This window comes from Platalea leucorodia, assembly GCF_965183815.1.
Source record: "Platalea leucorodia genome assembly, chromosome: 1".
NCBI lineage: Eukaryota > Metazoa > Chordata > Aves > Pelecaniformes > Threskiornithidae > Platalea > Platalea leucorodia.
Genome location: NC_138823.1, coordinates 72964696 through 73025643, shown reverse-complemented (window position 1 = coordinate 73025643; position 60948 = coordinate 72964696). Strand labels below are relative to the sequence as shown.

Below are 60948 nucleotides of genomic sequence, written 5' to 3'. Positions count from 1 at the left end.
TTTAAAATGGTCAACACCCACTGCAATTCAATGATTTAATTACATTTACCATTTACCTAAATGACACTGCAAATGAGCTATGCCTGCAGGAGTGGATGGCTTGGGTCAGACCAAAGGTCTGTCTAGCTTCAAATCCTCTCTCTGGCACCCCCCCAAAGTGGGTACCCAGGAAAAGATTACAAGGGCCACTACAAACACATGGTGGCACCTCCTCAGCTTCCAGCTGAAATTGGGTTTATTTTCTCTTTTCAATGCAAAGGTGATTAGCAGTTCACTTTTTCTCTGTAACCTGCAGAGGTCTACAGAGGCAATAATCCTGTAGATCACCCTCAGCTAGGTCTCCACTTAAGTGTGTGTTTAATTGGAATGTACTGGCAATACTTGATTGCTGCAGGTGAGCTTTGTGGACACGTGGGCTGCTGGCAAAAGCAAAAGGCAAGTATCACCTCTATGTCTTAATTCAGTTTCTCCCTTGTGATCTGGCCCAGACCATAGGAATTCATACACTTTCCCTAGGGTTTTGATTTCTGGAACCAGTGGATGACATGTGTGTAGGGTCAAATAATTTATCCAAAGCATAAAGAGGCTTTTCTGTAAAACCAAGGAATAATCCGTCACTCAGACTTCTTTGTTAACAATTTTCATGTATTATGAAATTGTCTAACATTCTTACAGCTCTGTTCTTATTCTTAAATCCTTCTACCCCACAATCTCGAAGTATATGCAAGTATAAAATATTTTATGCAGGATACATTTGAGTAATAAGGGCATTCTAACAATTTTTCTTCTGTCTTGCTGTGTAGCAATGATCTTAGATATTAGTACATTCACTGCCTTCCTTCCAGGAATGCACTGATTTTAAACAAGGTGGATAAAAATCACTCCATCTGGAACTGTTGTAATGCTTACTGCCTGATTCCTAAATCCTGCACCCGAACTGAATACACCGTGACTGAGCACGAGCCCAGCATGGAGAGATTAGAGAAAAAAAATCCAGCACCCCAAGGTAGTACTTGGCAGCTGCTGTTTCAGCCCTAGAGCTACAGCAGCTGCCACAGCCAAAGCAGCACTGCTTGGAATGGACAAAATAAAGATGATCTGCCTGAAATGTTGATCTACTTCTCCTTCCCACCTTGTGGCTTGCCTGCATTTTTTAACCCTTTACACGGTGCAAATAGTTCTACCTGGAGAGTAATCTCGTGGATCCAGGAAAAAGACTTTTCATCCCTATTACACGATACAGCCACAGAAACCTCCCCTGCCTTTCCCCCAGACCCACCCCAATATTATGCTGTTAAATTAAAAATAAGCCACATCATTATTTTTTTTTAATATGTTCAGAAATCCTAGCAGAGGTGGATAGTACAGATAGATTATTTCATCACATGTAACAAGCAAAGAGACTGTGCAAGCAATGAGCTATACACTTAGCAGGAAATGAGAAAAAGATAGAACATATAGTCTAGAACCAGCACAGCAGCATTAAAGTAAATTCATGTATTTAATTTTATATTAATCTATTTTCATACCTTTCTGTTCCTCCAGTCTTTTCTAAAAAAAGGTTTAACTCTCCAGAGTGCCATTTCTGAGATGGTTTCCCATAATGCAAAAGGGAAAAGTCTACGAGATTTCCAGTGTAAGCAGCAGATGTGTGTGAGCAGAGAGCTCAGTAAGTAGGTATTTCCAGAGAGCTTAGATAAAGTGCTTAATACAATGCCCAAATACCACAAGTCCCAGTGGGACCTTGAAGCCTGCTATGGAAAAGAGACGATGGAAGAAAGTCAAAGACAGGGCAGGAATGTGATGTTTCCGTTTCGAACCATTCCAAAGTCCGACAACCTCTGTGTGAACCCATCAGTCTGATGAAGGCAACAGCAAGACGCAGCAGGTGGCAGTGGGCACAGAAGGCGACAGAGTACCTTCTTGGGGTGATAAACTGCATTCCAGTTGCCCTGTACTAATTCTGGGGCATTTCCTCAGCGTCTTGGCTAATCACTTACATCGGAGTCAAGAGTAAGCACAACACCATCATTTCGAAAATACTGTTTTAAAGTTGCACTTTTGCATCTAAACAAAGTGTTGCTCTTTGTCTAATGATCTGAACATACACAAGATCTGAGTATTATTAAATATTGGGAACACTGGCACTTCGGTTAGCGCAAGTCTTAGGTAAGTGAACACGTTGTACATCCACCACACTTTTCACCTGAGGTTCTCTCAGCTTTTGCTGATGCCAACTGTCTCAGTCCCATTCATGTTAGACAAATGGCTACACTTACCCCAAGGCCAGAAGACACCACACCAAACCCTAACTAAACTTCACATGACCCTGTAATGCAAGTACGGTTAAACCCTGCTTTTGTGGAGACAAACTGGGGCCTTGCCTGAGGTTGCAAAGCAAGTCAGTGACATAGTGCCAAAAGGATTCAAGGTCTTACCTCCCCTCCCATTCATGTGCTTCGTTATTAAAACACGCTCCTATTCTGTTAGATGCATCTCGCTTTTCATGACAGTATATCACTGTTCAGCAGAGTTTTAACAGTAAAACTTGCTTTATGATTTGAAATATCCTTCTTTGGATAAAGAGAAGGGTTTGGAGAAAGAGAAAAGTGATTTATTCGAAGATACACTCCTGCCTTGCAAAGCAAGTGTTAAATCTCTCTAGCTGAAAGACTATTTATGGTCTGCATAATTATTCTTTCAGTCTATGACATCATCCTTAGCACATGCATAGCCCAGAACACAGTAAATTATTCTCCCTGAAAATTCCTTTCATTACTCTCAGATTGTTAAACATCACCTAGTGGCAAATTGGTAACTGATGTCTGTTGCCTGCAATTGATTTGCATGCTTATTTCTTTTGTTACACACTGGGGTCTCTAACCTTTTCTGTCTACAATAGAACCAAAGATGTAAATATTTTAGGATGCAGGGAATAAATTATGCTAGCTTATTTGCTTTTTTCTAAACCTGTATTTATTTACTTTTTAAAAGCTGCTTTTTGTATTGCAAACAATACTCATTCACTCAGTTACACATCCTCTGGTATTACCTCAGCTGTAAAATACAATTTTCTACCCAGCCTTTGATGTGGGACTTCAGCCTTGTGAGCAGCCAACTTGGGCCCATAGCCACACTCTCTGACTTTGCAAAGGAGTGACCTTTTGAAGTTAACACCATTTTAGTCATTCAGTATCACTACTCCAACTAGTTGAACAGTATCAGTATGATCTGAGGCCTCTGAAAGCAAAAAGTTTAATCAGAGCCCCTCATTCAGTCTTTGGGAGTATTCTTCAGAAAGACAATGCAGGCTTAAAATTGATTTCTTGCAGGACCTCTGAGCGGCTGCTGTAAAGAATAAGGAGACGGCATTGATATGAGTCCCATGAGGAGAATTACTTTAACCTGAAGAATGCTGGAATTCCCAAAAGCTGAACGGTGATGAAAGCAATTACCTGAAAACATAGGCAATGTTTTGATGTTTTTGCTGTTGCCTTTTCGTCCTCGCTTTTGGAATTGTTTTTCTCTTGGTTCCAGCAGTAAAGCCAGCATCTGCAGTTTGCTGCTGTCTACTCCGTTAAGCAAGTGGGAAGTATTACACTTTTGTTATGGTGGATCAGGCCCTTAATCTGAACAGTACTGTCTGCAATGAATCAAATAACCTCCAGGGCATTTCTCTTTTATATGGCATCATTATTTACTTCCATATAAATCATGTTTTTTAGGCATGAAGTGCTGTACTTCCTCTAACACTCAAACAGCGGTGAACCTCCTGGTCACATATTCAGAGGAGGAAATGCCTCCCTTTCTAAATTTCTTCTAGCTATGCTGTCAATCAACCACAGTTTATATTTCTATTAAATAGGCAGATTTTCCTTCCCTCATGTGTCCAATGTAATTTTTTGTTTGGGCTCTCATAGTTGCTCACCTTGCTACCTCCCGAACAACAGGTCCTGATGTTCCGAGTGGAGCCTTTATTAGGACTGTTGTTCTAGAGGCACTTCCCTGGAAATGTGATTGAATTTTTAGATGAATACAGATACAGAGGTGAAGAAAGGAAATGTACAAAACTGATTATTTTTCTATTTGAAAACTAGTTTTCCTGCTGTTCTAGACAGATGGAGAGGAAAAAGATGGTACTTAATGAGGTGGGACATATTGTACTTCTTGACAGCACTGCTGAGCCAGAATACCATTTTTTAACATGAAAACCAACGCAGTAAATAATGTGCCTTTCAAACACAGCTTTAAAGTGAAAACCAATACACAAATCAACTCATCTCACCTAATTTTCTATAGCAATGATAGTCTAGTTTGGTTTTATTGCCTACATTTATATTTATTACTGCTCCCTCTTCCTTCCATTTCTTACTTCTCTCTTTTTTCTCAGAAGAGAAAATAAAGAGATGCTAGCAGAGTAACCCTCAAGATAAAAATACCTAAAAGACCCTGCACAATTTCCCATGAATTCTTTCAAAGCATGCTGCTAAAGGAATATGGTCATGCACTGTAAGCCTCATAGTGAGCTCTGGTCAGTGTGGGACGTTGTTTAACACCACCAGAATATAAATGCTGTTCTAACTAAATCAAAAAGCTTACAAAGTTTATAAACTTACAAAGTTTAGAAATTCTCTGCTGGCAAGGTTGAATTGTCCTCTCCTCTAAAACTAAAGATTGAAACCATCTGGGAAGAAAAAAAAAAAAAAAAAGATGTGTCAGTTATCTAAAATGAGCTTGTGCTTTACATATAGCTTATTAATAAATATATAGTCAGACCACATCAATTCTGCTGAGCAAATCCAGCCTGCAGGAAGCTTATTTTAGGCATGTGATCTGGGAAGCATGCAGAAGAGAAGGCTCATCCAGAGCTGGTGCAGTCAGCTGGAAGAATGCTGTTGACTGGAAAGGATTTCAGAGGACCCCGATGGGTAACAGTCGGATACCTTTGGCTTTCAGCATTGGAGCTAACAAAACCTGTGGCTTTCTACACTTACTCCCAGCTACACAGAAGCCAGAGTTACCTTGACTATCAGCGTTCATCAGCAGGTCGGAGTGTTTAATATCTAAGGTCTACAATCCTTCCCCTCTCAAAAATCCCAATGGCTGTTAAGACTCTTTTCCCAATTAAGGCCAAATCAACAGCACTCAAAAATGTAACTTTTGAAATTTCACAAAGCCAACTCGGATTCTTCAAATGTAATTCTTGAATAATTCTAATTTAATTGTTGTCTTTTGCCTCCGAGTTTTTGTGCCTATGTGTTTGAATTAGCATTTTCAAGCCAAAACCTGAAAGCCTTTTGCTCTAAGTAACAGTAGATGTTAATGTAAAAGCTAATGGAGATTGTGCTTACCACTGAATAAGGCACAAAGGAAAATAAGAGCCCCAAAGAATTTACCATCTAAGGGCTCATTAAATTCAGTGGGACTACTTCCAAGATTAAATGAACACTTCTGGGCTAAGTATTTGTGAGATCAGTTTCATTTTGCAGACATAAGATACAAAATTGCCCCTTGAGACTGGGAGAATAATTCTGCATAACAGAAGGCATGTACTCTCTCTTACTATACTCAATAGCAAAACTTTAACGATAGTAGGAGAGCCCTCTGGAGTGCTTTTTACATCCACTCGCTCACACACACCTCTATGTATGTATATAGAAGGTTTATCTTTATATATGTGTGTGTGTGTGTGTACGTGTCTGCATGTGACTTCCAGTTACATAAATACGTACAAAAATCTGTCTATATTCATATATATTAAATCTAATCTATCACTGCTGTACAGCATATATTGTAATATGAGAATATGTAAGCTAACAAAGCGAGGGGGCGGTTAGAAGACAGGAAGTCTTTCATACAGGTTGCAACTTCATTGTCATAAGACATTAGAGGTCCCAATTCCAATTTTAGAGTCACATAATCTACTTGAGTATACAAAGTAACTCCTCTTTCGGGAGGAACTCTAGCTCTTGCTATGGTCAATGGAGAGTTTTCCTCTGCTTCCAAGAGGAATCGGCCCAGGCCTTGCTTCATCCAAGCAGAAATCATTCAGACAAGACTGTAGCATCCCTGCTGATGCAGCAGTTGGGTCTTGCAGTTACATATTTTAAAGCGCTGGATAATTCATAATCACCAATAAAGGGGAAAAAAAACAAAACCCACACCCAACCAAACCTGTTTCTTATATGGATTGTTTCAGCTGCAGCAAAATTCCCTCTTTCCAACCTATGGTACAATTTTAAACAATCAGTTAGAGCCTTATAAAAGTGGACATTGATCACTGCTTCAGGATTAGGTGGGTTAACATTCTGGCAAGATGTAGGGAATTAAACCTAAAAATTACAAGGGATTATGATCTGCAGGAAAAGCCCTATATCTCATCGTTCAAGCTTGTTTCTGGTATTAATATTGAGCTCCTACCAGGTTTGTTTTTTCGTTTGTTTTAACACTAAATTGAGATTTATGCAAACATTCCCAAAATAGGATGAACTTATTATATCTTTTTAAGTAGGAGATTGAAAACGGCCTACATGCCTACAAAATCATCATTGCTCCATCAGTTGAAATTACATCCCATATTGCTCTCATTTAATCAAAAGCCAATCTTCTAAAGTTATTAAAAAGAACTGGCTTTTTGATATTAGCCAATACCAACATTAAAAAAAAAAACAAACAAAAATGAATAGCTCATCCAAAAATTAAGGCAAGTGTTAAAAGGAAAAAAAATATTTTAATATAATTGGAGTAGACTACAAGAAATAAAAAGAAAATATTGGCAATTTTCAACAAGCATTGGCAGAGCACACATTAAGAAAATAATTTAAGATTTCATCATGGTAAAAGTAAGATGGCATCAGTATTTTAGATTTTGTAACATCTGTTTACAGTCAAGATTTTTTTTGAAGGACTATAAATTAGCAATTGTTTATCTACAGTAATGGACTCAATTACTGCTTCCCCAGATTATGCAATAAGCATATTCAGTAACTGAGATAATTAAGCAATAAACATATACTTTGAGCTACAGCAAAGCCTTGCCAGCATTAATTCTGCCAAATCAGAAGACATGCACACATTGCAATGTCATTTCTTTGCACTTCATTTTTCAGTACTTTGTCCTTCACTGTTCACTTCTGCAATGCTTATGTACTATTGCTTTGAAAATAATTAAAATTATGATCTGACCACACGCAGTTTGAAGACATAGGTGCATAACCTTCAACACTACACAAACACATACATGCCAGACAACAAGGTTATGCAGCATTAGATAAACCACTGCATGCAGACTTACACACATTATAAATGTCAATACACTGATCAAAATTTTGAAAGACATATTTTGATTGCACACAGATGCGTACACTACAGGCTTACATTACAGATATTTAATCTTTTTTAAAAGTCTCCCTCAAAACCTCAATTTAAACTCCATCATTTGTCCCCAGCCTTTAAATTTGTCAGGAATATTCTTAATTTCCGTTAGTTTTTCATGCTTTTTTTGTAGGCCCAACACTTAAGTTGCTGACGGTTGTCTCTGAAGGCCTAAACCTCCTTAACTTCACTGAAGTCCACGGGAGAACAAAAATGCTTCACACCATCAAAGTTGCATTATCTAATATCTCTTAGAACTCGCTAATTGGGAGAGACAGAACGTCACTGCAGATTAACGCACCTTCTTTCAATTTGAGCACCTGAGTTGAATCTAATCTGCACAAAAGTGACTAAAAATCAATCTAATCTGACAGTGGTGAAATTATTAGGTATAATTATATGCATTCTCAGATCCTTAGCCGGAGAAGACAGATTCCTTGGAACCTTTCAGGAGAGGAATTTAAATTATATTTGTAGCGCTTTTTAAAATCAAAATCTTGCAAAAAACATTTGCTTTTAATCATAGAAGATGAAAGGTGATAAAGGCAGTATCTTCTGTTCATATCAGCCCTCAATATTTGCTACAGGAAACAACACACCCCCATGCCAGAAGTGTGTTGGAGGAAGGAAGGAATTGGGGGAAGGGAAAAACCTTGAAAAGTACTCAGATGCACCATTTTTAATTACACAAAAATGTGCATTACATTTTTAATGATGGGCTCCTCTCCATTAAAGGAGCAGGGATTGCATCTTGCTCATACAATGAAATAATAAGCAAAATTCCTCATTTGCAGAGGGCTGTATATATCCATCCAAATGCAGGCGAGTAAACTCAGTCCTTTTGCCAAACTCGGAGCAAAGGACATGACCAGGGGAGCACAACCCTGACTTGAAGCTACCTTTTCTTTTTCCTTTCACTCAAGTTTGCTGAGCCGTGTTCAACTATGAATTAGGAAATAAAAGGGACGTTACAACAGGCTGACACACTTACTTTTTGTCAATAGTCTCAGCAATAACGTAACACTAAACAGTGCTGAAAAAGACTCTAGTTTGTTTAAATACTAATCATGCCTACTGAAAAGCTTCAAATGCATTCACAAATCTTTTCACTGTGTAACATGACATACTCAACAGCACACTGTTAACAATGTTCTTCATCAAAATCTTTCTTCAAGCAGTAAAATGCATCCATTTATAATTCCAGTAGTCCAAAAATGAAGATACAGATGATGAAATCATCGTATTCTGAGCATTAAAAAGCACAGCAAGTCTACGTGTCAGAACTAGGAACATAATCCTGTGATTAAACTAACAGATTTGTATTTGGTGAAAAGAATAATTTCTCATGTAAAAGTGAATCACATTGCTTGCTACTACTGTCATATTTTTATGCCCATAAGCACATGGACAGTGGAAATCCAGTTGATACAATCTATCTCGATTTCCAGAAGGCTTAAGGAACCTAAGTAAGCACCTACCAAAAAAATAATGAAGGTTCTTGCACAGATAGAGAGCTCGTCAAAAAATAGGATATAATTGCCTAAAAGAGTTAGGGTAGTATATAGTCCTCACAGAGATCTGTCCTGGGACTTGTGCTGCTCATTGTATTTACAAGCAAGCTAGAAAAGGGGTGTAGCAGGGTGACAAAAGTTGCTGATGCTACTTCATTATTTAGGGTATTGAAGGTGGGGGCTCATAACGAAGAACTACATTCAGACTTTATGTGACTTAGTAATTAGGCAATAAACCAGCACAGTAAATTCAATATAGATAAACATAAAAAGATACACAGGAGAATAAAGCTGTCCAAATTTCAAATATACAATGAGTTGACCACTATTACTGAGGAAGAGAGACCTTGAGGTCATGACAGACAGATTATGGAAATATAAGCTTAGGGCTCAACAGCAGTCAAAAAAAAAAATTATTGGAAAAGGAATTGAGACTAGAACAGAGAACATCTCTTTGCAACCTATGGAGTGCCTGCATCTTAAATACTGTGTACAGTTTGTTCCCTCCATCTCAAGGAATATACAGTAGAGCTGAAAATGTTCCAAACAAGGCAACAAGGACAATCCAAGCATTATCTTCCCTGTAAGAAATAGCTAAGTAAGCTAGAACTCTTGAGTCTAGGAACAGAAAAGTTTATGACTGAATAAGGTAAAGGTCTATAAAGTCTTTAGTGGCAATGGGTCTTTAATGTCTCTCCAAAAATGAGAGCCAAAAAGCACCAAATGAAGCTAGAAGGGGGTCAGGTTCAAAACCAAGAGAAAGAGGTGGGTCTTCACACAGGTGTTTCAGCTGCAGGAACTTCTGGTTGCGGCATGCCGTGAACACCAACAGCTCAGACTTGTTCAAGGGGCACCGGACAAATTCATCAAACCGGAATCTACCAAGAGCTACTAAATACACAGAAACCATCTACAGAACAAGTATCGTCCTGTGGAGTTGCCCTCTTCGTACAGTCTTCCCCACACACCTGCTTTCAGCTCCCACTGAGGATGGTGTACTGGGTTAAACAGTCTGACCCCGTACGGCCAGCCTCACATCCTCACTTCTCTGTGTGAAAGCACATGCCTTTTACGAATAACGATGGAACTGACAGAATCATAGAAAACAGAACTGGAAAAATTCTTGAGAGGTCATCTAATCTACTCTCCTGTCTCTTGGTAGAATCAGTTGTGCGTGATCTTTTGTGGCAGATGTCTAACCTGTTTTTCAAAGCCTTCAAAAGCAAGCTATTCTAGTGCGAAGCTGGCCTTCTCTGAAAAAAGCTCTTTGTAATATAACCTGAGTCTTCCTTGCTGCAAAGTTAATCCCTTTATTTCTTCATTGTTACAGACAGGGAGAGAGATGGTCCCTCCCCCCTTGCAACGGCCTTTCATATCCTTGGACTTACCTACCAAAACCTAGAAAGAAAACCCAAGCCCTCTCAAATGGCAGTCAACTAATCATTGACAGAAAAAAAAAAAAAACACCACAACAAACACCAACACCGCCCCCCCGCTCCCTCCCCCAAATTCCTCTGCATATTACCCACTTGAGTGCATCACAGAAAGTAACAAAACAGATTCTTCTGGTAAGGGCATTACTATCACAAAAAAACCCCGTGTGGAGTATGGCTAGTGTATAAAGAATGGCCTATGCTACTCAGTAAATTGAGTCCATCCACAATGGGCACAGAGAACAGATCACTCCGTCCTTTTCTTCAGAAATCTCCTCCAGCCCCCTTCTCTTCCTTATGCCACACAGATAATCCAAATTCTCAATCACTCTTCACAGATCATGCTTCCTAGACCTCAGAGCATCCTCTTATTCTCTTCAAGAAATATAGGAAAGATTTGCAGAGTCCAGAAGTGTAATGCCCAAGCTAGACATTGCATTCAAATTGAGCCTAACCAAAGCTTTGACGAGCGAAAGGTGCCTTGCAGGCCTCCTGCTCGTGTGACGTTCATGTTTCACGGCACTGCAATACCGCTGATTCATATGATACTCATAATTCACCCGGGCTCTGCCATGCCTTCGACTGCAACTGTTATCCACTCATTTTTATCCCAACCCATGATTTATGTTGTTCCAATCATTTTCATTTTTTTCTGTCTTGTAGAACACTTTTTTTTCCCCAAAAAGGGGTGACCTTTGGGGGAGTTTCACAAAATTACACTGACACTAAGCAGTATCAATCTGCTTCTCTTGGTCACCTCACATGGTCCCTATGGATTTCCCAGGGTCAACTGACCAGACTCTTGAAGATCACTGGCTGCAAAAATAAAGCATGAATTAGCGCTGGTCTGTGCTGATTTATTTGTATTTAAAAAAAAAAACACCTCTTCTCTAAATTCTAATTCTATCCTCCAACTACAGTGTCCTCTTGGCTTGGTACCACCTGCAAATTTAGTTCGGGTTTTTTTTTTTTTTGTCTCTCCTATCATGTGGTTTGCACAGTGGCAACTCAGCAGAGACTCTCACAGACCTTGGGTGCAGTCTGACTAGTTCTGCACCCACCCGCGTGGTTTATCTAGCACCTGAATTCCTAGTTTGCATTTGGGGAGAAAAAAAAAAGTGAGACTGACAAATAACCACCAAAGTCAAGATGTTATCAAGCAGATGTCACATATTGGTTGCGCTTTGCATCTTTTTTTTTTTTTAATGAAGAAAACAATAGTGAGCAAAGCGGGTAACATTCACAGATGGCCCACTAACACTCGGATGTAGTTAGCGATATTAACTTACTCAAATTTATATCCTAATTGCAATAAAAATACCACAGCCTTAATCTACAAGCAAATGCAAGATTACTATAGAACTAAAAGTGCTATAGCACTGGAAGACTTGCCCTAACAAGCAGAGATGCACGAGCTAATTCCTGTGAGCAATTTATTCAGTGACTTCAACCCCTCTTCTGTTAATGAATTCAACAGAACATTTTTATTTCTGTGAATTTCTTTATTTAGATTTATTAATAAATTAACTATATGACCATGCTCAGTCTCCAGATTGCTCCCAAACTATTTGCCATCCCACCAAGATCTTGTTCATAAATCAGATTACTTACTCAGCTAATCCACATTTTTTCAGTCTACAAACCTACAGTGTTTTCAAGGTGGTTACTGCATTAAAGATTATGCAAATGAGTATCATGACATTTTTATCTTTCTCAGCTGAGCATTTCGGAAATCAAGAACTTGTTCACATGAATAACTGCAGAAAACACTCATCAGAATCTGAATGCAAACTAAATAGGGAAATTCTTAACCCATTTTCACTTTCAAAAAGATAAGATTAAATCTAATGTGATAAATTAATTCATAAATCTTTTGAGACAGTGGGTAAATATGTTAAACATTGTGTAATAAATAATTATCCAGGATATACAGAATACAGGGTTCCATTAACTACACAATGGCAAGTTTCTTCCTTTCACAGTGTACGCAAACAGAATAATCAAAGTCTTAATACTATACGTCATAACTTTTCTTCCAGTGTAGAACTCTATTTTACCATAGTGAAATCTGTATTTAACATAACCTTTCGGGTTAGATTTCTCTTGCATACACAGTATTTTGATTAAACTTGCCAGACACAGCATGCATATAATTTTTGGTCAGAAGTCCACACTTCAGGTAACAACACTGATAAATGGCAAGTGTGCTGCCAACATAACTTTACTGAGTAAGTACTAAAAAATTCAAATAAAGTACAACTAAAATGCAAACAGAACAGCACTTTGACTCTCCTCTTACTGCTCATTTCTGAAGTGTCAAATTCATCACATTTTAAAATAAACTTTGAGATGGAAAGGCTACTAGGAAAATGGCACAAAAGGCACTTCTAAAGACCCTGCTTCTCTTTTTGTGTTACGAAGAATATAGAAATGGCTTCTTCCAAACTTCAAAACAGTAAGATTGCATTGAAAGTTAGATATTTGATGTGTGCAGTAAAAAGGCCTTTAATATTACAAAAGTAGTCTCCTTAATCCAAAGTTCAAATACCTATTTTAAAGGCATTTGGCATTATATTTAAACAAAGCTAGTGCAGTGCCTGCAGCTGCAAATTGCAGGGAACAAACGCAAATCACAAGAGTTCACACTGCAGGCTCTGAAAAGTCATCAAAGCCTCCAAGTACTTTTAAAGAATAATGTACAAAATGCCACCAGACCTCACAAGCTACCCTGCAGGAATCCATTGCTTTTTACCTGATAGAGCGGTGAAGCCAAGAACTTCAATCCTTTCTTTTTCTAGAGCCTCTATAAAAATGCAAATGACACCCAGTAGACACATATACAACTTGGAAAAAAAAAAAAAGTTGATTTTTTTTATAAATAAAACTTAAGTCTTTTTAAAGAGTTAAAATCTTACAAATTATATCACAAATTGCATCTGTGCAATGCTGCTAAAGATGGATAAATTAACAGAAAAGTTGTCAGATACTGTTGCCAGGAAATTGTAATGGTACAAATTACTATGCAGCCATCACAAGGAGATATTTCTCAACTGCCACAACTTCCCACACTGAGTTCAACCTGCCATCTAGCAAAGTTATCCCTACTTTGTAGATACGAAAACAAATGCAGAAAGTGGTTACGTAAGAATTTTAAAACCTTCGTTTTAATTCCGTATACAGAGGGATCATGTATATTCTCTTGCACCATTTTAGATACCTAACAATCTTATAAACTGCAGTATGGCCAATGAGTGAAGCCACAACTTCATTTTTAACCCCCCCATTCTTCTGATGGCACAGAAGTAAGAATAGTAGAAATGTTGGAAGCTAAAGAGCCAGGTGGGATGTAAATTAGGTACTGAGAGAGATTTAATTTCAAAGCTTCAAACAGAATAAATTCACAGTTGCGGAGACTGGCCTTTTCCTTTTGATGGGGCAGAAGAGTACCAATGCATTCGGTCTGAAAGCGTCCAAGGCATTTCCTCCCGCACAGCAGTCGGAGGGCATCCCACCGCAACCAGCTGCTCCACTGGGCCGGTTCACCAGTACCAGTAGGAAGGGAGCTGGCACAACTCTCTACTCGCTGGGAAGTCGCTCCTGGCACCGGGGCAGGGAGCGGCTCTGACGAAGCATATGGTGCCCCAACTGCTTCTGCCTATGGATCTTCTCCATCTGCTGTCCCTGCACCTCCAGATACACATTACTGACGTTCATAATAGTAGGCCATCCTCCTCCAGTTCAGGTCGGTCCTTGCTGTCCCGGCACCTGATGTCATGCCTTGCAGCCCACCACAGAGCCACCCACACGGCAGAGCCCTCCCAGGACCCCCACAGCTCACAGGCACAGCCTGCACAGGGGCAGAACGTGGCTGCTGAGGGCCTTGCTCTCTCTACTCTGCTTTATCCTAACTCATGCTAAAGATCCTTCTGCTAATTTTCCAAACATTTTCTTCTCTCATCATTTTCTTCCTTGACTAAGAAAAAAAAAATAAATTATCCTAATCATGAGGCACCCACCACCCTTCATACGCCTCGACAGCTTCACACTGAAGTAATCCTCTCTGCATGATGAGAAAACTATTGTTAGTGGCCAATTTTCATCCAGTCAAAGGGTGAACAAAAACCCCAAACAACAAAACCAAAACCCCACCTCACAAACCTGGGACAGAGGCCTGATCTTCTTCCCTATTTCAGGAGACTCCTGAATTTTTCCTCATGTATTATCAAGAAAAGTACAAGGAGCCTTTCCAGTTCACTAAGACTATTACTACCAGGCAGGTGGGTGACTGCTCCCATCAAAGAGCATGCAGTGTTATTGCTGAGCTGTATTTAATTTTCTTATTAGCGAGGCAGCAGATAAAAAATAGACCTTGCAGTACTAGCGAGGGAAACGGTGTTCACCTCGAGCACGGTTCAAAATGAACAGCAGGAAGAGCCACGTCACACTAAGCCAGACTAGCAATTGCAATTTGCACTTGTTCAGGCGAGCCCTCGTCCGCATGACAAAGAAACTGCTCATTTAAGTGTGTAACAGGAACCTAGCAAGATACATATTACACTTACTCACCAGAACACCACCTGTCCATTTTCAGCAGGGCTGGGTGTGGACAGCCACGCAAGGAGTGGGGAGAAGGCAGCCTTGCAACTCCACAGCCCTTCCCACATCCCTAATTCTATTACTCATCCCCTGCAGACATTCTCACCGTTTACATTGCCATTATTGCTATTTTCCAATGAGTTGTAGGCCTTCTGGGATTGTAAAGCGTTTGGTACTGTGTAAAATTGCATTGTACTTAATATTGCTGCAATACACATGGGCCTTGTGATTTTGTTTTTAGTAAACTGATTGATAAAAATGGGCACAGATAAGAAACTGCCTGGCTAAGTGCTATTTAAAAACTTTCACAGCACATTAATTCTCTGCATGATTCACGTGCAACATCTACTCTGCAGAAGCATTAAAGATGCCCCTCTCAGTAAAAACATTCCTATGGTAAGGTATGTTTTCTTTTTAATTGGGCACGCCTGGGAGCTGAGCACACAGCATGTGCGTGGGAAAGAGATGGGACCCAGCCCTGGGAACGAAAAAAGGCTGACTAAGGCAAGATCGACGCTTTGAGCACACAGCAAAGCAGATCTGGCTTTGTCAGGGGACACGACTCCCCTGCAATTCCCAGTGCCCCTGCTAATTTCAAACTCAGGCCACCATCTTGAGCATGCAACAGGAGGCTGTCACCTGAAGCGAGAAGCAGCACATACTGCATAGCACGCGTCAGCCTAGAACAATCACTAAGGGCAAATGCAATCGTGTTTACCAGCCTGCTCTGCAGTGCTGCCGGCAGCCTGCAGGCTCAGACAGAAAGACAGCAACTACAGTTGGGAAGAAGATGGGGCTTGGATGTTTGTACAAGGCCTGGCTTACGCCCCTGGAAAGCAAATCTTGCCCTGCTTTTCTGCCACATACACAGGTGCCTGGAACACAGCCTGGAAGTCCAGGCTTTTGTCCTCAACTCTCTTTCAGGCCACCTTCAAAGCTTTTGTTTTACGCAGCATGGCCTGGCACCCCTACTGTGACCAAGCTCAGTCCCCATTACAGCACCGTCTATAAACGTGACCTAATTTTTATGCCTGAATATCAACTTCTTGGACCTCTGCCTCTCCACAAGGCATGTGCTGGGGCAGGATCTCATACAGCTGCAGCTAGAAACCTAGTAGTCAGGCATTAGCACAGAGGTAGCTCAAACAAATATGGTAATAAGTTGACCAATATGTTGAATGCAGGTGCATGCAAGCATAAAGAAGCTAAAACCAGTTTTATCAGCCATCAAGCAGCTTGAGAACTGTCTGCAGCCCCGTATTACCACCAGCCAGTTCTCTGGGGTCGGGTATGGAACAGCACAGACAATAAGAGGACTGTGAAAACACTTTGGAGCACAGTCCGAATCATCACAAATCTATTCGGATACGTTGCTCTGGTGCAAAATTTCTCCAGAGTCCAACAAGAGGAAGAATTGCTGGACCAGTTCCTTAGCCACATCAAAACAGGGTGGAAGCAACCAAATCTGTAACAGTATGCATTACCCAGAAAGATATTCACTATTAGTTATCTGTACTCATATTCTGAAAACTTTAACGACAACTGTAATTACCTGCAACTTGCATTTAAAAAGATTATGCAGTTTAAGTATGGAGCACATAGAACACTTGTCAGTAGGCTCCTCGGAGCTCATGATCTCAGAGCTGAAGGGAGCAATTAAAACCAGCTGCATGTTTTATCAAGAGCAACTGGGAAAAGCTGACACATTTGAACCTCACAGACCCTTCCTGTGGTCTGAAAGCACTTCGCATAAACTTCCTCTCACTTCAGGCAGGCCTAAGACAGCAATTGCCTGCATACACAGCACTGTCCTCCAGTGCTCACACTGTACATGGGCTAGGTCCCCCATCTGCCAAACTACAGGGTGTATTCAGTCGAGTCTTACACCGCTTTTTATTTTATGCTTCCCAAACAAGTGCACGCTGCAGGACTGAAAAGCCTCTGTGACATATGGGGCTCGGCGACGGCGCCCTTTCCAGCCTTGCACACCCACTACCTCCTTACGGTTAGCAAACCCAACGCTCGCCACGTTTTGTCACCTCCCACACAGGCGGGCGCCAGGCCAAGCCCGGGGCCGCGCAGCCAGGCGAGGTACGCGCCGCTGAGCTCCCCCCGGGGCCGGCTCCGCCGCCACAGCCAGGCCCCCGAGAAGGGGCCCGGGCTACCGCAGGCCGGGGGCGGGGGGAAGCGATGAGGAGGCAGGCTGCTTCCGACGAGCTTCGCTCCAGCTGCTGAGGCACCGGCCTCGCAGCCCGCGGTGGAAACCCTCACAAGCGGAGGCCAAACCGCCGTGACCACCCACCCCCTCGCTAACGGCCTCCGCGACAAGGCCCGCCCGCCGCGAGGGCAGGGCAGGGTCGCCGCCCGCCGCTCCTGCTGCGCATGCCCGCCTGCAGCGCCGCCGGCCCGCGCCCCCGCTGCGCCTGCGCGGGGCTGCCTCGCGCCCGGCGCGGGGGAGGGGGGAGCGCGCTCTCCCGCTTCCGCCCCGCCGAGGTGCTCGGCCCGGGCGCCGAGGGGCTGGGGCGGGCGGGCGGGGGGAAGAAATGGCGAGTCTGATCCCCGCGGCGGCCTCTTCTCCCGCCGGCGCCCCGCCCCGTAGCAAGAAGCGCCCAGCGAGCCCGGGCACCGGCAGCGGCCCCGCCAAGAAAAAGAAAGCGACAGCGGCGGGCGGCTCGCAGGTAATGGGGGCGGGGAGGCCACAGCCGCGCATGCGCGCTGGCCGCCCCGCCCTTCGCGCGTGCTGCTGGGGAGGGCGGTTGGGGCGTGCCCGCGAGCGAGGCGGCGTGCCCGTTACCTCCCCCGCGCGCCGCGTGCCCGCCGGCGGGGAGCGTCGTCCCGCTCCGCGCCCCCGGCGCCTGGCTCCCCGCCGCCCCCTTCCTCCCCCCTCGCCGGTCCCGCCCGTGGCCGGGCTGGAAGCTGCCGAGCCCTAGGGAGGGGGCGGCCGCCGGGTGCCTGCTGCTGAGCCGGGGGGCTCCCCTGGTCCCCGGCCCGGCCGTTTCTTTCCAGGCGTTTGAGCGCCGAGTTTCAGGCCTCTTCTTTCATCCTCCTGTAGCGTGGAGGTTGTGTGCCCTGCCTGTGTACAGCCAAACCGGTACTATGGTTCTCATGCCTTCTCCAGCCGGCTGTGTAACTAAGAAGCAAAGCTTAACCGAGATTCAGTTAAAGCTGTGTTTAAAATCACTTAACTCTCGGCGTTGTGTGTGTTAACGCTTTCTGATCAAACCATTGCTCTGTTTTTTTCTGTGCTTACCTTCAGTAGCTTCCCTTGTACCTGATGTTATGCCATACTCGAGTCCTGTGCACAAACCTCTTGATTGTGCATGATAATTTCAATTTGAGGTAGTTGGTCTGTCACGGAGGAGGGACTCGCGCTCAAATGAGCACAATTTAACAGCTGCTAGTTCTGTTGTGTGCAGGTCAAATACAGTTTTGCATTACAGCCTTCTCTCAGTTGAGCTAAGTGGACCTAAGAGTTAAATGTGAAATGAAGATGTAACCTCAGAGCGTGAGTTTTAGCGAACAGGGTTGGGGAGGGAGAAGGGCTCTTAATGCGAGTTTCTCCTAACCTCCAACCCCAGTCACAGCGAGCAGTGCACCCTCTGTTTCTGCGTCGTGTGACACCACCGCGCAGCTCCACAGACCCATCCCCAGCTGATGACATCTGCCCCTTGATCATGAGGTAGCATCTCAGGCTCCAAAACTAAGCCCTGGAAGAGGTTCAGAGTCAGTGGATGTATGACGTCTGTATAGACTTTAGATGCAGCATGTCTTGGATTACTTCTTTTAGAAAGATTTCAGTAGCTAAACTGGTCAAAAAAGGGTTGGAAAAATGGTTGTCTCCCCCCCCCCCCCCCCCCGAAATGATTCTTGTCAGTAATATTTCATGAACGATAACAGTAGCATGGCTACAAGGTATGCACTACTGCCATACTGCCAGTTAGGTTGCTTATTTTCACATGAGCCATTAGATGAGGGAAATGTGTCTGCATTTTTCAGCAGATCTTCTCTCCAGACAATTAAACACCATTGTGCACACACCAGAGCACAGACACAAACCCTTCCTCATTCTGGACGGTGCTGTTGTAACACTTGTTTTCACCCTGTGGTAATTACATAGTTTCTTTTCCTTTTCTAGTGGGCTTATCCCTGAGAGCAGGAGTATGAACTATAGTGCTTAATGTAGCTAACAAACTGCACTGCAACTGAAAAATTACTGCCTGGCATGATCTCGTTTGACAACTCTTTCAAGGTCTGCTAGAGATAACAACCGTCTGGATTTTCCAGCGTGGAGAAGACTGCTCTGTGCATGTGTGCACGTGTGTGTGTGTATGCAGATATAAAACATTATATACTTATATATAATTTAAATGCATATAAAATCTCCTATGTTTAAAAAACTTCCCCAAACCTTTCAGCCTCTAAAACTGTTTTCTGAAGTTCATACCAAACTTAAGCCTGTGGAGAGCTTCCAGTGTTATGAGACAATCCATGATTTCTTACTCAAACTGGGTTTTGATAGTGTGTGATAAATGGTTTTTGCAATTCTTCTCACAAGTGATTTCAGTGGAGAAAGGAGTAATTTCTCAACATTATGTCCAAGTCAGTGTACGCCTTCACTGGCTTCAGCAGTGCAGGTCAATCCCATAAGGAAAATAAAAAAATGAGTCTCAGAAAATGTGTAACATCAGGAATGGGACAAGAAACAGCTCGTTGATCTTCTAGCAATTGCATTCAATGTTGCTGACTAGCTCTGGAGTGAGCCAGTTCAAACAGGAATTAAATAGGGGCTTTGCATTTTTTGAGTTAGAAACATTGATCACTGGGTGTTTTCTTCTTCAGTACCTTATTTAACCTTAATCTCCAGAGGTCCTTATAAAGTCCTTAGTTAATTGCTGAGTAATGTACTTTTTCTGGATAAGGAAACCTGTGACACAATGAAACACTCAATAGTCCTAGTTTGCTGAGCTAGTCAGAATATAGCCAGTCAACAAGCGCTTAACGCTCTATTTCGTAACTTATCCAATCTTTAAGTGGCTCAGCCAGTCAGGGACTAATTCATCCATGAATTTCAAATACTTTTTCTGAATATATTGTATACCAAGTATCCAGTCATCGTGGGATTTTTATTTTATTTTAATTTTTTAACTCCAAACAAGTAACATTCATCTGGCAGTCTGATAGGTACACACCTTTCATACACACCACTTTCAGAACAGTTTGGAGGTAGCACTTGTTACTCCTCTGACTGTTCACTTTCCTAATGAGCCCCTTGGATATTTTTAACAGTCTTTTACAACCTATTTTCAGCCTTTCAGAAGACAAATATATTGTGCCATTGCTCAGCACAAATGGTTTCTATTTTAAATAAGCTGACGTTGTGAAACAGATAGAGAAATAGTGAATTATTTCTTTGGTTAATTAGCAAACTATAGGTAAGAGGATCCCTACCGAGAGGTTTGTAACTACCTGCAGGGGTCAACTTAGGATCTGGGGACTCCCCATTGTATTAACTGGTAACTTCTGCTGAGAGCCTTGTGCCTGGCCTTCATGAAAATATACTTCACACTGTGCCAACTGTGAACTTACATCTGTGTTTCCATCACTGTGAAATTAAACAAAAAGGGGTTTTTGTAAGTTCCACAAATCACATAGTTTGTTCTTCTTTTGCGTGCTTTATGTCACAGGTAGCTATCACAGTGCTCGCCCTGAAAGACACACTGGTCTGGTAAAACTGTAGATTTCAAAAATGTGTTTATTTTTTCGTATAACAAATTTGCTTAAGTATAGCAAAGTAATCAACTAGTTTGAGTTAACTGTGTGTATCCTACAAGAAGGCACAATTATCACACAGCATACAGATTTTTATAAAGCCAATCTTGATTCTGCTTCTCCAACATATGAGTTGCTACTTTCTCTAAGAACATTACCAAAAAACATTCTTCCTTGTTTGTATGAGTTACCGACCCAAAGGTATTGAGTCATGTTTGTTTTGGAAGCGCATTGCACACAGGGCTTGTCAGTCATGTCTACAGAAGGAGTCACATGCTTTTTGGATATAATGCCTGTATTTACCAAATGTAAAATTCAAAGTGAGTTTACAGGAAAGCATGATTGCACATTGATTACGTCACTTTCATTAGCCTTGCACAATTATTCCTCCCATGCAGTTGTGCCACTGAAAAATACCTCAGTCTTTGCTGCAGCACGAGATTCTTAATGCTGAGGATTGTGATGTATATTAAATGGTAACATTCATGTGTCAAAACGACGCTGTTTAGTGGTTTACATAGCACCGTTCAGTTCGGTGTCCTTGCCCAAGGATTCCCGATAGATGCTGTGCTGGTTCAGCTCCATCGCTGGCTCTTGTGCAGACTTGTCTCCAGGTCTCCCGTCTTTTTAATTACTATCACTTAACCTGGGATAGAATCTTTGACACTGATATTAAAATGCCGCCAGTTCCTCTACCTTAATGGTCACACCGTTATTTTTATAGATTATACAGCAACAGGAAGGTTTTAAAAGAGTATATTCTACTTCAAGATGTAGTTGATGAAACAAAATGCTTGTCCATGACAGCCAGCACGCTTTAAAGATAAAATTTGCAGTGAGGTAAGAAAGAGAATGATTTGGGAAAAAAAAGTCTCTGATTTTGTGAGAGGACAATTAAAGAGAGAAAATATGCTAAATATTATGGTAATCTGTATTTGCTTACACTTTTTGTGAAACAACTTCAGACATGGGTGATGAAGTATAGTAAACGCCTTACTTTGAGAATGACATCATGTTTCATCTTACATCTTGAATTGATGTAAACTGCCCTGTAAACGCCAGAAATACACAGAGAATGCTTTTTGCTTCCTTCCTCTCCATCGTTGTAGCAACAGCAGGTCTTGGTCTCATTTGGAAAATAACAACTGAACTTCCTCTTCTGCAATGGTATTTAAGAGTTAAATTATTAAATATATTGATTTCATCTCTAATTGTGAATATAGCAGCAGTACTACTGGCAACCTTCATTTTAGGGAACTAGCTGTCGTAGTTACTTAACACTTTCTGCATTTCTTGTTCTATGCTTAAAAACAGAAGCTATCCAACAATATTAGAAAATAAAGTCAAAATGGTTTAAAGTTACCATACTCTTAAATAAGCTCCTCTCATGCACAACATGAAAATAAAAGGAGCGACTCATTAAGATATGCTTAGAACTCCATTTTTATTTTAAATGTAACTGAATGATGATGTTTTATATCGTAAACTGAAGATCATCAGATTAGGGTTCTGATAGGCAGCTGTAAGTGCAAGAAGGCAGCTTAAATATATACATATTAACATGGTTACTGTTACGTGCTCAGAAGCTGTCCACTAAAGACAAAGAGCTTACCCTAGTACATAAATAGCATGGAATTGGACTTTAAACCATCAGTAAATTTAATCAATTCTCCCGTTATGCTATTTTAGCAGGCCTATCACTGTTAAGTAGGAAACCATCAAATAAATTTTAAAATAACTTTGTTTTAAAGAGTCCATTTGATCTGGCTGTAATTTCCTGAAAAATGAGGTTAGGGAGAATGACTTTAGCTACAGAATCGGTGAGTACCACTACAACTACTGAGCTGAACTGCTGCTCTCACCATGTTCTGGGACAAGTACCTCCTCTGGCGCGTGACAGTATAACAACTTTCTGATCTGAAACTAAAAATTACCTACTTACGAATTCAGACCTCGTTTACTGCAATCAGTATGACACTAAACTTATTCTGATTATTATAACAATATTCCATATAAGACTTTCTGTAACAGAAAAGCATGTTTTTCCTTTCTAGTTGGAAATTTAATAAACAAGTTGCGTTCCTCACCAATCCCCCTGCCCTGAAAGAGACAGCAAGACCCTGATACAGCATGATAGTAGGGAGATGTAAGTACGTATATATTTGCCAGTTTATTAAACAGCTATCACATCATTATGCTCCAGACTACACTTTTTTTTTTTTTTTAAAACATCTCTTAGCCCTTAAGGTTATGACAGTAACTGAAAATATATGAATTTAACCAATGAAGCAGTGCCAATCTGAAGCTACTGCTTGCTTGGAATGATATCTTTCAAAGATGTAATGTGCTCCCAGGGGATGTTAACTCAAACCTAATTAAATTGATTTAAATGACACTTTCATTGGGCAAAGTATAGATATCATGATACGGTGCAGTCGATAGCTAGTTACTGATAAGAACTGCTGAGGTGAGCTCTTCAGCGACTTGCACACTTATTCACAACCCTACCCAAGAGTCTTGGCTCTTACGAAACTAGCAGCCAGTTTAAAACAAATTGCCATGTCTTAACAAGAGTTTTAGCAGGTAGTGTTCGGATTGGGATAGCTATCCCACAGATAGGTAACGTGCTCTGGCATCACACTGCACCTCAGCAGACCACAGAGCACTGAAAATCCCCCAAACTTGCAGTTCTCTGTATGAAGCACTCAGAGGGTCACTGCTTACATCTCCTAATCCTTTCAAACACATGTGACCACGAAGATGCTTTCTGCAACAAAAGAGACAGTGAACAGCTGAAATATTAAGCATCTCTTCTTCCATGGGGTTTTTGTACTCCTCCCAAAAAAACAGCTTATTTTCAGGCAGTCCACTAATGAGAGTCAGGATTATCCTGAGGTACCAGGTTTTGTCACTTGCACATTTGAAGTCAAATCTGTTAAAGAACCAGAATCCCTCCAGTCCCTGATGGGGAAAGATGATAATTAAAAGACAATCAGCAGATTTTGTAGGGAGATCTGGCAAAAGTTATGTGCGTTTTAAGTTTAGCTTTATTTAAAAAAAGGGAATTGCTTTTATAGAGCAATGTAGATTAAAAGGGAAACTGTCAAAACGGAGAGCTAAGAATTGACTTTGCTTGACATATATCGTATATTGAAGGCTTTAGATGATCTGTAATCATAAAAGTGTGTGAATTTCCAAACCAGACTATGCCAGTCTCAGAGAATTATCAACCCCCCAACCAAATGTGATTAGATTTTAGATTTAGAGTAAACACAGATGTGTTATGTTGTAGAAAGGCAAAAGCATATGTGTATAGACTTTTACTATGGGCATCAGTATGCTGGTGTCATGGGTTTTTTACCCTTCTCCCCTTATCCTAGTAGAAAATTTTATTTTTTCCTTTAGCTAACAAAAAATGGAGAGTCTTACTATTATCACACTTAATTTCAGGATTCATAATAAACATGCAAGAAACTTAGGAGGGAGAATAAAGATGGTTCACTGCTTCTGTCACAAGGAGAGAAAATAGGACAGGTTATTTTTCGAAAGAGAAAGAGCAATCTAAAACACTGCATGCATGTACTTTAGCATGACATTTTGTCTGAGAGGTAGTGCGCCTAAAAAGCGGTGTCAGAATCCAGTTAGCGCATTAAAAGGTTCAGTTTAACAAAAGAAATCTTGGAATAACTTAACTCTCTAGGTATTGGAGATTTGAAGAGGTGTCAGACTGTTTTTCACATTTTTGTAATGTGTAATGCTTGTGTTGGGTAATAACTTCATTTCTTGCTTTAGCAAGGCATTAGTAGTTATATAAATGTATTCATTTTGGATTAGGAAGGCTAATAGAAATATTAATTTGGTAGCCCGGGAGGGTTTTGAACACATTTTTTAAGCATTCCAAGAAAGCAGAATGGAGACATTGGCTATTTATTTAGAACCGGCAGAAAGCCATAGAAGTTGTGACACTCCGTGTTGTGAAATGTACCTGGCCCTCACAGCAGAATTTATATCTGTGAACAGCATCTCTTGTCTCACTGCAAAGCATGCCTGCAACTTCAAGAGGCTGAATTAGGCGATCTGTTAGCCTCTCGTGATCCAAAAGGAAAGTGTCCCAGTCTCCTCCTGTCTTCTTCACTCTTACCCACCTCCACAAGTCTCAGCTGCGTGCTCCTGCTGCCGGCGTCACACCAGCATTGGTACTCACCAGACCTGTTCAGCCGCTGGTAGAGGTCATCAGGCATAAGGCCAGCTCACCAAACCTTCCCCCTCTCCCAGGAACCTGCAGTATCTCCTGCTGCGTTGGTGAACTGGACTGATTCACAGGGAGGTCTAATGGGTGTTGGAGGTGGCACAAGGAAAAAACAGGACCACGTGGCAAGGAAAACCACTTTTCCACTACAAGCGAGCTATTTTATGAGCTTAGATACTCTTAAGTGGAGGTTTCATTAGTTTACCGTAACAAACTAAATTAAAACTAGAGCAGTTCAAGATCTGATTCATTAGTAGATCCAGTGTCCCTGCCTGTGGGAAGACGTGGAGGGTAACAGCTTCAGCTGTCACACTGCTTGTCTGTCAGTCTTTAAGTACCTGAGAACTGATTCTACAAACTCCAGCAAGCTCTGTGAGATGCTACCAAAATAAGCTAGCAGGAAATACTAAGGACTAGTCCTAATTCTGCTTCTCCCTGAAGAGATAGGCAACTCTTTCCACTTGGGATTCAGAGCCATGAACATCTGCCTTTCTGAAAGCAGATATTAAATCCTTTCTTTCAAAAGCAGAACAGAAGTCACACTTGGGGCACTGATACTTGCTTTTTATATCATGTGTCCTTACAAGTGCTTGCTGTGTCCTCCACTTGAAGTTAGTCCTGTTCCTGCCACTGTCTGAGGGGATTCAAACCCTCTTTTCCCCCACGCACACCCTAACCACCAGGCTGGAAGCCAGTCTGCTGTGGTGGGAGGGGAGCCTGACAATGTTTTCTCCTCTACAGCTGAGGGTGGAGCTTCTGTCTGTTCCAAAGAGAATGACTGTAGCCCGGTATTGAACACAGTTGTCAGGATGGTCTGCTTATGTATTTTAGGTATTTATTTCTGTTGCGTGTTTTGTTGAATGATAATTCTAATGCAAAATACACAGTTGTGCAAACAGGGATCAGAAATCTTTTCCTTCCAAGACTCTAGCCAAAAAGCTGTATAGTCATGTCATCTAATTACATGCATTAATGTTATAATAAAAATGCATCACTGTTAGTTCAAGAAACAAATTTGAAATGGATGGAAGGAAACTATTTTGTGAGTAATATGTAATTAAACTGTAGAGTCCATCATTCTGGGAGGGGTGAATATCTGTAGTTACATGGTTTGTAATTATCCTGCCCCAGGATGTAAGTGCTGGCTGAGTCCAGAAAAAAAATTGTCCTTGTTGATTATAAGACTCTGCTGTAGATAAGGAGCATTTTTGGGAATCAAAAGAAAAATCCTTCTGTAAAGCGTTGCAGGCCATTGCTAGGATTTACTACATGAAGAGAGAGACTTCCAGTATCATCTCTGTCCTTTTATCATTTACTAAATGGAGAAAAATTATTTGTTGTATACGTCCTTAATTTTCATTAAACAGACAAAATATCGCACTTCCATGTGTGCTTCCGTGCACAACCTGCCTAATATGTGAATTACATAAAATCTGACATAATTTAAAAACATACCTCATTTTGCAAACACCCACAGGCCTAGAGGTGAAACATTCTAAACAGTTTTAAGCAAGTTAGGTTTTTTACTTTTCTGCTCTTACAGCATTGGCATGCTTGTAGCACTACTTACCCCTGTGTTCCTAAGGATGCAATGTGCTTATCACAACAGCCTTATTTACTGCTTCCTCAGATTTATGCTTTTCTGAGTTAGTGAAAGAACAAGAAGAAGGGCAGAAAAGGCTGAGATACCTGTGATAGTTTCTGCGTAAATTAGACAAGGTTTACAGGTATGGATAGTGTCACTTAAGTGGTACAGCTGGAAAAATCAAATAAGCTTTCAAGCATATAAGTCTTTTTTCAAATCTGAAAATGAAAGAGCAGCTTCCCAAGCTAAATACAGAACAACTGCTTAGAGTTTGGTTAGGTATGTACCACACGGACCATCTTTAAAGAAAAGGTTAGTGGCATCCCAGGAGTACAGGGGATTTTAATCAGGGAAGAGAGAGAGTATTATGAAAATACTCGTCATCTAGGAGAAAGGAGGAGGGAGTTAAAACTCTGGAGGAAACGGTGTGAAAGTTACGTGCCATAAAAACAGTCTTTCTATTGAGTCAATGGTATATTGGTGTGCAGTCCATCCAGAAGCTTGTCTTAATTTTCCAGATAAACAGGTACATTTAATAAAAGTTTCTGCCTAGAAACTTGTTACATTTATGCCCTGAAACCATCGGGACTACAGCAAAATACTGCTGAAATGGAACATGCAGAAATTAGGGCAGTAATTGACATGAGTTATATGACCGCTAATGACCAAAAGAGCTTTTTGTTAATAAAGCCAGTATTTTCTGTTTTATAGGATATTGATTTCTAACTAGGGAGATGGAGAGTTGCCCAGAGAGCTGTGGAATCTCTGTCCTTGGAGGTGTTCAAGACCTGCTGGGACAAAGCCCTAAGCAGCCTGGTCCAAGGTTTCCTTCTTTGACCCTGATTTGAGCAGGAGGTGGGCTGGTCACCTCCCAAGAGCCCTTCCAGCCTCAGTGATTCAGTGTTCCTGTGTCTCATTTCAGACGTCTGATTTATGTGATTAAGATGGGTGCGCCCTCTCCCTAGACGAGCAGTCGTACGCTCCTTCCACAGGCAGGTCAGGGTACCTCAGTTGCGTACTTTTCTCCATAGTATATTAATGAAGCCCAAAACTCAATGACTACATTTAGACAGTATTAATTCTCCCTACACTGTAACAATGCTTATGTTTTAGTAGAACTGCTTTTCACTGGGAACAGCACAATGTTCTTAGAGCAAAATTAACTCTTAAAATCAACAAACTGGAATCGGAGAAGGCCATTTTTCCTTGATATATGCACAGTGTGTTCAGGCTTGTCAAACCAAAGTAGTTAGCCGGAAAGTCCTTATTCCTTAAGTTAATTATCTTTGTTTACATAGTCTAGAACTAAGAATGCTAGTTTGAGTCTCACATTAACAACCTTAAATTTTCTCAAGTCAGAAATTCCATTTTCTCCTTAATATTTGTTAAACCTATTTGTTGCAGCCAGAATTGCCTTTTGTTGCAGCCACAGGATCGCCCTTTTTATGCTCTTCCTTTCCATCTGTCCAAAAGGTATTTTTTTATTTGCTAAATAATTCATTGTGGGAAACTTCTTAAAATATCCTGTTAAACCCATCACAAAATATTACATACTGTGTTTCCCTCTCACCTATGATTGTGGATGTGATACCAAAACTTCACTAATTCTAACGTAGTGGAAAAGTCAAGTCTTTTAATAGTTCTGTTCTGTTTCAAGTCCAGCAAAAAAGGCAGTTGGGATACATGCAAAACTCTGAACTGCCTGCCGCTTTTCAGATGTGCTGCCGTTCCTCAACTTCAATATATAGAATCGGGGTGAAGTGTATGGCCACAGAACTTATATGGTTGAGTAAGCAACCACCTACTTGTACAAATGTTTCTGCAGAAATATTTTAGAAATTTGCCTTGAAATTAGCATCACTATACAACTCTCTCCTCCCTTTTCCTCCTGAGCAGCCTCAAAATAGTCTACAATAGATACTTGTATTACCTTATTTTCATCTAAATTAGAATTTGCCGTATGTTTATTTCGGTTCAGTCATCAGTTTCTTTTTTCATTATCCAGTTAAATGTAGGTATCCATAGGATAATGCACCTACAGTTTTGCTGAGTACAGGAGACCTGGTGCGCTATTCAAAGCAGGAATGGTTGGTGTTGCAATTGCTAGATGAAGCAAAGTGGATGTAGTATTCAGGGCACATACAGCCATATTTTTTTTTTGTCCCATGATATGAGACAAATAATAAAGACATTTGTCATCTGAAGATTTTTAAAAACTAAGGTATAGTTTCTTTTCTTGTCCTCTTTTAAAGACCTTTGGAGCATGTGATACAATTACTGCTTTCTGATACATTATGCCTTTGATAACTTTTTGAAGGTTTGTAGAAAGAATATTTTTATTCTCTGTTGTTTCAGAAATGGAATGTTCCATATGTCACTGTACCTAACGTTTGTCTTTCTGACGTTGTGTTTGGGTATGACAGTCTTAAGTACCTGTACAAAAATGGAAAAACCTTCTGAGTAACTTTAGGCTGTAGTGCTAAGCCTTTGCAGTACGACTGCTAGTATTTACTAACACATCATGTCAGCAGTAGGTGTAGTTAGCAGAAACGTAATAGAAATAGAGTTTCTATCTATTTAAAGTGGCAGTTAAGACAGAAGAAAGTGCTAAAATGTGCAAAAAAATAGGGAAAATGCAAAAGTAAAGTTGTGTTTTCTGTATCAGTTTACCAGTTAGTCTATAACATCTGAATGTAAAATTTGACTATTCTAATTCAGGTCTATTTTTCCTAAGAAAAATAGATAGAATAGGGGCTCTGGAAGACAGATACACCCTATCTTTACTTGAAACTAATTAATTGCCTTTCCCTGAAGAAATGTTGGTTTGGTTTTGTTTGTTACTCAAATGTTGTTTCTTGTCAAAATGGATAATGTTTTACAGAATAAACTAGAATCAGGAAACTATTTTTTGCAGAATGGAATTGCTTTGCCATCAGCCATAGGAGCCGATATCTTTTTGCTTTCCTTGTCCCTGGTTCAGTCACACGCAGATGAATGGACTTGGATCCTTCTCCTACCTTGGCTGAAGCCTGTTATTTGACAGAGGGATTTTGATATGCTCCCTGAGCAGCATTACAATGTTAACAGCACATGAGCATATTGTAATCCTCCAGTCTTTTCTCCTGAAATACTTTGACCTTAACTGTTCTACATCAAATGATGTATTTTAAACTTCAAGAAGCAGTTTAGCCAAAGTCCTTGACTGAACTGGGTTTTTCTGATAAAGGAATGTACTGGCAGTTTTTATAAAAATTCAATTGTGATTTACTCTAGTATTTTTTGCTAGTATGCTTCCATCCATTTTCAATCCTAAGGCCCATCAATTTAGGAGACTTTTTTTCTCTTGGGGAATCAAAATATTCTTTTAGCTGGGCTCAGTATTACCCTTGGTGAAAGTGCTTTTTCATTCCATATATACTGAAATTTTTGGTTCCAGAGCTGCTTCAGCATGCCATTCAGCTCATGAGTTTGTCCAAGTTACAATTTTCTTAATAAAGAAAACTGTCAAACGTTATATACAAGGAATAGTCCCAATCCACCAAATGAAATCTAAAAGTGAGAGATCCCTTGCAATTATTTAAGCCGAAGGGAGCTTTGTGGCAGATGCAAATTAAACCAAGCTTTTCTGGGATAGTGTGAAGCTATTCACAGTTGTGTCCCAATTACATTTTATTTGAGGCTTTCCCCATAGAAAATAGTTTTTTTTTTTTCCTTGAAATATCTGTAAGTTATAAAACTTTGTCTATCATAGTGCTTGAAAGTTTTTAAATGGAAAAACATGTTTGGCATCTGAAATCTCTTGAGAGGAAATCAAAGCTTTTTATTGAAGCTTGTTAGTCTCTTTCTGTCTTTGAAAGTTTAATAATTTTGAAGAGAACAAAGTAAACTTGAGTTTTTCTGGACTTTTTTTCCCTTAAGTGGGCAGTACCAGTAAGAAGGGAGTTCTTGTGTCATGAAATTGCTTGGTCTTTTTCCCCTAGGTTTTCAAGAAATGTTTGAGAGGTGGGGAATGTAATTAAAATCTTATTCTCCCTTTGGCTGCATTTTTAATTTTGAATTCAAACCCTCACACAGCGTAATAGAGCTTTGCTTTAGGGTGTTTTATACCTCTATCAAAGTGACTAAAGTAATTAGTATTTTATACATTTTGGTAAGTATTTTGTCACTGGAAGCACCAGTGCAGGTGAATGATAATGGTTTGAAGCTCAGGCAGTGACAGGACCCTAAATGAGAATGTCGCCTTTTAATCAAGAGCACTTGGAGTCTATGGTATTGAAATGCCCTACAGAGAACATAGAAAAGCCATCCATCACTGTGTGACAATCCAATCTTTTAGTGCATGAGTAAAATTTTATTCAGCCTTTCTAAGGCAGTTGGAATGTAAGATATTTTAACTCACCTCAAAACAGCAGTGTAGAAGTTCGAAAGCATAATGCACAGGTTGCTTTCTGGACAGCATATGTATCTTTATGTATTATCTTTGTTTATTTGGATTGCAATTGAAACATTTTCCATGTCCTGCTTCAAACACCTCCCTCCTCCCTCTTACACACCCAACAGGCAAGATTATTTCTAAATTTTAGTCGTATGTTTGGAGTTAATTTGCATAGTTGATTAACTCTTGATGCTCAGGGGAATACTCAGCAACTTAGAGGGAAAGAACTGTTGCTTTAGGAAGGGCAGAGTTTCTAAGTCTCACATAGAAAAGTAGTTTGACACGTGATTTAGAAGTCCTCTGAGGAATGCTTAGAAGAAGCTGAAGTACATTTAGTGACATGTACTTGGAATTATAAACTATTATTATAATAATTCAACAATCTCATTTCAAGTTTTGTGTTGTTATGTTTGTTTTTAACAACCTTCCCGCAGCTTGCTTTCTTTATAAGTGAAAGCAGCAGCAGCATCTGAGGACAATGTGGCAATTTAAACAAAAATATTTTTGTTGTTGGGCATTTGGGAGATTTACTTTTGATGTCAATGGAAGCAGAAACCTGTACGAGAAACCTTGTCTTTTAAGATGAGTTGGCAATGATGAAACCCATTGACTTAAATGGATTTACTCCCACTTTACACTGTATGGATGACTGGCTTGCCCACCCTACTAGCTGCTTGAAATCGAGGACATTGATCTGCACTGCACTTAATACCTGTTTTCAGCTGGCTACTACTCAGTTTTTCTGTTTAGCAAATTGAGTTTTTCAGTACCCTGTGGAATAAAATTTGCTGTGAATATGCAAGATTAGGGTTTTTTTCCTTCCTGGCATTTGAATATTTTCAAGTTGAAATATTTTTTGTCCTACCCCAAAATAAGGTAGGACCTTCTGTGAAAGGAGAACATTCCTAAAATGCTACCATGTACCAGAGTGCTGAGAGACAAAAGGCTGGGGAAATTGTATTGGGCTTCATTTTAGTGAGTGGAAAGGAAGAGGAAAAAAGTTATTCCTGCTGAATCCAAGAACCAGTAAAATGCAACCAGATGGTTAAGACACGTTTATACATGTGACTGAGTAAGTCTTTCCAGCAAACCTTTCTGTCACAGGCATGGAGAGAGTTAATGTTGTTCAAGAGAGTGCTATTTCTTCAGTCTTACATTGTTATTGAATCTTCAGTGAGTTTGCTTTCAGAAATACACTATGCTAATAACATTAGTGATGAGAAATTTTTTAGCTTTCATTTTAACTGGAGCTTAAGCATGTCTAATTCTGACACCTTTCTCTGTGAATTTTTCCCAGCAATGTAAAGAGCTGCCTTTTTGTCTGCCAGAGTGTACGTGTTAAAGTTTTAATGGCTCCCGTCATGTCATGCAAAGTTAAGTGAATTAAATATTCAGAATGTGCAAGAGCCTGTGCCAGGCTTGTTATACAGTGAGAGCTAATATATTAATCAAACAGCTTAATATATGTTCCAGTATGAGCAGTATTAGTTGGGACTCTGCTAAAGAGCTGACATTCCAAGTCTACTCCCAATTTTGAAAAGTCTGCTTGTATCATCGCTGCTGTCATCTAGTGACATTCGTGCTCTGTTTGCACGTCGCATTCTCACTCACTGTAATTGGCTGCTAGTGAAAATACAGGTATTATCCATCTATTTTATAAATTACCATTTTCTTCCCTGGCTGCATGCCACAGCTTCATCAGGATGTCACAGAACTTACAGCTAAAAGCTGAGTAAGTTGCTACAAGTTGGATATTGCTGCTTTAGAAGTAACCTACTACAGGAATAATTAGACACATACCATTATTGAGGCCGAGTTCAAACAACTGTGTCAGTGAAATTAAAAACGTCGTTGTAGTATTATTGTGATTATGAAAATCAGCTGCCAAAAGTAAGTAAAAATAATTTAAACTATTTATTAAACTTCACATACAAAGGTTGGAGACAAGTGGGTTCCTCAGCAAGCCAAATTGGGTGCTTGGGGCAAAGTTATCACCAAGTGTGAGGGCTTGATTTAGAACCAGGCCCCTCTTATTACTTATTTTTCACTAGTGACATACAACCCCCTAGTCATCACTGTAAGACGAAGCCAGAGTATCAGAAATACTGAACGCAGAAGCAAAACCAAACCAAAAAACTACATATGTAATCACCTGCATCTACAATTGCTGTATTCACTATAGTGTTAAAACTAACGAATGAATGATTTGCAGAAAACAAAACAGACGGAGAAAATCAATGTTTACAGTATTGTTTTTGCTCCCTTAAACTAGAAACTCCCTTTCCAGTTCTTACGGAATTTATTTATGCATTTAAGTTTTGATTTACCAACACACTGTTTGGTTTACCTTCTATTTTTAAACTCTGTTTTACCATGTAAAAGTGTAACATCTAGCGAGAATGGCCACTAACGATCGTAGTGTACTTTCAATGATGTGCAAATCCATTTTTTTTCTAAGCCGTGACATGCATGATGTGCAGTGATAGGATGCCAGAAATGCACAAATCTACGTCTTTGACTTTTATGTTTCATATTTTTTTATGTTTTTATACTTCATAAAATCCTGTTAGTCTAAAAGAATGAAAAAACGTTATAGAATATAATCCAAAAGTAAATAGGTAAGAAATGATATTTTAGCATGTATCAGTTATTCTGTTATGCAGTTTTAATCCTTAGTGGGGGGAAAAAAAAGGAATGATGATTCAGACAAGCACTTTCATAACAAGCTAATTCCACCTGGTATTTAGTCCCATCACAGACACCCATCCCAAACCCCACAATGCTGATTCTGCCTAGAAATAGCCAAAACAAAGAGTTTAGCTTCCATGGTCTACAAGTTTTGCTTGTCCTCTCCCTAAATAAAACCAGACAGATGGAGCAATCTTTGGAAATCCTGTGAAAACCGATACATCTGCGGTAGGGAATTTGGAACAGAATATATTGAAAAAATTAATAGATCTACCAAAACCTAAGATTGAAAGTAGTATGTGAATAGGCAGCCTCCCAATGTGTGTTTTCTCCCAGTACAGACAGCATATACAGTAGGGTCCAAACTAGGCTCATTCCTGGGGTTTGGCTTTATTCAAAAGAAACCAGTGTTAAGGTAGCGAACGAAGCTTAGCTCAGGTCTCTTCCCCAGGCTTGGCTGCTCTTACAACAAACCTCTTAGGACTCCCAAGTGTTTGCTGCAGGTCTTCACTCTTTCTCGAATTTTTGCTGTCTTCTAACCGAGTCAAGTCCTCAGCCAGCTTCCTCACTTGGCGACTGTCACCAGGTCCTAGCACGTAACAGGGAGGACAGCGTCCCGCCCAGCTGGGATGCACTGAATACTCGATAGATGCTCCTGTGAAAAGAAATGCAAAAAAGAAGCAGCACCCCTCACTATTGCTCCCATCTATCCCAGGAGCGACAGAGGTTGCCAACCTGTCACACTGTGGTTGTAGTTAAAATTCAGCTAAAGCACATAAACACAACTTTATAGAGGGAATAAAATTGCACAAGTGGTCCTATAAGAAGCCTTTGACCCACTGTCTACAACTTTTAAAACATGCCGTTCCAGTGAAGGTTGTTCTGCACCTGGCTGAGGAGGGTAGCGGGAGGAGGAGGTAACAGGAGAAGTGGCGGCAGCATGGACTTCTGTGGAGGCTAACAGCCAGACAAGAGTCGATGGGAAAGGATGAACGTAGTTACTGATGGACTAGCTGCAGTCCTTATTGCAGTGTTTTTATTGTTATTTGGGGTAAAACTAGCATAAGCATGTTCAGCTGTACTGAAATCACACCTTCATTTGCCAGTGCAGATGTACGCTGTAAATGTAAAGCCGCTCCAAAGTCTTTGTTGTTATAATCTTCAGCAGCCTATGGAGGAATACAGACTGCTTATTGACTATTCTAGCACAAATTCCCAGTAGCCCTAGTTACAGAAACCACCTTTTAAAAGACAGAATTTAGTTATGAAGTGCACATTAAAAGCTGCTTCACTGTCTCTCTCCTTGAAGTGTATCTTGAGCTCCCCATGAAGGATGTTTACATTACAGGATCAGTTAAAAAGAAGCTTTAAAGAAGATATCGAGAGTTTCAGCCCACGGCTACGCTTTCTTTCTAGCCCTACTGCAAAGCATTTGGGGTTACCCTAGGACACTGGGGGTGAGGAAATTAGCTAAGAGACTGGCTGGGTAGGGAAAACGTGCTGGGGACTGGTGGCGAGTTGGGCAGGAAGGGGAAGTTACCCCACGCGTGACTTCAGGTTACAGCGCACATTGAGCAGTACACGTCCCCCGGCGACAGGCGCTTCCTCGCTGCGCTCACGAGACCACCAGCGCTTCGTAGGGCTGCAAAGGGGATCTAAATTCATTCCTGCTTGTTTGCCCCGACACATGACAGTGGAGAATGAACTATCTTCCAAACTAAACGACCAAGCAAAAAAGCACATTTGGGAGAGATTTGTTCAACTGATGTTAAAAGTTAAAGATTACCTTTGCTGTACAGTAATTGTTCACTGAGGAATCTTCTTGCAGGCTGTAAATAATGTGTGGTACTATCACTGTATTATTCACTCTCAGGAAACATGGCTTTTTGCAGTACAAAGGTAGATCCATATTGGTTAAAATTCATTTGGCATCTCCACCCCTGCCTTTAAAACAACTTTCAAAAAACAAACCTGAAACATTAAATGATGTTTCTTGTGCTTTAAATCCTGGCATTTTAAAACATAGGTTGGACAGATCTGTAGATTGTTGAGACGCTTTCAGTTTGTGGCTGAAAAAGTGCTGAGGATACCAGCTGAGACTTCTGCAGGCTGCACGGAAAGAGCATTTCAAAGCTCTGTATTTGCCGGAGTTCACTCCGCTGTGCAGTAGCACATTTTTCTGGAAGCAGTGCTTCTACTCAACTCTTTAATGTTTTTCCAGAAAGAAAAGCACATTAGCTGAGTACCTCTCTTCCATAGTGCTATTGCTACTGCTAAAAATCAGAATTTTCATACAAGCAATGCTGAGTGAGGGAACTGGCATGCCTCTACCAGTGTGTCTTTATCTCAGTTCCCAGCATGTAACTGGGATCATAGTACTCAGTGCTGTTTGCTTCCCAGTCTATCACAGGGCTCTGAAATCATGGTATCAATTGCCTACCACTGTGGTGTGCAAGCTGCTTTACAGTCCTGCACACCAGCCCGCACCCTTCGCCTTGGAGAGGAGGCCCCTGCTCTCACACTGTCCGTGGCCGATCCAGAAGCTCCTGCTGGCGTTACGTCTCAGTGGGGCTGCAGGGTGGCTTGGGCGTCCGCACGGCCCAGGAAAGCAGCAGCTGCTGCTCCGGGTCCTGCTGCCTCTGCCACTGTGCAAGGGATACTAGCACAAACAAAGTTAACATCTGGCTTGTAACGTGAGTTATCCCGACTCTTAGCAGCACTAATACCTGAAATCCCTTAGGGATTGGTCCGGAAAAGAAACGACGTGTAGAATTTACATTCAGGAATTGTCCTGCCAGGAGCAGTTCCTTTCTTTCCTTCCCAATGCACCAGCAAGATTAGCACTGAATCCACACAGAAAAACACACTGAAGGCAGTGAATGTAATATGTAAATGCACCCAGCTGCAGAAATTAAGGACTATATGTATAAGGAAGCTTCCTCCCCTTTACTGATAAACCATTTTTATCTGCTCTGTATCAAAATATTAGATACTGTTTCGAGATATTGTTGAAATGCTACTCAAAACCTGTTTCATAAACAACAGAATACTTAGGAGAAGATCACTGAAGGGGCAAAAGTGATAAAGTAATTCATAAAAAACTGTGGGACTGGATTTAAAACCAACCAAATGGTACCAAATAAAAGGCGAGAATGCTTTGAAGAATAACTGTGAGTGCCGATTCATCCACTTACAGAATTTACACTGATAATGAGCAGTATCAGGGACAATTTATTAATCAAAAATAATCTTGTATCTCAAGCCTTGTCTTTCTCAAGATTGATTTTAATGTTTGCTGCTGAAATCTGAAGTGCTGGAAGCATACATGTGCAGGAATATAGTTTGAAACCTAGCAACTCATTGTATAAAGCCACTTTACTCAGGATTGCTCACTGCCACATAATGCACATGTTTCTGAACATCCATCTGCATTTCTTCTGTTTCTGTGACAGTCACTGCCTTTTAATGTTGTCCTCAGCAAGGGAAGAATCAAGTTTAAGCTACAGACTTCAATGCTGCTTCCACTGATGTTGTTATGGCGGTATCCCCTGTACTGTGAGCTTACAGAGGACTGACTGGTTTTGAAAATAGATCATCTCTATTCATACATTTTAGTAAGACACTGGAAACGTGACTGTTTTACTTGAATGCTTCTTTACACCGTACTTTGAATATATAAGGCCTCTCTTTGCTATGTTAAAAACAGGCACTGTTGAATAACTGATGTATTTCCCCAAAGAAGAGTTCAACTTGCCTAGTTCCAAATCCTGTAATTACTTACGCATGTAGTTAAGAATACAAACACTTCCCTTGTAATCACATGGAGAAGGATATGCTGAATCATGGTCTTTGCTATATAGTCTCAGTTTCTAGAGGTACTCCCATAATTCACTAATAATAATGATCCTTTTTCTCCTACTTAAAAAGAGTATCGTATCAACACAGAAGGTTTTACAGTGCAGGTTTTCACGGGAAAACTTTTTTTTTGTTCTAAGTATTATCTGTATGAAGGTAAAGTAAAGAAACATTTTAACCACCCATTCAGTAAATATTGATTTGGCTTTTAGCCAAGCTTTTTGTTCTTCAAGAAAAAAGAATCAGGGTATGAAATCCTATTGATTGAACTGCCAGACTCAATGGCAAAATTCTCATTGGCTTCAGTATGGATCAGGATTTCACGAGGAACATTTATGTACATAGTGCGGAGACTTACAGGGCGCTCGCGAAATAAAAAACCAACATAGACTCAGCCAGGCAGAACTATCAGAAATTGTTCAGACTGCCACACAACTTTTTTAGCTTTCCAATCACACGCACACCTTCTCCAACTGCTCTTCCTGCTAAATAAATAAACCGTAAAGAAAAGCCTATAAAACACCAACTAGTACCAATGTAGATTTTGTGAGGCTTGTGTATAAAAATAAGTAAAATCTTCTTTTCCCCTTCAATCCTCACTCAGGCATAATTGACGCTAAATATGGAGAATAAACTGATTAATCAATTATTCTTTAGAACCTTAACAAAAAACTTTTTATAAATTTTATATATTCCTGTTAATGCTCTAATACTGAACATTCTGAAACAAATCAAACATACATTTCTGCTGTTCCTGGTTTCACATGCTTTCTTGCACTTTATATAGAGATGGCTTTCATTAATACTGAAATAAACCCGATGCTGTTTTTACTCAGTAGGCTTTCGCCACTGTATTCCCCTCTTCCCCTTTATGTGTCAGTTGTAAATTGCTTGACGAATATTCTGTTTCATGCTTCCCCACTGTTGGCATGCAACATCTTTAAAGATTCAAAAGAGATAGAAAGGCTAAAAAGGCAACAGCTAGGTAATACAGCAGACGGCTCTGTCTCCGGTTAAACTTGCTCAGAGTAACAAGCGGTAAGATTGTATTTTTTCTTCAGAGTGCAGGTGGAGAGGCCATGAATGAAAACAAATTTCTGAACACAGACTCCAGCACAGGATCAGTGGAAACAACTGTCAAGCCATTACCATTTAAAGATCCAAACTTCATCGTAAGTATATTATTTTAACAATTTGAAATTCTAAACTTTTCAAATAAAACATTTAACTAGGATTCTATTGAACCATATTGCTAATGTAAATATTAAGAAAGTCAGCTTAACAGCCAAATAAAAGGTCGGCAATTTTTAAGAAGTTCACCTCAAGTCCATGCCACACTATGGTCCAAAGTGCACGCTATATAAGAACATGCAAATGGCATTGGTCCAGAGGCAGAACTATTATATTCAATTCTGGAACAGAGTCAGAAAACCTGCTAGATTAAGGTAAGTGCAGAAGTTTTATTGTGTAGTACCTCACAAACTACCACATCTAGAGAGGAATAATTTATACCGCTGTGAATGTAGGAATCCCATCTCCCAGTTTCTAGCCAAGACAGGCTGCAAAACAATTGAACTAGAAATCAGCCAGGGAGTCATTAGCAACTGGCATTTTGCTCCTCTCCTAGTCCCTGAAACTCTAACAGACCTGTGGTGTCTGTTCTTCCAGTAATTGCTAGATTTAGAAGCAAATGCTCCATGAGGTTTAAATTGGGGCAGAAGGTGAAGGAAGACTACAGCTAGTAATGCTGTCACTGCTGGGTTTGCTTTTACTATCTTTTTATCTTTGCTGTGCCAGGGCCAATTCATTGGCACACTGTACAAATGCTTTCTAGACAAGCAAACTTCTCAGACTGCTGGTCCTAAGCCAGTACTTAGAAAGAAGGATTTTATCCCAGATTTCATTCTGTATGAATAAGATACAATATCCAACAGCATAAAAACTGAGTAATTGGGCGTCACACGGCTCACTAAGCACAGGTTTGGCAGGGGGTATAAAATTAATCTCTGACTTGTGAGTTGCTCTATGTCTGCTTTGCAGACGACTTCTGTCATGAGAGGGGCATTCAAACGACTGTATACTTTGCTCACTCTAATCCTCCAGTGACCACTAGCGTCTTTGAGCAATGGGGCTTATTGGAAAAGCTCCATTTGCACCAGAGGCATTCCATCCATGTAGCTTCCGTATAGGATTTAAATAGCCATGAAGCCTTGTGCTGATCCTTCAGTTCTTAGAGGAACGTCACTGTTTCCAAAGAGGCAATACTAATGTCTGAATGCTTAGAATAATGATGAATGTACAGGGCCTTTGGCAACTGCTGCAGAAATAATAGGCAGTTATAGTAAAAACATGAAATTGTCCTCCCCGATACAGTAAGTAGTTTGAGACGAAAGGTATTGAGTTTTAACTAGCTTTTTGTTGGTATGAGCAGGTGGTAAAAATTTGGATGACTTTTTGCATCCTTCCAGCCTAATTTACCTTAAAAGGAAGAAAATAAATCAATTAATATCTGTGTCTCATAAATATAACCAAATTTGAACCATTAGCTCACTGCAGAGGATAGACTTAAAAGCAGAGAAGAAGGAGGAAATTACCTTTTTCTAAACTTCCTGAATGGAATTTGCATCCCTGGCGACGGGGAAGGAGAAGACGCCCTTCTGACAATTGCATAGAGCAATTAATAGCTCCACCTGTCCTAGCGCCAGCTTTCCCTGAACTTCACAAGTGCAGAGGTAGCTTGGTTCATTAGCGCTTGGCAGTCATTGCCTTTTGATTGTAGGTATGTGAGGTGATAGTCAGCCCCATTCCTAGGAGGCATAAGTTCATATAAACCCAATAGTTGCTTTTGAGAAACCAAATTACTGAAGAAAAAGGCATTATGCAGTGATTTGGGGGAAAATTCATGTAATGAATTTGAATTAGTAACGTGGTAGTACATCTATTTTCATCTCATATTCCAGCAGTCTCTATTTTCCAATGATCTCTGGATTACTAAGGTGTTACTCTCAGAGCAAACATTTGCATGTACTTTCTCTGTCGGATATCCATTGCCAAAACCCGATATATCATCGTCTCATGAACATCTTTTCTGAATATACCTTATGTCTACAGAAAAAAGCTTTCCCATTGAATCCTTCTTCCTATTATTCTCAGCAATTTAACAGGCTAATTTATAAACCAATCACAGCAGAAGTGTGTTTGCAGAACTTTGCTGAGCTTTGATGAGACTAATGTGGCAGGTAGTAATTATTAACAGAAATAACAACAACTCCCCAGTCGTAAGAACATTTTCTTTTCTGAAGTAAAGCTGTAAATCTGTGTCCTTTGATCATTTAGAAGTAGTACAGTATGTTGTGCAGCTTCTGTCTCTGGAGGGACATAAATAAATTACTCTGTAGCAGTCACATTTGATAACTGAAACTACCATTATAGTACCTGTGGCAAGCCTTCCATTAGTGTACCTTTCAAAATGCAAAATTGTCTTGGCAGCCAACATTCTCTTTATTGCTCTTTTTCTATTCTTCTGTCTTCTATCCTTTGAAAGAAAAATAAAATTTCCAGAAAGTTTCTCATCGTATTCATTACATTTTGCAAGATCAGTTGTGTTTTCTACAGTCACAGATAATTTACAAGAGCTAGAGCTGCACCTGTAATGTGCCATAAAAAGGAGAGAGAAAATTTAGCTGTGTAATCACAATTTTCGACATAACTTCATAGTAATAAGTTCTAATACGATGGGAAGTACATACAGAATCCTGTAATCTCAGGCTAAACCTCACCACATTGATTTTCTATTTCCATGTAAAAAGCAGATTTTCATTTCCTTCAGTTAATCCTAAACATAGTAGCTTTGACACAGTCCAAAAAGCTTTGTTTTTCTTGCAGCCAAGATTAAAGTGTACCGTATATTAGCCTGCTGATGAAATAAGTGAGGATAACAAATGGTTCATGACAAGATGAGAAGTATCAGAAAGACTATGAAATAGAATTGTCACACTCTGAAATAGTATTCTTTATTTATTTTTTCTCTAAACACCATATTTTTAATTCTAGCACTCCGGCATTGGTGGAGCAGCAGCTGGCAAGAAGAACAGAACTTGGAAGAACCTAAAACAAATTCTTGCTTCTGAAAGGGCATTGCCATGGCAACTGAATGATCCTAGCTGTAAGCTGCTTAGACACTTTGCATGTATTTATAAATAATAAAATCCACACAGATATCTTTCTTTAAAACAAACCTAAATTATTTCATCAGTGCATTCAGTATCCTGCTTGAATAGGGTCCAGGAGTACGTTTAAGACTAGTCCAATCACACTGGCCAGCCCTAAGTGGAAAGTAGGGGGAAGAAAATAATTTGGAGTATTGTGAGAAAGTTCAAATACATTTGGGGACAGAGTTTAATAAAGGAAATGTATATATCCGAACCAGGTCAGAAACTCCTTATTCCCATCAGGTTTTTGTCCCCTCTTCACTGCTGAGGAGCCTCCACCTCTGCATACACCCCAAATGTCTTCTGACAGGTGGCTGCTGCTTGATTAGCTATATCTGAACTACTTTCAAATAGATTCTGCTAAGCCGTATACCTGCAGTAGCTTAGACCTCAGCCCAAGCTTCCTATCCAGCTTCTTATCCTAGGTTCTTGGGAGATTTAAATCCTACATCCTCTATTTAGTTCAGCACAGCTGAAACTACACTATTAGCAGTCCTGATTACAGCTGGCTGGTGTGCATCTACAGGAGCAGAGTTACAGCAGTGGTCTTAATCTAGATATACTTCCAAGTGTACTCGTAAAGTAGGATACTATTGAACATAGCTGGAGACAGAATGTGATCCTCAGATTTCACTTGAGCAAGTGGAGGCATCTCAGAATTGAGCATATGCATTTACTTTTTGTCAGACTTGGTGCTTTGTCCAAAAATAGCTTGCCATTTTTTGAAGTGTTTTAGACGCAACTGTTACAGAAGAAAGCAGACTGCTGTGTGTTCCTGGCTATTGTAACTGACAATCTGCTGATGTTGCTATTTCTATTATGTTCTGTTTGCAACACTAAATCTACAGCCTTTTTTTTAAGAAGGTGGGAGAAGAAATTCAGTTACATATTTAAAACCAGCTGTCTGTGGCATTAATGTCTTTTGAATTATGAGATGATGAGGTAGAAGTTTGATATGCATGTAGCATTTGAACTGATCATAGCATCTGAATGAGGTGCAAGGGACATCAGGAAGGAGGAAAGAAATGAGTCAGGTACGAGATATTTTTGTAAACATCCAAAATTGGGGATTTAACTACATAAACATACCAACTGTATATTGAAAATATTTATGAATGAGAGTTGCTATCTAAAGGGCACCAAAGAACAGCAATTTCCATCATTTAATTTAAACATTCAGACAATTTTCTAGGTCATTGACTGGGCTTAAAGTGGTACATGCTTAAAGATTTAACTGATTTAAAAGATTACTTTGCTTTTCTGGATTATAGTATTTCAGAGCTGCAATCTTGAGTGGTTTTAACATACACCATGCATATGATAATGACTGTTCTTTGCAAATAAACGACTGCAAGGGAATTCATTAAGACTTGGAAGACATCAATACATTTCAAATAGCTCTCTTGCATTTTTCCTTTTGGGGAGGGCAGTTCTGCTTACTGAACTCTTATTTAGCAAGGTGAGCAAAATCAGGCTGTTGTTTACAGTGCTAACAGGCTAAATGCTTTCAGAGGTAATTCTGCTTCATAGTTCTTTGCCTTAGTGCTGCTAGTTAAGAGAGACCTCAGAAAGTAAAGGCAGCATTTTAAGGAAGTATTGTTACCTATTTACATTTTGGGTTTGTGTTTTAGAATATATATAGCACACTGAATTTATCACTTTGTTTTTCTCTAGATTTTAATATTGATGCTCCTCCTTCCTTTAAGCCTGCCAAGAAATATTCAGACATTTCAGGACTTCCGGTAAGTTATTTTATTTTTCTCTTCAAAATTGGCATCTCACTTTCCACAATGAAATAAAGTTGGTGCATGCTTTTGTAAAAGCTGTACTTGCTGAGATTCCTGTTCAGCCTCGTGCTTAATAGTTGTCCAGTGATTTAGGGCCAAACCCCAAATACTGTCACTACATCATAAAATCCTTAGATTGTTAATAGATATCAGGACAGATTAAATACCTTGTCCTGCCAGGTGGCTCCTGTTACACCACTCTCCCAGCTGTAGAGTCTGCATTGGGCCCCATCATTTCTGATTCTTTACATTGTTACAGTGGAAGCTGGTGGCCCACAGTCTCCATGACTCCTAACTTTGCCAAGCTTTAACCACACAGACTGAAACTTTCCATGCTGAGTGTTTGCCTGAGGCTGATTTATTTCATTATATCTTTTAGAGAAAGTTTCAAAAAGATAGCTCAGCAATTTCCAAGAATGAGATTAGGCAAAATTATATTGATTGGCCCAGGTTAAAAAAAAAAAATCTTGTTATCATTACTCTCAAACTTTCCCTCAAACAAATCAGCCTGAGACAGACACTTGGCATGGACTTTTGAGAATTTCAAATACTCCCATGCTTCAGAGCTGGAACTTGGACTTTGGCAGATATATAGCCTGTGTATCACAGATGGGCTCTTTTACATGGGTTTTTTTGGGTTTTTTTTAAGAAAAAAGAAAAAGAAAAGGAAAAAAAAAAACCACCACATTTGACATAGATACAGTTTGCACATGCTCCAAAAAGTCTCAGTAGTTACAATTTGGCACCTGAATTCCCGAGAGATTCTGTTGGCACCGAACAGGAGTAAAGTCATTGAATTCTGCCCAACAAAAATTTTGTATCTGCTGCTGACACTGTTCCTATGTGACATGAATAATTTTACTTAAAACAAAACAGGTGTTAGTAACAGCATATCTTTTCACTTTTTACCTTCAGCCCCCACTGATTTATTTTGTAGAAGCCTATGCATTTATTACAATTGAAATGAATGGGAATGTTGTATTTTGAACTAGAAAAAGGGTTAAGTAATGGTTACACTAAATAACTACAATAACGACAACTTTGTAACGTCATACAGCCTTAGACAGAATTTCTGGGTCCCTTCCCCCAGTTTAATTTGTTTCTCCTGCACAGGGCACTAGCCCACTTCACAGGGTTGATATCACCTCATAGAGATGCCTGTAAATATACACATTTGTTATGTTGACGCAGGTTAACACAGCACCTTGCATTCTGTACACTGAATTAAGTGAAAGTCCCCATTGGGGAAAAAAAAATGGGTGAGCACTTAATTGAGGACTGCCTCATAGTGGATACACAGTGCAAGGGACCAAAGAACGGCTATAGCACCAACTGTAATCCCGCACATCCTACCATTTGATTTGGCAACGTATGTTTTCTTTGACTTTTTCATTTTTTAAGTAACACATTTAAATAAAGCACCTAGGAAGTGGCATGTTTCCAGCCTGTGCCTTTGAGCATGATTTGGAAATGGAGTGTGTTGCTTGGATCAAGGCTGGTCACCCTTGGTGTTCACGAGGGAATGGGAAAGCAACATCTCCCTCGTAGACGATCTGGCAGACAACAAATGGAAGAGACTGCTCACAAACCCAGGGAAAATAACTCCCTCCAGCCAGGCAGACTTACAGTCTTGTACTTGTAAGAGTATTGTTTTGATATAATAGCAACTTGTTTTCAGACAAGGAGCAGGGGTCGGTTGAATAAGGAACTTTGCATAAATACCCCTACTCTGTATAAAGACGCAGTGGATGGAGGAAGGGGGGATAGGTGGACATGTGAAATAATAGTGAGCAGATTTCATGAAAATAGCAAAAAATCCATACTGGGTCACTTAATGGTGTTCATCTGTTTCCTATCCTCTCCCCTTAGAGTTGCTTTGCAAGTATTAGTAGCATTCACACCAGGTGTTACTAATGTTGCAGCAACATCTCTGACCTGCAAGGGGCTTATGTGGGGCAGATAGCATAAGGGCATAAGTCCCTTTCACTGACCCATCTCCAAGGAACCAAACAATGCTTTCCAGCACTGGCCTTTGATGCATTTCAAAACTAGCCAGTCTTTGCACCTATAGTGAGATGACGATGCAGGTTATAGATGTGAGTGAAGACCGTGTCCCTACCAGCTAAGAGTCAGTTTAGCCATAGGAAATAAGAGTCTGTCTTTCAGTTCCTCAGTTTTTCTTTACCAGCTCCTCCTTTCCATCAGTGATTTATGGATTTAACTATTCTAGCTCAGTATAAATACTCTCTTTTCTATATGAATCCATTCATGCTGCTTTTGTTTCCCTTTTTGTCTTTCCACTTTCTTTTTTTTTTTTCTTAATTTTTCATCTAGTTGCATCGTGAGTCAAGTTTTCTATTTTACCTGGCCTGCAAGGTTTCTCCAGACTATGACAAAAATACTGTGTTTAAAAGAATCTTTTTTATTAAGATAACTGAGACAGCATTTCTTTTAAATTGCTAACCCAGAAATGTTTCATAAGAAGCACTAAATTTATTTCCAAGATCATTTCCTAGTAGGAAGATATGTGGGGTAATAGAATATTTTAGAAATCTAGTATAAGAAAAATGTCCTTGTATTTTCTGTGTAAAATCTGAAAGCATTTGTGTAAGAATATATTTTCTATGGGAATGCTGGATTCCCCACAGAAAAAAAAAAGTAAAATAAATTCCTTAGCATTACCAATTTAGGGAAATTAAATGGTCTAGCAGGTACAAAAAAAGAGAAGTGTATTAAAACAACCTCATTGGTATACCTGCAGTTATACTAAATGCCACAATTAAATTCTACTTATCCTCCCCTCTTTCTATGTATAACACAAATGGAATTAAATTTACCAATGGTCTAAGCAGAGCGGCCAATTTATATTTGTAAGGCAGCCTAGAATTCAAAAGCTATTATCTACTATATTGACACTGCAAAATAAAACTTTCTTTCCAAACTTGCAAGATGAGTATTTAGATATTTTAATATGCAAAACAAAGTAATTTATTGTAAAGCAGATTAAGAAAACCCCAAACCTTCAAATGTTTGTATTTCTCTTCCTTTTCTGAAAGTGGATCAGCCTTGTTACTATAGAAACAGATTGAGATAACTAATTTATTGTATTTGAAGAGCGTGTATCCGCGGCCTTTGACTTAGTTTCTAAACATGACAAAGTTTTTTCTTTGCAAAATCACCTTACTTCACTTTTCTAATCTGTTTTAATTATTGCTGAAGTAAAGTTTGGTTTCATACTGAAGTCATGGCATAAATGGCTAGTTGCCATACACTAGTGTGTGCAAACAGTACAGCCCAATACAAAGTATCAGAATGGTGAAGAACTGCCATAATATTTTTAACCTAGACTGCTGCACAACACAGATTGCTGATACTGCGTGGCTAGTTTATTACAGAATCATGCACATTTGAAAAGCAGTCTACTTTGTTAGCTTTTTCTTAGATACATGAGGCCAGATTTAAAGTGTGAAATAAAAATAAATTTATACCTGCTGTAACCATGAAGTTACTACCTGGGATAATTTACTCCTAATGTCCTAACTTTGCCATTTGTTTGAAAATGAATTGATGGTTTGACTGTTAGCTGACTACATTTAATTAACGTTGTAGCATTTCTTTCTAAAGAAACAAGCTACAAATAACACAATTTTCTGCTAAGTCTTCTCAGGCCAGACGATTAACTGGATTGTTACCATGGTCAACAGATCCTTTCCAACATAAAAATGGCAGAGGCCTCTGCACTTCAACAGTATGGATGGGGGGGATGCTCCAGCTCTTCCTAGCCTTTTCTTTTTTAGTAGCAAGGCCTTAAGGGATCTCAGCTGCCTGTGCCTTGCAGCCTGCCACCATCTCCTGTTAAAGAAAGGTGCAGAAGACACTTTCAGAGCCTTGGCAGGCACTTGGTAATTCAATGCTGGTTGTCCTGGAGGCTGAAGGTGGAGAGGCAATACCCTGAAGCCTGCCTTCTTCCAGCCCAGCCTCCTGTGCTGCCCCCGGGCTCATCGGAGCTCAAGGTTTCTGTGGCAACAGGGAAGGGGAGAGGATGGAAGGAAACTGGCACCGCTCCCAGGCACCCAGGGTCCAAATATAGTCAGGGGATACAAGCGTAGCTCAGGGTTAGCTGGGCAGGCTGCTATCCTGAAAGCAGGCATCTGTAGGAAAGCACAACGCCAAGTTCAAATTTCTTATCAGTTCAGTCACAGAACCATAAGCTGAGACACCCTTGCTTTAACAACCACTTTAAAGTAAATTAAAAGCTAAGTTGTATGCAGGAAGAGAAAATCAGTCCAAAGCTATCAGAGCACCCATAATTCAGCCTCTTTGTGGGTAATTTATTGGCAGCAGCCTGACTCTTTGGAGAGCTGCCTTGTGAGAAACTGCACAAGGCACAGAGTTGCTAGGGTGAGTTTAGAGAGTTGAGGAATTTCTTTGCACTGTGTTTTGTATGAAACTATTTCAGCCCTCTGTTATGTTTAATGCATTTCTAATGTGATTTTTATAGGGGTCTGTTAACTTCTCCTAAGTTCTGACACAAGGAGAAAGAAAAAAGTACAAGCTTCTGGTCACATGGTAGAGCAGCAGTGCTGTTACTGGGAAAAGAAATTCGCTATTTCGTGGTCCTGTAATTAGACAGCTTTTTTAGCATTCTTTTTCGAGCTGTTCTTTGAATAGTGTCTCTGCCATTGTTTCTTTTTCAGGCAAATTACACAGATCCCCAGAGCAAGCTGAGATTTAGTACTATTGAAGAATTTGCCTATATTCGGATGCTCCCTTCAGATGTGGTTACAGGATACCTGGCTCTAAGGAAAGCAACAAGTATTGTTTCCTGAAGAGACCAAATACTGTTGTATATTGCTTGTGAACAGTGCTAATTTTGAGAATCATGATGGAAACTGGCTGCGGGACTGAGGTTCCTTAAAACTATCCATGGATATTTACATCTGGAAGTAGTTGATGATACATGGATTTGAAGAACATATGGATTTAATTTTGATAAATGCTGATATTTGTTAGTTTGCCAATTTGTAAGCAATTTGGTTTGGTGAACAGAATAACTTAGACCTTAAGGATACATATCTGCACCATAATGTCTGAGTTATATTAATTTCTGTAGAGGCAGGATTTCATCTCCACCCTGTATATTTTATGTACTGCTCTGGCTCAGAAGAAACAGTTGTTTGATTTGAGGAAAAGGTACCAAGATATCCCAGCTTCTCAACCTGCCTTGCCAGATGCACTTGCCACTTGGCTATGAAGAATTTTGTCCTATCTGTAAAACGAAGCTAAAATACCTAGCAAGTGCCGCTATTGTGATGACTGTTTAAGGTACTGAGCACTGTGGAAATGAACAGCTTCACACAAATATTTGCATTGAAGAACTGTCAGCATAAATAAAGTTGGGCTCAAACTTGTTTTTAAAATAGCCTAATGAATATGCACAACAGGATCAAATCAAATCACCAGGTAGCTCTTAATCCTGATGCTTTGTAGTTTTTGAGTGCTTCATTTGACGACCTGACTATTCTTCTACCTTTCCTAGTTAGTACTAATTAGTACAAGAGAGTACTAATTTCCCAGACTTTTAAAAAATGATGCTAAAAAAAGCAGGAATTCCACAGTTCAGTGGTGTTCTGACACCCAGATGATCTTCAGCAAGGTGAGACCTCCTATGTCAGGACACTGACCTTTGCACCATGAGGTACCAGAAGAATAACCTATAGCAACTGAACGTTGTCACCCTTTAGAGGAAGGAGACTGAAAGAGAGTTTCGACTCTTTCTGGGGAGGGCTGATGAGTACGTGCCAACATGATTTCCTGAAACTAAGGCTAGGGGCAAGGGGGCAGAGGGTTTTCTGCCCATTCTTTCTTTTTATCCCTCTGTCTTATGACAAGCTGCTGATTTGTTGTCTTCTCGCTTCTGCATCTTTGTCCCAGCCTTAGACTCTTGTCAAGTTTTAGTCCGGACTCCAAGTTCAGGCTCAGCCATTCCTAGCCTCCAACCACGTGGCCTTCATGCCCATACTCCACCAACTGCCCTGTAACTGTGGCACTTACCTCCCTTAGCTCTCTGAGCCCGTGGGTGTTAGCCAGAAAGGTGGCTAGGCAAGTTACCACTTGCTGTGGGAATGCTCTCTTCCCATGTGCAAATCTGCCAAGTGGAAGACTTGTCCCATAGCTTGTTAGTCCTGGATTGCCCAGGTCACTAAGGAGGTGAGACACTGATCATGGGACGGCAGTCCTGTCTCACCCGAGCTCCATCATGGACAATAGGATCTTGTGCAAGACACCTCTTCTGAGTGCACAAGCAGCAGGCATTGGTGACTAGTTAATGTCTAAACTGCATCTTGAATGCACATTTCTATAGATGTGATAATTATTAGAACAGATTTTTTTTCTCATTGAAAGACTAAATATGCAGAGTGTTACTAATGCTAGTTTAATTTCAACTCCAAAACAGGAAAAACAATAATGGGACACATTGTTTAATGAAAGTCTGTGGGACTCATTCCTCAGTTTTTGTGATCTAATATTTACAAAACCGAAGTAATTTAAAAAGTCTTTGACGTGCTTACAATAGATCCTTCAAAGCCCTGGATACTAGATAATGCTACAACTGTATCACAGAACAAAAAAGAATAAGACAGGATATCTCTCTTCATGCCAGTAAGTATCCAAGCCACATTCTCTTTGCCTCCGACTTCTAGAATGGATGTTTTTAACTTGCTTTACATGCTGAAGATGTGCTTATAAGATAAGCTTAACACTGATATGAAAAGAAAACACATAGAACTGCTGTAAGATCATTTATGCTTTAAATAAGCAGACAGCAGCTCAGAAAATCGTATCTCACCAGCTTGTTCTCTCCTACAAATATTTTTACCATTCTTTGGGAATGACTGTTTAGGAACCCAGGCTCCCTCACCATCTGAAGTGCTCCTCGCACTCCTGCTCTGTATATTAAGATGTTGCTTCTCAGCTGATTTCTACTGCGCAGTGTTTATGCATTCCGTTTTCAAAACCTAAGTGTCCTACTGAATCAATCGGCATCAGAAAAGTAAATACAGCTTAGATTTGGCAAAAACGTTAGTGACTCTTCTCTCAATGTTTTCTGCCTGTATGATGGCTGCTAGATTCCCTTCTCCTTCCTTGTTTCCCCCTTTGTTAGCTACTGGCCCTTTTTTCTTAGTCGGTAGTACCTCACTTTTACTCATTAGGCTGTGCAGTAGTCAAGCCAAGAGTGATGAGTCAGCCACCAGCACCATTCAGCCTTACACTGATCAACAACAGTTTACTGTGTGGAACAATCAAAAAGAATTTGTTTTAGCAGGAAGCTGAGAACATAAAAGCTCTCGCAGCCAACATGTGCGACGTCATCCAGTCCGACCAGGTTCTTTTTGGGAACAGCATGTGGACCTGCTGCTCTCATCGATGCCTATGAGAGAACTGAGCAATACCTGCTTTGCTGCATGTAAGAGAAAATACGGATAAGTGAAGAGGTAGTCTGTGCCACGGAGTAGTTTTGAAGTATGTTTTATTGCCAGTTTTTTAGAAGAAGTGAAAATTGAGGAGTATAGTTATATTTAAAAGTACTTATGGGACGTTATCTAGATAAATAACTTGAATTTAAACTGCAAAGAGGACAAAAGAAAGGCATTTGAAAAGAGAAGCAGCGACAAATACCATTTCAGACTTGGGGAGAATGTATTTTGACTGATAGTCCTGCCACATCTGTAAAGCAGAAAGCCAGCAGCCAGGGTGAGGACTAATTTGTTCAAGTACAACCATTACTATCTGTGAAGTATCGCTTGAATGCATTACTTAATACAGACCACGAATGGCATCAGCCTCACACGCATTTGCATTGATATGTTCCCCTGTCATCCCTCTCCGTTACCCCTGCAACAGCTTGCAGCACGCCAGTTGCTAAGCTCCCGCAGAAATGCCTCTGACCTTAATGGGAAGTGAGCTTGTCCAGCAACTCGCAAGGCACAGTCCAACTGGCAAAGCTTTACCCTTAGTCTTTTGGTGGGTGGAAAGCGCATTTTGCCTGCCTCGTCTATCCTATCCCCCAGAAAGAATGAGGACGTTCACCAGAGGCCAAGCTCCTGTTTTCCTGTGCAGCTACCTGCCCCAAACGCTGCTGGTCCAGCAAACACTGGAGGTGGGGGGGTCCCCTCCAGTTTACTGTGGGGTTTTCTGGTCTGTTTGGTTTTTTTTTTTTTTTAAGATTGCAGTAGCTTGTATTTACCCCATGCTTTGAGTGAATCTACTTGCTCCCTAGGCCTGGGCAAAGCAGGCAACTGCCTCTGCAGCAGTCGGGCCCCAGGCAGCTGTAGCTGAAGCGCCCAGTATGGCCAAAGCCCTGGCGCTGCAAGGACGCTGTGCTGCAGCTGGGGCAGGGGCTGGGTCGCGTGGGGCTGCCGGACTGCGGGGCCGGCTGCTCCCGAGGGCAGGGGTGTGCTGGGGGCAGCGAGAGGAGAGAAGCCGTCAACAGCCGCAGCTGCTGCCTCCACCTTCCCGTCCTCTCCAGCGGAGCGGGAAGCAGGGTGCTGGAGCTCCGGGGCTCCTGCCTTGATTGATCACCGCTGGTTTGTACAGTGGGTCTGTACCCATGGCATCTTCCTGCCCCAGTCCTGCCCTCTGCTGCGTCTGTGCTGGGAATGACCTTGGCCCCATGTCCTGGAAAGCAGCAAAATTCAATTCAGAGAGGCCTTGGGCCAGCTCATTTCGGAGCCCCTGCATTTCGGTGTGCTGTATTTCCCGGCTTTCTTCCATCATAGCATTCTGGATCCCTATGGAGTTGCTATATATGGACTTCCATGGAGGACAGGAGTAGCAGGCACATGCAAGGAGATGTGCCTTGATCTCCCTTTGACAGAGGCCCATAAGTGTCAAACCCCACCAAAGCACAAGGAAATGAAAGTAAGCAAAGGGGAGGGCTTTTTACTGGTGAAGAATATCAAAGTAAAAATTAGTTAGTTTAAGGTTAAAAAGGTTTTGTAAGTCCACTCTGTTAAGAAAAAAGCTCAAACTCCCTGCATGATTGCGATCTTTTTCCTGAAGGGCTAAGTAATTTTTAATAAATTAATACAGCAATAATTTATTACTAGAAAATCTACCAACAGGTTTTAAGGCCTCTTAAATCTCTAACAACATAGGTGTTTTACATACTCGAGACAAAATAGCACATAGTTTTTCTTTCTGAATCACTTCAGGGAAGACTTTCACAGACTTGATGTCAGGTTCTGGGAGAAAAACCCTGACTTAGTGCTCTTTTAAACAAGAAGAGTCAAGCAGTATCTATTGTTACTGAACACTTCAGTCACGCTAAGATGATGATACCACTAATATTAGAATTCACAGAAATCCTTTCGTATTTTTCTCATTTTACTATGTGTCCCCCAGTTAAAGACCACTTTTCTCTGCCTGTTGGAGAGTGGATGGGTGGAACAGAATAAAATAATACATCTTAAGGTAAGAAAAACATTTTGTTTAAGTCCGTTTGGTATCTGTAAGTATTGCTTGACTTGGTTTTGTATTGTCTGAGAAACTTAACAAATCCAGTCTTTTCAGATGATTATGCTACTGTAAATCATAACCTACATACAGCAATAGCAGTCATCTCTTGGGAAAGATAATAACAACAACTAACATGGTTTAAACTAGTAAGTGGTGCTTGTGTAATTGCACACAGTTTATGACCTACGAGATCACGTGTTAAGTACAGAAGATCGCTTTCTCTGACACCATACACTAAAGTCCATAATTTTTACATAAAAATCATAGTACTAGTGGACTAGAGAATAAGTTGGTTTTGGGGCTGGCTGTGGTTACTGTTTGCCAGCGTGTTCTCCTCTGGGCAAGAGCTCCCGTCAGCTGCTTGCATGCTGACTCCTGTGGCTCTGTTACTCGACTCCAGTACACCCAGCACGGCACCCCAGAAAACTGCATCTGGTTCATGGACAATCTGAAGTCTTCTCCAATGTCCCAAATCTGGGATGCAAAAACTACTCTTCTGTCAACTGAAGAAATTGTTTACAAGCCACTAACCACGCACAGCACATGTGAACAGCGTCCCTTTTCTCTGCGCGTCTTGAATCCAAAGCATAGTTTATGTAAAAGGAGAAGAGGTGCCCCTCGTGTGGGTACTTCTGTTTCAGCACAGGTCACAGACAAGCAAGTTCTCAGCATCAGGTTTTGGAATTTTGGAAGACAGCTGCCTACCCATTCACGGGAAGAAAGCGTTTCCTGCCTCATCCTGCCAAAATAAGTTGGTACCCATGCACATTCAGTGCCTTCGTATAGATCTGATAAATCTACAGCGATAAACCATTAGGAGCAGAGATGCAGGCCTGGTCTGCTTGGACAGTACTTGGCGGCATTAGGCACTGGGTAAGCAAAGGTAATAGGGAATGTCTGCCTTTCGGCTGTGATCCCAAGGGATCCAAGGGACGACAGTTTTACAAGACAGCTTCTCTTGATTCTCTTCTCCCAGGAGGAGGAGATGCCTCTGAAAGGACACGACACATCACCTACACACTGTGCATCAGGTCATTAGCTTCACGACTAATGCATCAAGATGACATAGAGGGGACAGAATTAAGGATCTTTTAGTATAATTATCTATTGGCCCAAATCCCCTCTCATCTTCCAGCTTAGGTAACTTGGATGCCGGTACCCCCTGCATGCTCACAGAAGGGAGGGAAGGAGTGACCCCACCTACACGGAGGAGTGCTGCTGTGGCCTGAACTCCACCCAAACAATTAGAGCGTCTAACTGCGTGAAACCTTCAGGCCACGGCTGCTTACTGAGGCGGTGGAGGGCTGGCTGTACAGTGTGCGTCCCCCCGGTCCTGTGACTACAACTGCATCCTTCCCCAGCTGGCTAAGCAAACGTGGTGGGGGTGAATACGTGCAGGCAACCTCAGGGTGGGAGTCTGCCTTCCAGCTCAGGACCAAAATGCAGGCGCCCACTTTCAAACAACTGGAAAAAGCCAGCAGCCTCCAGGAGTGTGCCTGAATAGCAGTTCTTGCATGGGGCAACAGAGGCGGTGTGGGGTCTGATAATAACCTTAATAAAAGAGGAAATCTCAGGAATTTCAATGAGCTGGACTTAGAGTAAGGTGAGAGGACTGGGACTGCAGAAGCAATTGCCCTGACAATACAAGGCTATGCCGAAGAGAAATAATTTATAAAACACTCTGTAGGTGATTCTTAATCTTCTGAAATAACACATATGGCATTATAGTGGTTTTATATTTGGAATAAAGAACATAAATAGGGCATAACTCACTGCTTCAAACTGTGCCTTTCTGGAAGGTATGTCATAGCTGGTGATGTAGAGCCAATGGCTGCCATCAGTCTCATGTGCACAAGTGACAGCAGCTAATAGGCACAAGCCTTGTTCTCCTCGTATTAAATGGGCTTTTGTTACTGAAGCTGATGGCAAAGCACAATCAACCAAATATTTTTGGCCTCTAACAACCAAGAACTTGTTTGTTGGTCATGCTTCGTCTCTCGTACCAGGCTGTACAAGATCAGAGAGCTAAGTAGTAAATGCCAGCAACTCCTTTCCAGTGTTATGTGAGCCCTTCCCACGAGCTTTGTAAATTGAGAATTATTACCACCATTTTAGCGAAGTACGAGATGTTCCACGCCAGTACCCTGGTTTGGTCCCATGCTTCCTGAACCCTTGGGAAATGGCACGTCAAACCCCACTGTGAAACCCCATCTGCAAACAGCTTATTTCAGCAGCTGTCTCCACATTCTTATAATTTACCTAATAATGAATTGGAAGCCAAATTCTCTGTGGGCCTTGAGAAGTCATTCTGAAGGATCACGCTGGGACAGAGGATGAAAAAGCCATTCTTCCTGTACGTTTCCTGTATATGGCACCACTGGGACACGCAGACCTCTCCGGAGCCTTTGGGCAGTGACTCTCACCCCAAGGTCTGTTTATATCTTTCATAAATAATATGCATAGATCACACGGATGATTTTTGGAACAAGCAGCGGAACCCTGCTCTTCCACCTTTCACACACATGCTCTGCTCGCTGCACGTCGCAGTCGCTCGATTAATCCCTCCAACTCTACGAATCATGGGATTGCACCCACTGCGAAACAGTTACGCAGCCCTGGTAGTTCGGACACTCTCTAGAGAATGGGAGAGGTGATTTGAATCTGTTAGGTGAAAGAGGAGACCGAGCCCATATCAAAGAGTGGGGAGGAAGCATCCTCACCCCTGGGCAGTTGGGTAAGGAGAGCAGGAACTGCAGCAGCATCCCTGTACCCGCTGTATTTCAAACGAAGGCAATAGCCTACAATCGCCTTTTTCCAGAATGAGATCTGGAAGGGCGCTGCATCTGCTGCTGCTGGACAGAACGTGGGCAGGAGGCTGGCACCGAGCTGCTCGGCTCTGTTGAGGCTGACACGTCTCCAAGCACGCTCAGAGGCAGAGCTTCAGATGTCTGGGTAACCATCCAGGATCCAGCCAGCAGCTGTGTGAGGATACAGAGGACTGCAGGTTTGGGCACAGACTGTCTAAACTCAGCCCGGATCCCTTTTGGGGATCTGCTCCTCTCTGAAGACTTGGGAATGAGTCTTATCAACTCGGTAGTTTTTGACTCAACACCCATATCATCTGACAGCTCACATAGCACGTGCTTCCTGTCACCAGAAGGTACCTGGTATTGCTACCAGTACTGGATCTGAAGTGGTGAAAGCATGAGCATCCATGGAAAAAAAAAATAATCAAGGGCAGACAGGGGCCCTCTTGCTATTCTCCCAGAACTTCTCTGCCTTTCAGGCCATGTCTCTATTACCTTCATGACTTATTGAACACTACTCTCTACCTCCAGCTTTTCCAAACTTATGTCACAAGCTCAAGCCAAGGCACTGGACAAGGTCAAATATCCTGTTCGACAACATACATTTCTAAGCAGTTCTCAAAAGACATAACCAGAATCCAGCAGTAATAGGTATCCTAAAAGTCCTCCTTTGCACCTCTGTACTGGGTGCAGGTGGCAAGATTTTGGTAGGAAGGGGGCTGCAGGGGTGGTCTCTGGGGGAAGAGGTACAAGGGCTGTAGGAGGAATAAGAATTACAGATGCAGTTTCCTGACCCCCTAAAAATGAATATGTGAAGTAACATCTTGGTTTTTGGGTCATACAGAAGGAGAGGCTTTATTTTGTCCTAAATAGCACATACAGGTTTGATCAAGTAGTAATTATATCTGAGCCGCTAAGAAATAGTCTCCAAGGCATAATTAGTAATAGCACCTTCCCTGGGAGATGTGATTCCCTCCACCTCCACCTCCCACTTCCCCTCCCTGCTCCAAAAAACCCAACAACCAACCAACCAAAACCCCTCAAACCACCACAGCCCTGTGATATTCATCTTGAAAATGAGGACTGAAAAATAAATGACCAAGTTAATCAAAGGAAGATGTTTATATAAAATCAGTAGAATTCGCCTGGAGATCTGCTGAAACTGCTTACTGAAAACAGAAAAGAAGCACTGGAAGAAGAATAATCCCAAGGGGCAAAGCAAGAAGAAAAGCTGAAACCACAAGAGGAAAGCTAATGGCTCACGTTGCCAAAAAGCCAGCCTTCTGCAAAGGATAATCGAAACCCCAGGGTGGGCCGAAACCAGAAGCATCCTCTACAGCAGTCCTTCTGTAAAAAGGGCCATTGAAGCAAAGCTTAAAATGGAATGACTTCACCAGAAAATCAAAACTGGTTTGCCATGGAGCCAGCCAGCTCTCCTAATATACAAAGCATTTTCCATCAGCAAGCCTATTTCTGTTTCTCGAACTGTATGGCTACCCAAGGCTCATAGTTGCCACTTGAGAAACTTAAAACAAGTAAAAGACACACGCACACACTGAGACCTTCCAGATTTCACTCAAGCAGGCACGCAGGCACTTCTTCTGTTCTTAATACTGTCTCTTTCCTGCCAGCTTGCCTAGATTAGGGATATTTGCCACACTGTAACTTTATCTACAAACCCTGAATGTAAATATATGCATTGGAAAGATCGTGCCAGGAACTTAGAGTGCGTGAGCACTTCAGGCTTATCTCTGGGTAATGACTTCCATTTGATTCAGCTAACACAAATTCTTATCTAGAGGAGCCCACATCCAGCGGGCAGGGACCGACCTCCACGCCTCGGCCGCAGGCTCCCGTAGGAAGCAAGAGCTGTGAGCAGCACCAGGGATGGCATGGTGATCACTGTCACAGGAGTGCCAGGGCTTACTGCGAGATTTCTTTCTTTTTCTTGGCTCAGACTTCATATATCTCTCTATACAGAACAACCCCCACGTGTACGCACTTTGAATGGTACTCTGTTATAAAAATAGCACAACTGGAAAAACTATTGTACCTGCACACACATGGAGGTGCACCTTATAAATAATTTATCATAATTAAGCAAAAGCTAAGGGATAAACTTTTATTTCATTTGCTAAAATATTAACCCAAAAATTGCTAACAAGCCACTAAGAGCTATTCAACAGATTATCTATTACAGGAAATGTTGCCAGGATGCTCAAGCGGTTTATGGCCATCTCGGATATCTGGGGAAGAGTGAAATGGGTCTAATGTTTTTGAAGTTCTGTGGGGTTTTGAGAAATCCAGACATCTGCGTTTTAATCTTTGGAAAATCCTGAGATCAGCAAGACTATCGTCTGCAGGATTTAACCACAAGTTGGACCCACCTCTTAGCAAGTCTAAAAGTCTTATGATTGCTGTAAAAAAAAACTTTCTTTTTTTTATATGTACATATAATGATGGGGTTTGTGCTGTAAAACATTTGTCTTTAAATGACAGGGTCAGAACATGATAATTCATGCTTCCTGCATAACAGAGTTAACTGGATGTGTCTCGGTGACTGAGTTAAATAACTGGAGCTTTTCACCTGCTTCTTTGTCAGCAACACATTTATTGCGGCTGTGCCTGTCAGCCCCCTAACAGCAACACACAGAGGGGTATGAGGATCTCAGAGGCAAGACTCAAAGGCTTGCAAAGTGCTCCTCTTGCCTTTTAGCCAGTCCTGTTATCCAGCTACCATCACCTCTACCTTTCATGGGGAGGATTTTTTTTAAACATCGGGTATTCGGTTCAACCAAGAGGTGCCATGTGTGCACACCAGTGCTTTTTGCTGACGGGCGCGCTTTTTCACTTTTCCTCTCTCATTACTCATCCTTCCATATTTGCAAGTCAGGAAAGATCTGAATGCAGGTCTAAATCTTCACGATATTTGAGATTTTGAGTTGAGTGGGACATTGAAATAGCTCCAACAGTGTCAGCAGGGACCTCCAACTAAAAATGTAGTAACACAATAACTTCCCTTTCAATGTAAAATCAATCACATCAAGCACTCAGATTTACACGTCCCTCCTTATGTACTAATCTACACCACCTTAACTGCTTTACACATTTCTAGTATTTACTTTGGCTTCCTACATCCTCTGTTAATCAAGTCTTATTTTTCCATGACTCGGGCAGCTATCCTGAACTTTTCTAGAAGCTGATATGACACAATCCCCTTTGGGAAACGCAATAAAGCATGGGTGCACACCCAATGCAATAGCTAAAGTAATTAGTGTCACTGCTCATTAAAAAGTGAAAATGGGTGGATTGTGCTGTACAGTGCACCAGTGCTGTGGCAGCAATGCTGCATTGCTTCATAAATAAGAAGAAAAAATCCAACATTAAAGCCATTTATGGCACTTGTTTCCAACAAGGACACTAGTTCCAGGTATTTGGAACAAAGAACACAGTGTATTTTACTCCTTTTTCACCTTTCTGCTCCTAGACTGGGCAAATTAATGTTGTTTCCTTACCACAAACCTCTGGAGACACCATGGTTTAAGAATGTTTTTCTGAACGCTCACGCTAAAGGAGAAATCAGCCAGCTACTGAGCTTTGGAGGAAGGCGGTGGCATCTCCGTTCATACACCCTGAAAACAAGTTATCCTGTGGGGAGCCAGGCTGGGTGAACAGGGGGTAGGCAGAATTACTGCAAAACCTTCTCCCGTCCACCCAGAGCCACTATTTTGCACATGCCATAGTGATGATCTTAGATGAAAAGACCTACACACTTCTTCAGCATGCTTTATCATCATCTATCACCACCTATATGCTGCTGTAGACAAGTAGAGAGGCATGTTGTCCCCCTTCCCTCCCTCTCCACACAGGGGGAACACAAAGGCCAGCGCCGGTCCCAGGCAGCTCATCTGCTGCCGGCTGCCCCAGCCCAGCCCCAGCACGGTGCTGCAGGACGGAGGTTGCCTAAAACTGCAGCGATGGGAACCCCACCACAGAGGAAATGTGTGTGCACCGCGAAAAAGGAAAGAAACGTGACTGTCATCCAATCTGTAACATACTTCTATAGAGAAAGTCCATTTTATTCTATTAACCGTTATATTTTTATACCTTTTTTTCTGTGGTGGCCAAGCTTTAGTGGAGCAAAGCTTTAGTTAGTTTCTGAGAAAGGAACCAGAGTTTTGGTGCCTGGGCAGGGGGTGGGGTAGGGAGAAGAGCTGAGAAAATAACTTTTGAACTTTTGCAATAGGCTCACACAGGACTATCTGCCAAACCTACCCCCAGCCAAGCGGCTGGGGAGCTCAGGGGCTGAATCAGCCATGTAACACGTCTATCTGAACTTCACAGGACGCACAGATGCTGGGCTTGATATCTGCCAGACAGATAGGTTTCCGGGGAAAAACTGCCCTCCCCCCTCTCCTGGTTCCCTGCCTCTCTCCTGCCATCAAGTACGGGAACGAGCCATCCGCTGCCATGAGCTCACAGGAGCAAATGCCTACATCCGAGCCGGTCACAGCGTGTGCTCCCCACAGCGCTATCCGCTTTCCGCTCCAAGCGGTGACGCACAGCGACATTCCTCTCCGGCCGGGGACTCCAGGAAGCGAGCTGTTTAAGTTGGACGCGGGCACGGTGACACAGACACAGGTGGCTCCATCTATTGCGACACAAGGTCAAGCCTGCGGCAAAGGGTCCTACTTTCCCCGGTTGTTTCCCTAGGGACCAGGAAACAGGGTGAAAAACAGGCCCCTCGCTGGAATTAAATTGCATCAAAGTTCACTCCATGAGTACCTGTGCAGTTCCCTGGCGTTTCTTGGTAAATCAGCCCAGGCTTTAACAACCGGGAGAGGGAAAAATCTCACTTCTGTACCACATTTGGGGAAAATTACGACCCAGACTTGGAAGTCACTTTGTGGCTGACGTGCATTTCCACTGCAGAGTCGGCCAAAATCCCACTCCTGGCCGACTCCAGTTGCAGGACGTTTGGGTCTGGTGCAGAGCTGGACGGGTACCTGTCCTTTGCAGTAGGAAATCACTTCCAAAGTAACTGGCTGAAAGATGTACTTGCTAGGAGGAGGGACGTCTCAGGATGCGTGCAGTTTTGATTTTGAACTCCTCTTTCTCAGCTGTTCTTT

General features: G+C 41.2%; 1 protein-coding gene across 1 annotated transcript; it reads left to right on the top strand.

The window, feature by feature from the left end:
- The first annotated feature begins 17357 nt into the window (after positions 1-17357).
- On the top strand, positions 17358-51259 carry INO80C (INO80 complex subunit C). The gene is made up of 5 exons (XM_082327144.1): positions 17358-17592; positions 38557-38667; positions 41549-41660; positions 43381-43448; positions 48191-51259. Exons 1-5 carry the CDS (start codon positions 17458-17460, stop codon positions 48320-48322), a joined length of 558 nt encoding a protein of 185 aa, XP_082183270.1. The 5' UTR covers positions 17358-17457; the 3' UTR covers positions 48323-51259.
- The last annotated feature ends 9689 nt before the right edge of the window (positions 51260-60948 follow it).

Coding starts and splice junctions, on each gene's coding strand:
- INO80C (XM_082327144.1), top strand. CDS start 17,458: ATGGCGAGTCTGATCCCCGCGGCGGCCTCTTCTCCCGCCGGCGCCCCG. Junction 38,668..41,548: donor TTAAAGATCCAAACTTCATC/GTAAGTATATTA, acceptor TTTTAATTCTAG/CACTCCGGCATTGGTGGAGC. Junction 43,449..48,190: donor CAGACATTTCAGGACTTCCG/GTAAGTTATTTT, acceptor TTTCTTTTTCAG/GCAAATTACACAGATCCCCA.